At 36.8% G+C, this 72089-nt stretch overlaps 4 protein-coding genes across 5 annotated transcripts; 2 read left to right on the forward strand and 2 right to left on the reverse strand.

Moving 5' to 3' along the window:
* The first annotated feature begins 2858 nt into the window (after window positions 1-2858).
* LOC141659189 (squamosa promoter-binding-like protein 7) lies at window positions 2859-10671 on the forward strand. 2 transcript variants are annotated; one of them, XM_074465960.1, is made up of 10 exons: window positions 2859-3682; window positions 4381-4553; window positions 4933-5144; window positions 5240-5314; window positions 5419-5526; window positions 6270-6384; window positions 7254-7389; window positions 7863-8028; window positions 8961-9521; window positions 9846-10671. In XM_074465960.1, the coding sequence occupies exons 1-10, from the start codon at window positions 3102-3104 to the stop codon at window positions 10140-10142; spliced, it is 2424 nt and encodes an 807-aa protein (XP_074322061.1). In that variant the 5' UTR covers window positions 2859-3101; the 3' UTR covers window positions 10143-10671. The 2 variants fall into 2 exon arrangements, with proteins under 2 accessions (XP_074322061.1, XP_074322062.1); XM_074465961.1 differs by having other exon boundaries at window positions 2860-3682; window positions 8961-9419.
* A 7600-nt stretch (window positions 10672-18271) lies between these two features.
* On the reverse strand, window positions 18272-20101 carry LOC141661066 (uncharacterized). Its single transcript, XM_074468049.1, has 3 exons — window positions 19625-20101; window positions 19202-19534; window positions 18272-18289 (listed from the first exon to the last, which is right to left on the reverse strand). Exons 1-3 carry the CDS (start codon window positions 20099-20101, stop codon window positions 18272-18274), a joined length of 828 nt encoding a protein of 275 aa, XP_074324150.1.
* A 552-nt stretch (window positions 20102-20653) lies between these two features.
* LOC141661067 (uncharacterized) lies at window positions 20654-22294 on the reverse strand. The gene is made up of 3 exons (XM_074468050.1): window positions 21807-22294; window positions 21110-21623; window positions 20654-20977 (listed from the first exon to the last, which is right to left on the reverse strand). The coding sequence occupies exons 1-3, from the start codon at window positions 22292-22294 to the stop codon at window positions 20654-20656; spliced, it is 1326 nt and encodes a 441-aa protein (XP_074324151.1).
* Window positions 22295-26722: 4428 nt separating this feature from the next.
* Window positions 26723-30752, forward strand: LOC141659190 (sugar transporter ERD6-like 16). Its single transcript, XM_074465963.1, has 18 exons — window positions 26723-27137; window positions 27318-27380; window positions 27490-27579; window positions 27702-27761; window positions 28037-28102; window positions 28192-28257; window positions 28357-28432; window positions 28507-28571; window positions 28677-28769; window positions 28863-28943; window positions 29051-29135; window positions 29205-29251; window positions 29560-29622; window positions 29749-29808; window positions 29900-29953; window positions 30034-30093; window positions 30210-30324; window positions 30400-30752. Exons 1-18 carry the CDS (start codon window positions 26796-26798, stop codon window positions 30513-30515), a joined length of 1602 nt encoding a protein of 533 aa, XP_074322064.1. The 5' UTR covers window positions 26723-26795; the 3' UTR covers window positions 30516-30752.
* The last annotated feature ends 41337 nt before the right edge of the window (window positions 30753-72089 follow it).

Raw genomic sequence — 72089 nt, forward strand, 5'->3', positions numbered from 1 at the left:
TTGTAAAATAGAATGCTCCTGCAAGTCCTCAACTTACATCTCCATATATTCAGAAGCAAATTGTTGGAGCTTGTGAATCTGAGACAACCAAAGCTATTATTTATGATATTGGAGACAAGTATTTTTCCTTATTACTTGACCAAGCTCGTGATAATTCTGTTAAAGAACAAATGGCGGTCATTATAAGATACGTAAATAACCTTGGTGAAATCTTGGAGCGGTTTGTTGGAGTTGTTCATGTTAAAGATACTACTGCACTCTTTTTAAAAAGTGCTATTGAAAATTTCTTGTTTAAGCATGGATTGTCAATATTAAAGATTAGAGGTCAAGGGTACGACGAAGCTTCAAATATGTGGGGGAGCTTAATGCTTTAAGGACTTTGATCTTAAATAAAAATTCATATGCAAGGTACGTTCATTTCTTTTTCCATCAACTCCAATTAGTTGTCGTGGCTGTAGCTGAGGGAAATCAATTTGTGAACAATATTTTTGATTATATGTCTATGGTCACTAATACGGTATGTGCCTTTTATAAATGAAAAGATGAACTTAGACACAAACAACATGAAACTATGGTTGCACAACTAGAGGATGATCACATTACTAGTGGAAGAGGGTTAAATCAGGGGACTAATTTGACTCGACCAGGTGATACAAGGTGGGGTTCGCACTATAAAACTATAATCCACCTTCTCTCTATGTTGTCATCAGTTATACAAGTACTTGAAAATATATACGAGGAAGGGAATGAAAGAAAGAGTCAGGAAAAAGTAGTTGGTCTTCTTGATAAATTAGAAAATTATGAGTTTGTTTTTATCGCCCATTTGATGAAATTGGTTTTGGTATAACAACTGGATTGTACAGTTTTTGCAACAGAAAGATGAGAACATAATTGAAGATATAAATTTAGTTACAAATGTAAAAAGGAAACTACAAAATTTAAGAGACAATGGATGGGATGAACTACTTGAAGAAATTTCTGATTTTTGCTATAAATATAATATCGTTGTTCATGTTAGGGAAGATAATGTGGCATGCCGTATATGTGGTAAAAATGCTACGACGTATTACCATCATTTTAGAGTTATAATATATTGTCAGGTAATTTGATTATATAAGTCAAAAGATGGACAACCGCTTTTCAGGATCGAGTACATAACTTCTTATGTGTATTGCATGTCTCGATCCAAAAAATGGCTTTTCAAATTTCTGTTTGTCAAGAGTAGTTCGATTAGTTGAGTTATACCCACAAGAATTTTCTCCTTCCGATCAAATGGAGTTTAAAGAAGAAGTGAAGACGTGGGTATCTGGAATGAGAAATAATGAAAAATTTTGAAAGTTGAATAATATTAGGGAAATTGCGAAGAACATGGTTGAGGTCGGTTATAACAGGATTTTCCGCTTGGTATACCCTTCGGCTGAGTTGATTTTAATTTTGCCGGTTGCAACAGCTAGTGTGGAACGCATATTTTCTACTATGAATCTACGAAACAAAACGGGGAATGATTTCCTTACTGATTGTCTGGTCTGCTACATTGAAAAGGATCTTTTTACAACTACTGATAATGAAGCAATTATGTAGAATTTTCAAAATATGACGACTCGAAAAGCTGATTTAACACACTTACGCACTTGATCGAGGTACTTGACTATTATTATATGCAGTGTTTATAGTACTATTTGATTTATTATTTTTTGCTGTAACTAGTATCAAATTTGATATAAATTATAGTTCTGATTTTAGTAACTGTGTATACTGTGGGCCCCATAAATATTGATCCCGCGTCCGTCTCCAGGGGTGGATGAATACAAATTCTTTATTTATGAGCTAAAAAATCGTCATCTAACATTGAATTTTGTTAAGCATCCGTAAATAAAGTGACTCAAGAATTCCTGGTGAAACAAAATAATTTTATAATGATTATTTTTGGGGTGAGGGAATGTCCCCCCGTAACTCTATCGCCTATTGAATAATGATTTAAAGTTTTATTAAATTTCATTTTTCATAGACAAAAAAAATATAAAATCACCATCTACATATTTTTCAACACTATCTTTTATTGCATTCGACAATATAAAATCCTAAATAGCAAATTTTGGAATACATTTTTTCATATAAATATATTACCTTTTCATTTTAATTCGATTAAATATTATATATAATGAATCATAAATTCATGATCAAACAGTAGAACGGTCAATTCGTTCGTTACATGTACTTTTGTGTCATATATTTTCGGATTTCGTTAATTTGAATGCTAAATACAAAATCAACATGATTAAAATTCGCGTGCTTTCATTTTCGTGTATTTTCGTTCCGTGTCTTGTATTTGTGCAAAATTTAATGATAAAAGAAATTAAATAAATAAAAATATAAGATTTTTTGGTAGTAGTTTTACAAAATATATGAAATTTATATATTTAGACCACAAATATATACAATGATTATAAAACCAAGTATTATTTTTACAAAATATATGAAATTTATATATTTAGACTACAAATATATACAATGATTATAAAACCAAGTATTATTTAAAAAATATAAATGCTTATATTAATTATAAGTATACATATTTTTTTATAGATAGTAATTAGTATTTAATATAATATTTCACTTCATATCGTGTCATGTATTTGAATAATAAATATAAAATTGACACTAAATCTCGATCATATAATTTCTTGTTCGTGTACTAAAAAAAATAATCAGAAACCCTTCATCCCAATAAATTATAAATGAATTAATAGAATTGTTTATGAAGCAGATACCAAGACTTTTGGAGATCGCTAAGTGAATACAATATTCCTTTACACAAATAATAATTGTTTATTACAATATCAATATACACATTCATAACAAAAATAAAATAAAAAATACAGTAGAAGTAATCAAGGGAGGAAAGAAAAAAGAAATTCGTGTCGCCACCTAACATTACCACCACTACCACCAAATCTCTACCCACCCGACCAACCGTCTCTCTCATCTCTCTCCCACCACCAACCGCCCTCTCTCTCTCTCCCCCTCTCTCTCTCATCTCTCTCTCTCCTCGTTTAATCTCTCACTCTGTCTCCATAGTCACTGCCTTTGAACGTAAAAAAATGCACAATTCACCACAGTCACAGCCGCAAACAACAGAAATAGACTCAATCGCAATCCAAATGTTCAACGACGACGACGACCACCACCACCCCGCCACTTCATCATATCTCTGGGACTGGACCGACTTTCTCGACTTTGATCAATTCACTTCCCCTCCTTTTCCACCTCCCCCGCCGGAATTACCTCCTCCACCGCCGGAATTACCTCCTACACTGCCGGAATTACCTCCCCCACCGCCGGAGCAATCGCCGGAACCTACTAATTCTGATAAGATCCGAAAACGTGATCCACGGCTAGTATGTTCCAATTTTTTAGCGGGTCGGGTCCCCTGTGCGTGTCCGGAGCTGGATGCGAAACTAGCGGAGATGGAAGAAGAAGAAGAGATTGGACCGGGGAAGAAAAAGGCCAGGACGGTTCGGGTTGGACCGAGTGGCTTTCGATGTCAAGTTCCGAATTGTGGTGTCGACATTAGTGAATTGAAAGGGTATCATAAGAGGCATAAGGTTTGTTTAGGATGCGCGAATGCGATTAGTGTGTTTATTGACGAGGAGAATAAGAGATACTGTCAGCAGTGTGGCAAGTGAGTACTAGTAAAGATCGCTTTTTTATTTAATTTGTTCACGTTTATTACGATATTCGAGTTTTAATTTAAGTTTTGATGATGAAGATATGTGATTAGTATTCTATTAATTGTGTTCGGTATAAGGAAAGTGTAATGTGGTTGCACATATGTTTTTTGATATATGGCCAACATTATATTTGATTAATAAGTCTTGTGTATGCTAAAATGTATAGATGATGCCAATTGCAAATCGATTTGCTTAGGAAGGAATTTGTGAAGTCTTCATTTGATTACTAACTGAGACACAAAAACCCAACATTATCATGATTCACATTGCTTACTACACTGTAAAAGCTATCTGTGTTAGATGGCTACATGAATCATGTAACATATTGCTGAACTTGTCACGGCTTTACCACAGTGTTACATTTACATATTGAATTTGGTTGAATGCTTTTTCTAACTTCATGATGACCCTCTTTTTGCATTAGTTTTATAGCTGCCCCTGTCAGACCACTATCGTGAATGCTAAATTTGTATGCTGAGAGATGCTTTTTTACTATTTGTTAAATTTTGGTAACATCGATTGAAACCGATATTGTATAGATTTTTTTCTGTATAAGGCACGACAGCAGTTTTGAGCTATATGGTGCAAGTAATTGAGATTTTAATTTTTTGTTGCTATTCTGAAGTAGTATACTACTGTGCTCTGGCAGGTTCCACATTCTGTCAGACTTTGATGAAGGTAAGCGCAGTTGTAGACGGAAACTGGAGCGCCACAATAATAGGCGCCGAAGAAAATCTACTGATCCCAAGGGCCTCCCTGAAGGAGATGCTCAACCGCTTCTATCGGCTGAAGATGCTGGTTGTGATGATGTGACTGTTGGAGGTAGTAATTTAGTAAATGGTTCTACTCTTTGAATTTTCTTTACAGATCTAGACCAATAATAAAACGTCTTGCATAAAGCCAAAAATGATATCCGTCATTATTATGATAACATTTTTTGGTAAAGAAAGGAAATATATATTTTTTGGTTCTATGATATTTGGTTACTCTTAATGAAATTCCTTGACTATTTAAGTTGCTTGCTTGTATGTGGGCATGATTAAGGCTACACAATGTGCATTAAATTGTGAAAATCTCAGTCTTTGTCCATTTAAATAGTGAAGTTGTTTTGTTAAGGTTTAGAGTTGAAATGTGAGTCATGGCTTTGGTAATGTGAAAGTTGAAAAGTGGCTTAAAAGGTTTGTGCATTTCGAATATGTAGTCTCCTTGAACAATCAGGAGGTAGAAAAGGAAGCATTGCTGGATGTCGAAAGACCTGCATCTTTACTCTGCTCAGCTCCTAGTTCTCAAAATATCCAGAGTGATAGCGGTATATCACTTGCAGGCTCTGGTGAAACTCTGTGTGATGAGGAAAAAGAAAAGTGTAATCAGTCTCCATCCTATAATGACAATAAAAATGTTTTCTCCTCTGTGGTAAGTGGCGGGGAAATGCAACTTCTTGTCGTGTCACCTGTTATATTATTCTAGTGGACCATTACTTACATGGATGATTCGATGTTCTACTGCAGTGTCCAACTGGCCGGATCTCCTTCAAGCTTTATGATTGGAATCCTGCTGAGTTCCCTCGGCGACTTCGACACCAAGTATTAAAGGATTATAATTACAGTTTAGTATTGAAGGGGGGAATGGGTCTCTATTTCAATTAAAAATGCTTGGCTTTGAGTGAAATAAGGTTTTTTTTTTGCAGATTTTTCAGTGGTTGGCCAGCATGCCAGTTGAGTTGGAGGGATATGTCCGTCCTGGTTGTACAATCTTGACTGTCTTCATAGCAATGCCAGACTCAATGTGGGTTAAGGTAACATGTTCTCTTGATGCATGACATATGAAAGAGAATAAATTGAAGTTCTTTTTTTCCAGTCTTCTTCATATTGGCCAAGGAATATTGAAATAACAGTATGAACTGAAACATATTCTTTCTGACTGATTCTTAGTGGCGTTTGAATTACAATTTTGAGCGAGGGTAATGATGTTATTTTAATTTTCTATAAAAAACCATTTAATGAGCAAACAACGAAACCATATATGGAAGATAATTTTAGTAGGAAGTAAAATGATGAATGATGAGAAAGTAATACATTACATCCTTTGTTCCTTTTTGTATGTCCTTTTTGATCAGAAAATCTGTTCATTTTAAGTTGTACCTTCAAATTATTCAAAGTATTCATTATCATTATCAGTAATTAATGTAAATGTAAATTTGTTTTAAAATTCTAACCATTTCTGATGAAAGTGTTTGGTCTTTTGCAACGTATCTCTGCTCATATATTGACTAGAAGGGTATAATAGACTTTATTGTAATTAAGTTGTAGGGGGAGATAATCTATTTTTAATTTTAGTAATATGATCTGATACTATTGTATTCTGGGTAAAGAGACTGAGGATGCATTATTATCTTTATAGAATCCTTACATATTTCCTTTCTTTAGTGCATTTTATGTAATTTATTGTATAGCTTGTATGTGGTTCAACTGTTCAAGTTATCTCCAGTTTTCACTTGATTCTTGATACCTGACTTTAGTGTAAATTGCGTCTGAGCAGTTGTGCGGAGATCCCGTGGCTTCTATACAGAGCCTTGTTGCACCTGCAAGTATGCTTTTCGGAAAGGGCAGCTTTTATGTTTACCTAAACAACGTTATATTTCGTGTTCTGAAAGGTAATTGCTACCTGAAGTGACTATGCTTGGACATTTATATTTTTATGTTTCTTAATGCACTGTCTGAACACCTCCTCTGAAACTTGTTCAACTGTTAGCTTTTTTTTCTGTTGGCTTCAATGACGTAGTCAGTGTGCTTTCTACCTAGTTATTCTCCAGAAATTATGTTCATTGTACACTGCACTACCGTACCCACCCGGATATTCTTCCCATCCACAAAAAAAACATAAGGAATAGTAGAAATAGATGTTTGTTATTCTGTCCCATCTATTAGGAATTTTTATCATTCTAGGAATGTCTTGTCCTGAAGGCGAAAGACATAACATATTTTCAGACCACATAATACCAATTTTAGCCCCCTTAATATTATATTTGGTCCCTCATGTATTTTTCTTAGTTATAGGACTAATATATACATACATGATGCAAAGACTCCTCTTACAGTTTTATATTTCACTTTAAATGAATATTCGAACATTCAAGAAGCCTGAAGTTTAACAGTAATTTTTTTGTGGAAAATTGTTTTGGTTTCTTGGAGTTGATTGCCATGTTTTTTATTAATAATTAATTCTTGTGCTCTGTAAACTGCATTTGTTTATTTATATGTCTAATTGATGCATCAATATACCGGTGATTAATTTTAGATGAATTGTTTGTTGTCTGCTTTTATATACTTGCATTAGTAAAAAAAAGTATTATTATGTGAAAATTTCTAGGCCCTGAACAATTTTTTGGAAGACTTTCATCATGGATGTCTGTTTTAATTTATTTTTAGAATTTTCTTTAAATTTGTTTATCTCCTTACTAGATTCCCGGGGAGCTCAATTGTACATGCTTCATAACATTTTCTGATTTTATCATGGACACAGATAGTACATCTGTAGTGAAAGTCCAGGTGAAAACAGAGGCTCCCAAGCTACACTATGTTCATCCTACATGCTTTGAGGCCGGCAAGCCCATGGAATTTCTCGTTTGTGGAAGTAATCTGCTTCAACCCAAATTTCGGTATACTCTTGCTGCCTCATCGTAAAGGAAATCATATATTACTCAACTACACATAGGTGCTCACAGCATTTGTTCACTAGGGTTTGAAATCGGGGATTAGTTCACAATAATTTGATCAACGTTAAACAATTGACCTGGGTTTCTTGGGCATTTAACAGTTAACAATTTTGTTAGATAAACAAATAGTGATACATGTGCACAATATTGATTTAAGAAGTTAGTCAAACTATCCTTGGTTTACTAAAGATGTACATGTAGAAGATTTTAGCGATTATTTAGGAGTGAGAATATATAAGGCTTTGAAAATCTGTATGTGCTTTGTGAAGAGATATCTTGAGAAGAATCTTATGTCAGTACCGAGATTTTGGTTAAAGTAGACAAATTTTGGACCAAAGGTTATTAGAGTCTTCACAAGATGTTTTTCAATTGTTACTGTTATTTAATTGATTGTATATCGCAAACTCCACTCGCAGGCTTCTTGTATCTTTTTCTGGGGATTATCTTTCATATGATGATATTTCCTATTCATCATTGAAAAATATAGAAGACGATGACACATGCAGAGCTCTTGACCACCAGTTGCTCAAAATTTGTGTTCCTCGAACTGAATCAAATCTTTTTGGGCCTGCTTTCATCGAGGTAGGGTATTTGACATTTTTCTTGTAGCTACTTTCTGTATCACAAACAATTTAATCTATGCCATGAAACCCTAATGGTGCTTCTCGGCAGTAGGTAAACAGCCTTCTCTATTCCTCCTTACCAACTACCTAATCTTGAGGATTGTCGTTCAACGGCTAAACACGAAACAAAAAGGGCCTAGTACCCCGACTTACTATTTATTGTACTAAATGTAATATTAATATGTGCCTTGGTCATGGATGAAATTAAGTACATCGTTAAAGATATAATTAAGACTGAGATCTGATCAGAGGATGCTTCTCGTTCATGCCACGGAACGGATAGCTAGCAGCACTCTTTAAGAAAAAAAATATTACGGGAAAATTGTTTCATAAAAAACACGGCAACCCCCTTGGCCAATGGATTATATTTTAACCGATTTGTGTACTTGTATTTTACTCTGCTTGAATTTCTTGGAGTTGATATTCTTTTTTAACATTCATGTATTGGAAATTGGCCGGACAGTATGTCCAACATCAGTTCATTTGTGGACTTGAACATGTGGGTCCTTCAGCGGAGTTGTAAATAATATTAAGTTGATAGTTCCGACTGCATCTCAAACCCTGTGGAACTTGTAAAGAACAATCTTTTTTTTTGTTCTCCTATCCGGTAAATTAAACCCCTTTCTTTTAATAGGCTGACTCTCTCTCTGGGTTAGGTTCAAATTAGAAACTTTTTTAAAACTTAAATTATATTTAATAACGATCCACATAAATATTTTAAAGAATTTTTTTTTGTACTTAATATAATTTATTTTTAACTGTTCTAAAACGTATAAAAAATTATTATACAAAAAGAATGTTTAATTTAATTTATTTAGTAGAAAAAGATATATTACATACATATGTTAATTAAGATTGACCAACCTTGCTATACAAACAACTTCATTGCAGGTCGAGAATGAATCTGGTGTGTCGAACTTCATTCCCATACTTATTGGCGATCAACTTATATGCTCTGAAATGAATATATTGCAGCGTAAACTTGATACATCTCTTCGGTTAAGAGGATTTCAATTTGCAGCTGCAATTTCTAGTTCTTCATGTGATATTTCCATTTTAAGGCAGAAGTACTTCTCCGACTTTATTCTAGATGTCGCGTGGTTGCTCAAGGGGTCACCTTTAGAAAATAAGCAAAAAATCTTGACGACTTCTCATATACAACGGTTTAATGGTTTATTAAAATTCCTCATAGAAAATCAGTCTTTTGTCATATTGGAAAGAGTAGCTTACCATGTGAAGATCAGAGTGTACGATAGCTTGATCTCTGGTGTTAGTGATGCTGACATGAAGCTGTGTAAGAAGAATATTAATGACGCTAATGCCAGGCTTTCTCAGAAGTTTCAGCGCAAGGTAAACTATGCAGTGCCAGTTATAAATTATGTTTCCCAAGGAGATTATTTGGAGGCAAGCTCTAAAATAGACATGTTTCCTTACGTTCCTGTTACTAATCAGGTTAGAAAATTTTGTGCAGTTCTATACGAGTCCTTGCAGCCCTAGTATTAAATGTCATTTTAACTAGATATCGTCGCACAACATATTTCTTAGTCATATAATTGATTATCTATGAATATTCTGTTGTCCGAGAACTTTCTTCAACATTTTTATGTATTAATATCTGGAAAGGCCAAGGACAAGTTAGGCTTTAGTACCAAAGTTAATATCCCGCCTTTTCCTCGTACAAAAAAAACACCAATTTAAAGAGAAATCTCTAAAAAGTTGGATCTTTAATTAAATCTGTTTTTTGCTAAGTAAATCTGTTTCCTTTGAATGTTGCAGGATGTAATAATGGAGGAAAACAAGTTTAATAGTCTAACTGCTTCTACATCCCTTGATAAAAGCGAAACTGCTCCTCTGTTAAATGCGGAGGTCATCATGAGTGTCAACAATTTGAAAGAACAGCAGAAGATGTCTTACAATCTCTTAAATACAAATACGATTTTGCCTGCTCGTCCGCTATTTTTTCTAGTATCTGCTGTTGCTGTTTGTTTTGGAGTTTGTGCTATAGTTTTTCATCCCCAGACGGTTGGTGAAATAGCAGTAACTATCCGAAGGTGCTTGTTTAACCACTCGTAATTTAAACTGATCTTATACAAAAGAAGGTTTTCCTTGTAGACACATCCTTGTGAAAATGAACTATTAGAGTGTATTAGATGACCATTAGCAAATGTTGATGCGCTTATGTTGCTAGGCAGCTGTGACTATGCTGTAACAAGGTGCTTGTGGGTATGAAAGGCATAAATTTTTGCTACAATAATTTGGAAAAAGGAAGCTCTTTGGTTAAATACCGGACTTGGTTGGTAATAAGAGATTTGCAGTTTCTTTCGAGTTGTCCCCGTGCCATATCGGTCGGAATACCTGTCTTGATTTATATCTTTTGTACTGTTGTAAAATCTGGTAATGTTGGTGTATGAATGGGAAATCTGTATGTATTTTAGCTGCAGCATTTTTGTGCCCAGGGCATATGTTTAAACTAGAATTGAGGTTTTCTTATAAATTACTGTATATGAGTGTGACAAGAGTTGGTTATTTGTGTTTGTGTAGCTGTTTCAGGATGAAATTATCATCAGTAGTTTTTTGGAATAGAACTGATATATTTGGGCAATGGTTATCCTGTTTCAGTCTTCTCGATTTTGACACTGACAAGACACATAAATTAAGGGCATGAATGTAGAATTCAAAATACAATAGTTACTAGCATTTGATATTTGCTTTCTGGAAGCTTGAAGTTATCGTTCTAGAACTAGTGCATGTCTGGCTCATCACTCCTAAGGCTTATTTGTAGGGGAGAGCAGAAAAAATTGAAACCGAAAAAATAATCGAAAAAACCCGATAAACTAAACCGAAAAAACCAAACCGCTACAAAATTGAAGAAAACCGAACCGACAAAAACTGAATTAACGGTGCGGTTTCGGTTCCGGTTTTCAATCAAAACCGAATCGAAATTAACCGCACCGTTATATTATATATATAATATTATGTATGTATATATACATGTATATATTATCAAAACCCGGTTCTAATATTTTATAAATTAAATATTTACTTAATATTAATATGATAAATTGTATAATATGATAAATTGTATAATATAATACCATAAATTAATTAAGATTAATATGTAAATACTCTGAAATCATAATTTTTTAATATGTATATTATCAATTTTATCATATATTTGATATATACTCTTTTTTATTGTTAGTGAACATATATTTTTATCATATTTCGTATCTATTATTTAAGATAATATAAATTATACATTCAAAAATAACTTTATGAAATATATCAATTTTATTTAACGAATTGTAAAGTGACAAATTTTTGTTAATTAATGTAATATTATCATTTAACTTGATGTTATTTTTTTATCCAACACATTACCAAAAAAAATCGTACAAATAAAAAAATGTATAAAAAAACCGAATAAAAACCGAAACCGATAATTAGTTAACCGAAACCGAAAAATCGTTTTAAATGATTTGATGGCGGTTAATAGTAATTAACCGAACCGAACCGCATGTATTGATTTGACTACGGTTAATACTAAAAACCGCCCCATACACACCCCATACTCATTTGTGTCCTAAGCCCATTCTATTATTTACTGACCTGTTTGGCAAATTATAAGGTCGGTCACGTAGGGTCCATTTTGAGCCATAAATGGAATGTTAAAAATCCTAACATTTCACTTTCATTCGTCATTTTGTTACGGCTCATGATTTGTTTTGTCTCCTCAGCTTCCCCTTTCTAAATTTATATTAGCTTAAAATTCATGCCTTGTATAAAATATTTTTAATAATATCTAATTTTTTTAAATTTAATTTGATGACTTTTTTGAGATATTAAATTTGTACATTTAAAATTTTAAATAATGATTAGTTATCTTTGATTTTAATTTTATTTCAAAACTCCTTCCAATTGTATAATTTTTTAAATAGTGTGAATTGTATAATTTTTTAGCCGGGTGAATAATATATATTATTTTTTTAACCCGAAACTACTATAATTAATGTAGCCTTGGCCCTTGAGAGAAACAAATTTAGTAGTTTTGATTACAGCACTTCTTTATAGCAAATAGATTGTGTTGACTACAACAATGCAAAGCTGGGCAATTAATAGATAGATATAGGTCTGTTTGGTGAATGCATAACATCGAAGTTTTGTGCCAACTTTGAAGGTTTGGGAATATGAAGACAAAACCTGCAACTTGCGAGCAGTTTTAACGTGGGAGTGGCATCAAAATTACAACCAAAGATTTGATGAATCCAAAGTGATTCATAAGCAGCTTGTTGTTTTTTTGTGGATTGATTCTTGTTTGTCGGCTTCTTAAACAAAACGATTCGTTTTGTTCAAGCAAAGCCTACATGCAGATCCGTTAACATGCTTGCAGCAAATCTAAAATAGTAAGATGTAGTGGTGTAACTGTGGCTTGTATATTTGATTATTATTTGTTTTGTATATTTGATTATGCATGTTTACGGAGGAATCTGGTAACAACAAAGATTGAGGTTTCTCGCCGGAACTAAGATCTGTGACGGTGGTTCTTTGCCGGAAACTTAAGCGGTGTGTGGTTGATTGTGGTTGTTTTAGGCTGAGATTGATCAGAGTAAGTGGTGACTCTCTTATCAGCTCTCAACTTCTTACCCTCTCAATGTGCCTACGTACCCTTTATATAGGGATCAAGCCTGACGGAGTTCTCGTAGAACAGGAAGTCTAATGAGTTTAGACTTCTTACTCCTAAGCCCAGTAGAAGCCTATCCGATATCCATCTTCCGCTAGCTTTAGGAATGTCCAACTATGAGGCCCAATCGCAAAGGCCCAAGGCTCGTCCGTAATCGTAGGACTTCACGGATAGTGCATCTCCCTGCGCAAGGATAACACTCAGCTACAGCTATCTCCCTTAATTTACGAACGCAGGTATAGCCACGGTTCACCCCAAATGCCAGACGCGTCCCTGTCCCCCGAATGAGGATAACCCACCAGATAGCAGGACAGGTGATCCCAAGCTCTTGGGTGCAAAGTGCAGGATGACTCCAAAGTTCTCCAACGAGGACACCCGTTGAATACAAGAACAGAGCTCCCAAAGCACACACCAAAGTAAACCCCACATCCCCAACGAGGACACCCGTTGAATACAGGAGGAGGCCTTCAATCATCAGGCATACCCCTGGAGGTCTTCAAGCTTTTCACGGACATCCCCCTCCTTGACCGTCTCAAGGAGGGAATTCTTCAGAGAGTATCTGCAACAAATACATTAGTAAAAATAATCCTCCATTGCTCCTCTCCATGCAAGCTTTGTCCTGAATTCAACATCAAAAGTATATAGATCAAACACAGGACGCGTCCTAACCAATTGGGCGCGTCCTAACCTCCACAAATCCAACCCTGCTTTAATCGTTTCTTATAACATGTAAAGTCACATGACACGTCCTAGAATATAGGGCGCGTCCTTAACCTTATTAGACTTGCACCGTCTCCTCAAAACCATCATGCACAACATTTCACTTTCTACGACACATCCTTGCTAAGGTAGGCGCGTCCTAAAGCATCCATCACCATAAGATTTCACCTTCCAAGCACTTTCATAATTATTGACGCGTCCATAACGCTTGGACGCGTCCTTCCTTGACCATGCACTCTTCTCGCCTCGTAACATATCCCTTCCCAAGTAGGCGCGTCCTGAATACTTGGACGCGTCCTCACTTTCACAACGCAATACTGAGTTTGACTGTAATTAGCCCGCGTTTGACCCGAGTCAATCCAATGCCAAATTTTGGGTATAACAACTACCCCCCAAATTTCATTTGCAGTTAAAAACAAAATTGGAATTTCTTTCCAAGCGAAATTTGGCTCAAAATATGTGGACGCATCATGACAGGAAGACGCGTCTTACTTTCACCTTCTGCATGTGGTGTACAACTGTCGTCCTTAGGGTCGTCCTTCTTCTATAAATACCCTAGCTGCACCATACCACCACCATCATCTCTTTTTCTCTCTCATACAACCGCCATTGCCGCCTTTCCAAGCAGGAGTTTCGAGGTCCAAATTCCGGTGATCTATCCAGCCATTTCCCTGTTTCTTTAGCTTAATCCAACCGCCAACTCACAAGGTATACAAATCTTCCTTTACTTTCTTATTTAACTAAGTAAATCGAGTTTAATGAGCAAAAATCCGTTCATATACTTCGAGTTTCCATGCACCATTCTTAGCTCTCCTTGTATGTATATGTGTATATATCTGTAACTATAACATGTTTTGCTTCCCTGATCTCCCAAGTACATGTTTCTAGGATTTCATCATATTTCCCTCAAATTGTTAACAGTCGATTAACATTCCACCATTGTAATCATGTTGGACGCGTCTTCCCCATAGGGCGCGTCCTGTATCCCCTAATTTAAGACATATTTAAGCTGTCCCAAACAAAGGTGATATAGGGCCAAAGTTTTATTAGGACGCGTCGTTGTAGCACACCCCCTGCGGTAGATTTTTAGGACGCGCCCTTCCAGTATCCTTTTTTCCATCTTTCTTTTTTTTTTTTTACATAAATGGACGCGTCCTCAAATTTTTATTCATTCTTTTGCAGCTGGAGGACGCGTCCTCCTTCTCACCATTTCATCCATTCAAAGCCCTCAACAAACGCCTCGGAATCTACTCCCCACATCTGATAGCTTTTAAACCCGACTTTCCCAACATCCACAGGACAAATTCCTTCCTTAGAGCAGAAAGGCGCGTCTTCCGTTCCCTTAAATCAAAAACTCAATAATGTCTGATTCCAGCTCTGACTCCATGGACCATATTCCCATAATTTCAAGAATGGAAAAGAAGGGAGTCAAAAGGCAAAGAACTCCAATTCTCCATACAAGGGCCGCCATCGAAGATTGGACGGACGACGAAGTTATCCCTACTACAAGCCAAAAACCTCAAGGAATGGCTATTTCTGATATGGACGCGTCAAACACACAGGACGCGTCATCTTCTCAGGGCGCGGCTCCTTCTGGGGACGCATCCCCACACAGTGTAAGTGAATTCGAAAGAAGGATTCCTGACCCTGAGACGTATCCCGTATCTCCTCAAAATTCTGATCCTCCCCTAGAGCATTGGGAACCTTCAGATGTAGAAATAGATTGTGACTGGGCGAGGCTCGGTACCCTTACTGAAGCAGAGAAGAATGCCAGAAGGAAAAGAGAGGGTAAGCTGGCATGCATAGCCCTTGATTCTACTGCGTCTGACCTGGAAATCCAGTGGCACATGAAATACTACGACATGGAAGGCATCTGGGCGCGCCCTCTTCGAACCATGAGGCCACATATTTTTAACATTGGGAATCAAAGGATTCCCCAAATGGTGCTTACCCCAAAATTGATTTCTCTAGGCGTGGGCGCGCCCTTGCACCCATACATTAAGAAGATCCTGAAGTGGTATGATGTCGCTCCGATCCAGTTGTCTCCAAACTCATACAAACTGGCTTGGGCTTTGTACATGATGTATCACAACCTCAAGCTGGGCGCGCCCTCTATGAAGGAATTCAGCTTCTTTTTCAGCATAAGAAAATTAATTCCTGGTTATCACTTCTTCGTTGTCAACAAGTGGGTGAACAACAAGGGATTTAATGAAGGCAAGATCAGCCATGAAAGGGATTGGAAAGAACCCTTCTTTTATATCTATGACGTCAAGAGATCCCGTGTTCGTTTCAACCTAGAACCAAGTAAGTGACTCAAAAACATGTTTTCATATACCGGACGCGCCCTCTTGGTATGGCGCGTCCTCCCTTTTTTCTTTAAGAAATTCTTACCATCCTTTATCTCTAGACAAAAGAGTTCAGAAAGAACTATCAGGGAAAAGGAAAAAGAGGGCAGACAAGGTTCTCCAGTATGCAAAGAAGCATTTTAACCTCAAAGACATGATTACAGAAGACAACCTCAAGCTAGTGGGCGCGTTATCACCCCGGGTTGGCTCTATCTGCAAGTTCCGTGAATTTCATAACGGCAAACCTGTTCTCACAACTTCAGAAAAAACCAGGGCCTCAGTGCCGCAGAGGTGGTCAAGATTGACATTAGTAAGCAATTCAACTTAGAACAAGGTAAGTTTAAGTGAGGGAGGACGCGTCATAAATTTTGGACTCGTCCACAGCTACAAAAATTAGCTCCCCATTCAAAAAATGTTAACTTACATAAGAATCAAAGGTGTTTCATGCACATACATCTGCTAAGGGCGCGTTTTTTCACAGGACGCGTCCTTCTTGTTCTATATTCCTACAGTTCAAGTTTTTTCATAACCTGTCACAGCCAACATGTCTCTAGGAAGGGCGCGCCATATGTGTAGGGCGCGTCATTGTTTGCTTGATACATATATGCATTACTCATGTCTTTCATTTTCCTGATTATATCTTTATGCATTTACTCATTTTGGTTACCATCTTTTCATGTACCTTCTTACTTTTAATCTGCCTTGCATGTAGAATTCTATATCACAACATGGGCGCGTCTTGCTCCCTGGACGCGTCTTAATGCCTTTATCTTTTCATGTTTCTATTACAGATATGGCCTCACTCCCCAAAGGATTCGCAATTGGGGCTTCCAAAAAACTAAGGGCAAGAAAACAGACTCCTACAAAGGCCGATCCAAAGGCAAAAACCTCAACTCCTATTGCAACTCCTTCTCCTCCTCCCAAGATAATCGACACCACTGTGCTAGACATTCCTGAAAGCATGGAGGACGCGCCCTCAAAGTGTCAAAAGACTGTTCCTGATGACCAGTCTTTCGTCCTCAGATACCTAGGCGCGTCATCTGTTGGAAATTTCACAGAGGATGAAGTCAGAGGTTGGACTTTTAGAACGGAACAGCAAATGGAGGAGGCCATGGTCAAGGCTGCAGCCGAGCTTCACCTGCATGCCAGGCAGAGCGCTAACATGGCTGTCAGGCTTAGGGCGGCACATCTTGCTGTTACAGACACTACAAAGAGCCAGGCCAAAGACAAGATCAAATCTCTGGAAAAACACATTGCCCTGCTTACCCAAGAAAAAGATGCTGAAATCAGACACCTGGAGGGGGAGAGGACGCGTCTAGAAACGGAAAAAGCTGTGTTGGAAGGCAATGTCTCCGCAATAGAGAAGCAAATGGACAGCGTCATCGCCCTGAATTCCACCATACAGCTGGAGCTTGACACCCTGAATGATGATAGGCTGCATGGATGGACAGAGGAGAAAAAACTGGTTTATCAGCACGGCTTCCAGGTTGGATTTGAAGAATGGTGCTCTGGGTTCATTGCCAACGACCCAGAGTATACATTCTCAAAGTTTGATACAGATACCCAGATATGGGTAAATGATTTCAGGGTCAAGGCCGCAGAATCCATCAAGAACAAGAGGATTTTTCTGGGCTTAGAGGCAGAGGACGCGTCCCCTGATCCTGCTCCACTTCAGACTCAGCCTCCCCCTATAGAAGGCCAAGACAAGCCACATGACGCACCTCCTACTTAGGACGCGTCCTTTATCTTTTATGTACTTGAACTATTAAAGGGTGCGGGCCCCTTGAAGCCTTGCAAGTTGTAAAGACTATTTTTGAACATTCACTTGCACTTGTTTTTTTACTCAATTGGTCATTTATATGGGCGCGCCTTGTGTTAAGGGCGCGTCCCCTTTGACTCATTGTTATTATTTTTCACTCCATTAAGCAAATCCCACTGAGGGCGCGTCCTCTCCAGCTAGACGCATCTTATGTGTTTAACCAAGGCACAAGTGGGCGCGTCCTATGGTTTTGACGCGCCTTACATCATTCTTCAAGCAGGACGTGTCCTTAACAAGGACTTTTTCTTTTTTCAATTATGTTGTCAATATTACAGTAACATTCAGTCTAAAGGAGCATCAATAAAGATAACTTGGGCGCATCCTTGAAAATAGTACATTTTACTTGAGTTTCATTGTTCCTTTTTGACAACCACTACAGTTATCGTTCATATAAAACCCTAGCTTAGGGCGCGCCCTACGTTTAGGACGCGTTATGAAACCAAACAAACTGAGCAAATATCCTTTTGGAAATTTTTAAAATTTTATTCGTAATGCGCTCTGGTGTCAAAAGTGCACCAGTCCCACGGCTACTATGCTCTGTGGGGAAATTATTTCTAAAAATGATCCTTCAACTAGTTCCAAGGTAAGTAGTACATACACTACCCCCTAGGCTAGGAGGAATTTATTTAATTCTAGCCTATAATCCGGGCATAACCTAAAATAATAAAAGAAATACGTAAGGGGCCAAAACCGCGCCTTACTGGTAATACTTTCGGAGATGTTCCGCATTCCAAGCTCGCGGAACCAGTTTTCCTTCCATATCTTCAAGGTGATAAGTCCCCTTCCACAGAATGGACTTTATTCTGTACGGTCCTTCCCAATTAGCTCCAAACACTCCATGTTGGGGGTTCTTTGTGTTGGGCATCACTTTCCTAAGTACCAAATCTCCCACCTTCAGCAATTGTCCCTTTACCTTCTTGATATAATATCTTGCGGCGCGTTGCTGATACGCCGCTAGCCTTAGCTGAGAATTTTCCCTCGTCTCCTCTAAGAGATCTAAATGAAGCCTTTGATTAACCTCAGCATCTTCTTTCCTGTAACAATCTCTGCGAAGTGATCCCGATCCAACTTCCACGGGGACCATAGCTTCATAGCCGTAAGTCAGCATAAACGGCGTTTCTCCCGTAGTAGATCGTGGTGTAGTGTTGTATGACCACATCACCTTCGGGAGTTCTTCTGGCCAATTCCCTTTACGTTCCTCCAGCTTGGTTTTGAGGGTATGCTTTATTATCTTGTTAACAGCTTCTGTTTGTCCATTACTTTGAGGATGATAAACCGCTGCAAACTCCTTCTTGATTTTCAATTCCTCACATAATTGTCGCAACTCCTTGCTATCAAACTGCTTTCCATTGTCGGAAACAAGCTTGTAAGGGATTCCAAACCTGCATACGATTGAGTTGAAAACGAAAATCCTGATTTTCTTTGCGGTGATAGTAGCCAGTGGCATAGCTTCCGCCCATTTAGTAAAGTAATCGACCGCAACCACTGCATACTTGACGTCTCCTTTAGCTTTCGGCAATTCTCCGATAAGATCAATTCCCCACATGGCGAACGGCCATGGGCTTGCCATAGGCGTCAAGAGTGTAGCCGACATAGACGAGTAGTTTGCAAAATGCTGGTAGCGATCACATGCCTTGACGAAATTTGTAGCATCTTCTCTCATTGTGGGCCAATAATACCCTTGGCGCAACACTTTCATTGCCAACGAGCTACCCCCCGTGTGATTGCCACATATTCCTTCATGCACCTCTCTTAGGATGTAATTTCCTTCTTCTTCTCCAACACACCTGAGCAGAGGTTGGTTGAACCCTCTCTTGTATAGGACTTCATCGTATATCGCATATCTTGTGGCTTGATAACGGAGTCGACGAGCCATAAACTTATCCTCGGGGAGTGTTCCCTTGCGAATGTAAGCTAGAATGGGCGTCATCCATGTTTCCTTGGGAGCCTCATCCACTTGCATAGTTTCTATCTCTGGGATACTAGGAACCTCCTGGATTTCAAGAGGGATGGATCCTAACAATACAGCCTCTTGTTGCGACCCCATTTTTTCCAGAGCATCCGCATTACTGTTTTTCTCCCGCGGAACGCATTCCAATCTAACTTCTTTGAACATTCCAATCAGGCGTTGTGTATATCTCAAGTATAATTCTGTTCGCGGGCCTCGCGCTTGAAATCCCCCATTCACCTGATTCACTACCAACTCTGAGTCACTTCTTACAATTAAGTTTCGCACCCCCATTTCCAAAGCGATTTTCAGGCCATTAATCAGCGCCTCATACTCCGCATCATTATTAGTTGCATAAAACTTGAAATGAATTGCGCTCATCAGGTGGTGGCCTTCCGGAGACACAAGTACTATACCCGCACCTTCTCCTCCATTATTAACCGCCCCATCCACATGCAAGATCCACCAAGGATGCGGAAACTCCTCCAAAGACTCCTCGGCATGAGGTGGATGTAGCATTACCAAAGCTTTATCATCAATTTCAGAATCAAATTCCAACAAGAAATCGGCTAAGGCTTGCCCTTTTATCGCTGTTCGAGGCACATATTCCAAATCAAACTGTCCCAACTCCACAGCCCATTTCAGCATTCTGCCTGATGACTCTGGTTTGTGCAGGACCTGTCACAGCGGGTACGCTGTACGAACTTCAACTCTATGGGCTTGAAAATACGGCCGTAATTTTCTTGACGCAAGAATCAGGGCGTAAACCAGTTTCTCCATATTTGTGTAGCGAGTTTCAGCGTCGTGTAACCGCTTGCTCACATAGTACACTGGTGATTGCTGCCCATCTTCCTCTCTTACCAGAACTGCACTGATCGAATATTCAGACACTGCGAGGTACAGTATTAGATTTTCCCCATCCAACAGCTTTGACAACATGGGAGGATGTCCCAGTTGCTCCTTGATTCTTTTGAAAGCCTCTTCACATTCTGACATCCATACAAAGTCTTTCCCAGCTAATTTAATCGCCTTGAAAAACTCCTTGCATCTATCAGACGACTTGGAAATAAATCAATTTAACGCGGCGATTCTCCCAGTCAAACTCTGCACCTGTTTCACATTGGTGGGTGACTTCATATCCAATAATGCTTTGATCTTTGCGGGGTTGGCCTCAATTCCCCTGTGGTTGACAATGAACCCGAGAAACTTGCCCGACTCCACGCCGAACACACATTTTTGCGGATTTAATTTCATACGAAACCTCCTCAGAATATTAAACATCTCCGTCAGGTGCTTGATGTGGTCACTCGTCACCTCAGATTTCACTAGCATATCGTCCACATACACTTCCATAGTTCTCCCGATTTGATTTTTGAACATCATGTTTACCAACCGCTGGTAGGTTGCGCCAGCATTAATCAAACCAAACGGCATTCCTATGTAACAGTATAACCCCCTGTCCGTAATAAAGGATGTATGTTCTTGATCGGGGCCATACATCGGAATTTGATTGTAACCGGAGTATGCATCCATAAAACTCAACAACGCATGCCCCGCCGTCACGTCAACCAACTGATCGATTCTTGGCAGCGGGAAACTATCCTTTGGACAGGCCTTATTGAGATCCGTGAAATCCACACATGTCCTCCACTTCCCATTCGGCTGCTTCACCAGTACTGGATTTGCAAGCCATTCGGGGTAGAACGATTCATTGATCAACCCCACCTCCAACAACCGGTCTACTTCTTCTTTTAATGCTATCGCCCTTTCTCCACTTATTGGGCGGCGTTTCTGACGTATGCCCTTGCAATTCGGGAGGATATTCAAACGGTGACACATTACTCCCGGGTCGATTCCTATCATATCTGAATGACTCCATGCGAAAACATCAAGATTTGCAATTAGAAAGCGGGTAAGACTTCCTCTCATCTCATCATCCAACTGAGATCCCACTTTCAAAACCTTGCTCGGGTCATTTTTATCAACTGGAATAGATATTATGTCTTCGGCCGGTCCCGTTTTTTCGGTGGGCATAGGAATCCTGGGATCCAAATCGAAATCAAAGTCTCGGGGGTCTTCGATTTCCACTTTTTCATCTGAGGGCGCGTCCTCGTTTGGAGGAGCATCAACCTCAATTTCATTCAAGGGCGCGTCCTTATTTTGAGGAGCATCCACCTTGAAGTTATTCCCGAGACCTTGCAAAATCTCACTTCTTCCTTCCAACTTTTCCCCGTTAACCTCTTTCTGTATGATTGCCTCGATATGGTTCACCACCACTTCCTCTACGCTACGGATCCTCGAAATACGCCCCCGCGTCAAAAAAGAATTACCAGAGACATTGGTTTCTTCCTTCCCGGGGCTTTCAATGAAATAGTGGGCATGAACCTCTCCACTTGGTTTAACATGAATATCTTCTGCATCCTCAAATGGGAGACCTTTCCCTTCATACCTTCTTCTACGAAATTCCTTGACAGCCTTATGATAGCAGTCACGTGACTCATACTGTGACCCTCTCAGACTGTCAACTCCGTTTGACGTTGGGAACTTTATCATCAGGTGGTGTATCGAGGTTATCACCCTGAATGCTCGCAACCAAGGTCTGCCGACTAGCACATTGTGCGCGGAATCCTGATCTAGCACCTTGAAATCTATCATTTGGGTAACCGACAAGGCCCCTTCCCCGAGTGTGACGGGAAGCCTGACAGAACCCATGACTCTCACTGCTTCCCCAGTAAAGCCATAGCGTGCGCATCTTCGAAATATATGTCACTATCTGGAAAACCCAGCTTTTTGTAGGTGCTGTAGTACAAGATGTTTGTAGAACTCCCATTATCCAAGAAGACTCGATGTACGTTCATCGCCCCAATGAGCATGGTAATTACCAACGCATCGTTGTGGGGATGATGCACCCACCTAGATTCTTTTTCCTTGAACGTAATATCAGCGGACTCCTCCTTATAGACCTTCGGGGGTCTATCTTCCAAGCTGTGGATGTTGGTGAGCGGTGGATGTCGCGCTTCTCTCGCGTTTTTCTCCAGTGCTCGATTACTATCACCAACAAAAGGGTGTCCTCCATAAATTGCCCTGATACTGCCAGCCCTCTGAAACTTGACCTCTGCCGTTTTTTCGAAATCCTCCGCCCGCGGGGTCAGTTTTTCATCCTTACCTTTGTCGTCAAGTCCCCTGCGTCATTTCACCTTGTCAATCCATTCTCCTAGGTATCCTGCCTTGATCAACTCCTCAATCTCATCCCGTAAGTGGCGACACTCATGGGTGTCATGGCCAGTAGACTCATGGTAGTCACAATACTTCTTCTTGTCTCTGCTCTGCCATGAAGTTAAACGGTCGGGCTTCTTGAAGATTCCTCTATCCTTATTTACCTCAAAGATATGATCAATGGACGCCGCCAGCGGTGTATAATTGCTAACTCTTCTCTCGTAGTTTGATGGTGGGCTCCATTCTCTCCGCGAGCTCACAGTATTTACCCTGTTAGGGCTTCTGGCATTTCGCCGATAATCTGGGCTCAAGGATCTGTCCCTTCACTTGGGTCGCCCCTTGGAGTTATGGGTATTGTCATTCTTTTTTGTTTCTGCAAGCGACTGCTCGATCGCTTTGAACGACTCCGCCTGCGCAAGCACATCATCTAGCGACACTGGGTCCTTCCCTTACAGGTGCTTCCAGAAATCCGTCCCCACACGCAACCCATAAGCAATATTTTCAATGTTTCATCAGTGGCACCCCTCACCAAAGTAGATTCTGCATTAAACCTCTTGAAATACGAAGTCAAACTTTCTCCTTCCTTTTGTTTCACATTAGCCAGCGTGGTAACAGGTGGTGTATACTTCACCGCGGCTTGGAATTGTGTCAAAAATAAAGTTTTCATCTGTTCCCAGGATGAAATTACACCCGGACCAAGTTTTTGGAACCACTGCTGAGCGCCCTCTCTAAAAGTAGCTGCCAGGAGACGGCATCGAGCCAAATCAGGTACTTGATATACATCTATTTCAATGTTAAAACGCCCCATTTTCCACAGGATCAGAGTTCCCGTGGAAACGCAAGTCATTGGTTGTGTTCCTGTATCCCGCGGGAAATTGCGCCTCCCTCACAACAGCAGCAAAAGGAGAAGGAGCTTGCGCAGTCGCCGTTACTCTTCCTCCCTCAAGATGGTTGAGCAAACTCTTGAGGTCGTTCACATTAAACGTCCCTACCCCAGGAATGGTTTGAACATTAGGCTGTTGGGGTTGCTCTGTGACTTGCTGAAATTCCCCTTGATTACCCCCCGGGTGTGGCGGAGGATCTCGCCGCCCCTCGCCCTGAGGCTGCAGCGGTGGCATGTTACCATTTTGGTCCTGTATATTTTCCCGTACGCGAGGTTCATCTTGACCGCGTTGCGGAATTTCATCATTGTTCTGCATTCTTACTTGAATTCGCCCGCCGTTCTGGTCATGAGGACGCGGCCCAGACCCATTACCAGTAACGCTGTGGGAAGCTACGGGAATAACGGCGGGGGCTTCTCCAGCGGAATGTGCTCCACCTCTCCTACCATTGTAAGGGGCTCTTCCGTATTGATATCCCTTCTTCCTCGTCCATTCCTTTGATATCCCCGGTAGTAATTCCCGGGCCTTCCTCGCGGAGGGGCACGCTCGTGCTCGCGGTGCCGCACCCCGTCATCCCTTTGGAATGTGGGGGGCACACGCGTCGTATCACGGAGCCTCGCTTCTCCGGCATTTCCTTCCTTTTGCCATTCTACCAGCAACATCCTCAAATCGTCGTCCTCCAACCTTATGCCAAGCCTCTTTTTCAAGGCTGAAAGATCCCTTCCTCCCTCGTCTTGGTTTTGAGCGTTCTCCGCACAACGACGCTCGTCCATCGTACGCCCAGACCTATGCGGGTGTGGCACTACCTGGTTGCCCAGGCGAGGCCTTTCTCTGCCTTCAGTGTCCTCATCCGCAAGCTCCACAATAGGTTCTACATCATCAGAATACTGCAAACGCCGTGGAGTGATTCGCGGGTTATCCCCGCTCCCCTGGGTATCTCCCTCAACTACATGGGCTTTCCCCAAGGCATGACCATGACGGGGGAAACGACGACCTCTCCTCGTCTTTCGGCGCTCCACCGTGTTCAGTCTTGAGTTAAAACTGTTAAGAGTATCCCCCATGCGATACAATTGCTCCAATATATCAGCGTTGCTGATGAGAACTGGAGGTGTCCCCCCACATCCGGAGCCCTCGGTGGATCCGCCATGTTTCTGGGAACGTAAGGTTCGTGGCGAGTATAGCGCCCCCCGCCTTCTCCTTCAGACCTGCTGTCACTCCCATCATAAGAACTTCCATCACGATTGTAAGACATCTTTTCCTCCTAAGATTGCGACCTTAATTAGCACCCCTCCTTCTAGCGCCAATTTGTTGACGGAGGAATCTGGTAACAACAAAGATTGAGGTTTCTCGCCGGAACTAAGATCTGTGACGGTGGTTCTTTGCCGGAAACTTAAGCGGTGTGTGGTTGATTGTGGTTGTTTTAGGCTGAGATTGATCAGAGTAAGTGGTGGCTCTCTTATCAGCTCTCAACTTCTTACCCTCTCAATGTGCCTACGTACCCTTTATATAGGGATCAAGCCTGACGTAGTTCTCGTAGAACCGGAAGTCTAATGAGTTTAGACTTCTTACTCCTAAGCCCAGTAGAAGCCTATCCGATATCCATCTTCCGCTAGCTTTAGGAATGTCCAACTATGAGGCCCAACCGCAAAGGCCCAAGGCTCGTCCGTAATCGTAGGACTTCACGGATAGTGCATCTCCCTGCGCAAGGATAACACTCCGCTACAACTATTTCCCTTAATTTACGAACGCAGGTATAGCCACGGTTCACCCCAAATGCCAGACGCGTCCCTGTCCCCCGAATGAGGATAACCCACCAGATAGCAGGACAGGTGATCCCAAGCTCTTGGGTGCAAAGTGCAGGATGACTCCAAAGTTCTCCAACGAGGACACCCGTTGAATACAAGAACAGAGCTCCCAAAGCACACACCAAAGTAAACCCCACATCCTCAACGAGGACACCCGTTGAATACAGGAGGAGGCCTTCAATCATCAGGCATACCCCTGGAGGCCTTCAAGCTTTTCACGGACATCCCCCTCCTTGACCGTCTCAAGGAGGGAATTCTTCAGAGAGTACCTGCAACAAATACATTAGTAAAAATAATCCTCCATTGCTCCTCTCCATGCAAGCTTTGTCCTGAATTCAACATCAAAAGTATATAGATCAAACACATGACGCGTCCTAACCAATTGGGTGCGTCCTAACCTCCACAAATCTAACCCTGCTTTAATCGTTTCTTATAACATGTAAAGTCACATGACACGTCCTAGAATATAGGGCGCGTCCTTAACCTTATTAGACTTGCACCGTCTCCTCAAAACCATCATGCACAACATTTCACTTTCTACGACACATCCTTGCTAAGGTAGGCGCGTCCTAAAGCATCCATCACCATAAGATTTCACCTTCCAAGCACTTTCATAATTATTGACGCGTCCATAACGCTTGGACGCGTCCTTCCTTGACCATGCACTCTTCTCGCCTCGTAACATATCCCTTCCCAAGTAGACACGTCCTGAATACTTGGACGCGTCCTCACTTACACAACGCAATACTGAGTTTGACTGTAATTAGCCCGCGTTTGACCCGAGTCAATCCAATGCCAAATTTTGGGTATAACAATGCATTTTGGGAGCTAAATTGTTGTCCCAAAATATTGGTGGAATATTTTGAGTTGTTAAAGTTTATCTATTTATCTAGTATTCTCGAGAACATATATTCATCTATAAGACATATTTGTCAAAAATAATTCCAAAATTATGTTTTTGAGCAAATTAAAATATTATATCATTGACTAAATAATAAAAATAAATACTTTCAAAAGAGAATATGAAAATTGTATTAGGAGATTAGATAACGAAAAGCGAGAATAAAATAAAAAATAAGCAGCAAAAGGAACATATTGAATAAATTGAGTATCGATCGATTAAATGCTACGTCAGTGACAGCTTTCGACCCACATGAGTTCCCATGTTGTACTGTGCAAGCCTCCTCTAATCATTAAGATGGGACAATAATAGAATTAGTACAAGTAGTTGCATTTCTTTTTTAAAATTTATGTAAAATGGCTTACAACAATTTCCTAGATTGTTTGCATGGCCATCACATATGAGACTATATGACATGTGTATATTATAGCTTCAAACCCCTCAATTTCATTCAATCAGTGTTTCTCCTTCTCTGTTTCTCATCTCCCCATATCTGTCACATTGGAGAGAGAGAGATAGAGAAAAGAGAGAGAGAGAGGGAGGGAGAGAGAGAGATGACAATTACTAATAGTAGAGAGATTGAGAATGGCGGCAGTAAGGGAATTCAAGATTTGGAGGAGCCATTTTTAGAGCATACCAACAAGGTGGCGGAATCTGAAAATGAGGAGACTAACAAAGCTAGTTTGTCAGTTGGGATGGTCCTGTTTAGTACTTGTGTTGCTGTCTGTGGATCTTTTGAGTTTGGCTCTTGTGTAAGTACTCACTCACACTCACACACACCCAAGTCACAAGATTGGAGATTTAGGATGGTTTTAAACAAATTCTTTTTGTGAAAGTCTTAATTTTGTCCAGTATAAAAAAATTAAAATTATTTATTTAGTAGAGAAAATTGGAAAGGGATTCTTGAGCTGAATTTATTAGTCCTTTTGCAGGTGGGCTACTCAGCACCTGCTCAATCTGCTATAAGGGAAGATTTGAATTTGACATTAGCTCAGGTTTGTTTGCCCTTCTTTAGTATTTTGATTCATTTCTATTCTTTCAACTCTATACTAATACAGAATTAATAATTTAAGATGTTTGTGTTGTGTTGCTACCATTTTTCAGTATTCCATGTTTGGCTCCATTGTAACCATTGGTGCTATGATTGGTGCAATCACAAGTGGCAGAATTGCTGACTCTATTGGCCGGAAAGGGGTATGTGCAACTTATAATTACTTCCTAGCCCATATTCCATTTGTTGATTCGTCAATTTTCAAACATTATCTGATTTTACGAAAATTTAAGTCGAATTTCGGTATACTGGTTGTTTTAAACAGGCTATGAGAATGTCAGCTGCTTTCTGTATTGCTGGATGGCTTGCAGTTTACTTGTCCCTGGTATATATACCTTCTCGTTTTATTTTCCTTTGAAAAGAAATGCCAATTAGAAATAAGTGACTAATTTGTTTTTATGAACAACCCTTCATTGCATTTTGTAAATCACATTTACTACATAAATTTTTGGTACGTGTACTGTGAGATGCATAACTTGAGATGCAGAATTGCTGGAAAAGAAACCTAGTCACCGATATCTTCCCTGACTAATAATTTAGTTACTCATTGTCCTGTAAATGACTTTAATAATTATTATTTTTTTGTATGATTTTATACAGGGAGCTTTGTTACTTGACATGGGTAGATTCTTAACCGGATATGGGATTGGAATTTTTTCTTTCGTGGTAAACATCTAAAATGTGAAGTACTAGCGGAATCTGATACTGTTGTTTATGTAATTTTTCCTATGAGATTATGAACTGGAATTTTGCAGGTGCCAGTGTTCATAGCAGAGATAGCACCAAAAAATCTCCGTGGAGGTCTCACTACTCTTAATCAGGTTATTAGAATGTTAATGGAAATTTCTGGTGCTACTATTATGTGTGACCTTGTTGCTATTTAGGCTATTCTCATATTTTGTGTGTTAATTATTCTGCAGTTGATGATTGTAACTGGTTCATCTCTTGCTTTCTTAATGGGAACAGTCCTATCATGGCGAACTCTAGCTATAACGGGTAACTTTCTTCCCCTCCTCTCTGTATGTTGCATTTTAGACTGCAAAATGATAAATACTTGATTAAATATGAAGGAGTTGTTCCCTGCATCGTCCTGCTAATTGGTTTATTCTTTATTCCGGAGTCCCCCAGATGGCTGGTAAGCTTTGAAATGAATCAAGATTTCATATATCATTTCACGTGTAAAAGAATTAGGCTGACTAGAAATGATATTTATGTTATTTTTTATTTTTGTACTTCACAGGCAAAGGTAGGACGGGAGAAAGAATTTGAAGTTGCTCTACGAAGGCTTCGTGGCAAAGATGCAAATGTTACAGAAGAAGCTGCAGAAATTATGGTATGTTTCTTTAGACTATCTAGATCGATTTCTTATTGACTCAATTTTAATATATAGATTTGGATTAAATTTGACTTGTTTGTGCTTAAATAGGCTTATATCCAAAGCTTGAAGGATAACTCTGATGCAAAACTACTGGATCTGTTCGATAGCAAATACATACGTTCTGTGATTGTAAGCAAGCAACAAACTTTGTGATATAAGTGCTTATTTGGATACTACAAAAACTAGTGGAAAAAGTGCATTGCAAATCTGACATATCTATTGATTGTGGATTTCAGATTGCTGTTGGATTGATGATATTCCAACAAATAGGAGGAATAAATGGAGTGGGTTTTTATGCTAGTCAGACTTTTGTAGCTGCTGGTAAGTTCTACAAGAGCTAGTAGATTCATATGTAAAGGGTATTAGTAACAGTGAAAATGTAAAATGCAGGAATGTCTTCTGGCAATGTTGGAACAATAGCTTATGCACTAATTCAGGTTTGTAAAGTACCTCTGTCTTTTGCAGGTCTTTTTCATTCGTAATTAGGTTAGACAAACGAATTGGAAATGAACTTTTTTTTAATTTAATCCTATCTATTATAAAGTATATCGTAAATTGCAAGTGAAATGATCATGAGATTTCGATTTTCCATTTTTTAACCTGCAAAGCTTTTTGAAACTTTTTATTAAATTAGAAGGGAGAATATATACTGAAAACACATTTTTTTGTCATAAAGGCAGCCTATCACTCGATGAAATCTTTTTGTATAAAAGCACAAACTCATTTTGCTTGAAATGACCAATAGGTTCCAATAACTGTGGTAGGAGCATTGTTAATGGATAGATCAGGAAGAAGGCCACTTCTTATGGTGAGTAGTTAGCTGTTTTTGTTTATGATTGATCATTGAATGTGGTAGTGTTACCAAGTTCACCCGGAGTACTTAACCCTTTTGTGCAATGAAGTAAAACTTATAAACATAAAATATTTTGCTCAGGTGTCTGCCACCGGGACATTTCTTGGTTGCTTTTTAACTGGAACTGCTTTTCTCCTTGAGGTATTTTCCTAAAACTACAAGATTGCTACCTTGTGCATGTTCCTTTCCTCTGAGCAACAGTCATAATCTTGTTCCATATTTTGGTGAATAGGGTCAAACGCTGTTGCTTGAATGGGTTCCCACTTTAGCTGTTTCTGGTGTCTTGGTAAATTCAGTTCTCTTTTTAACTTCAGTACTTGTCTTAATGCTGAAAACTGATGTTAACCGTTTGCCTAATACTATCAGATATATATCGCATCATTTTCAATTGGAATGGGAGCTGTTCCGTGGGTGATAATGTCTGAGGTAAAACTTCACAGTCAATGCTGTTATCAAGCCTTGAAAGTTGTAACTTGTGAAATCAAATAAGCTTTAAGAAATTTGCATATTAGTTTTCTAAAAACTTTCGACTCTGGCTGCAGATCTTTCCGATACATATAAAGGGACTTGCTGGTAGCCTTGTTGTGCTAGTGAACTGGTTAGGTGCTTGGGCAGTTTCATATACATTTAACTTTCTCATGAGCTGGAGTAGCACAGGTAGCAGAGAATCTAAACTACATGCACACTTTCATGTATGTCATACATTTTCATAACATCTTTGTTTCAATTCAGGCACATTTTTTGTGTTCTCCGGATCATGTGCTCTCACAGCACTGTTTGTGGCAAAGGTAGTACCGGAAACGAAGGGGAAAACACTGGAGGAAATTCAATCCTCCATCAACTCATAATTTTCTAAACAACAAACTACTTAGAACAGATTTTATACCATCCATCTGCCATTGACTCATGAAACAAATATTCAGACTTCAAAAGATCCCTCGGAGAGTTCGATATTTGAAAACTATGTTGAGAGTATGACAAAATCCATAAAAAAACCCCCATAAAGAACAGGTAGAGCTGGATGTTCTTTCTATACATTTATGTACCGACTCCGAAGGTATAGGAAGCTGAATCTATTCACTTGAGTACACTCATTTTGATTTTAACTTTTTCGTTCAGCTCATTTCAGTCATGCTAGTGTTAACACAAACTTACGATGCATCTCTAACTCTACGCTAATGATTTGGTCATTGAATTTCATGAAATGACAACTACATAGATGTTCTATTTGCTAATTTTAGCCCTCAGCATTTTCTCTTTTGAGTGGGGTAACTGTAATCATATTCTCTCTTACATAGGTGCTAACATTTATTTTCTCTTTGAGCAGGTAAATCAAATCATTTTATTCGCGAATCACTTACGCCCCACTCCCCGGTTTTTAAGGGAAGGAAGTAAATGATTAACAGTTAAATAGGATTTGAGACAACAGATGATAAACTCTTAACCACTTGATATATCCAACCGTGTTCGTGAAAATACTTTACTTATCGTACACTTAATTTCCTTCTTTTATTAAAACTCAGGAAGCACGGGATTATATTAGACGAACTCAGATAATTAACTATGTTAATTGGTACCGGTCGACCACTTACATTCTGCCATATATACAGAAATGTAACTATCTAAAAAAAGAGGTGAAATAAGAAGTGAAATATATAATTTAACCATACCTCACAAACTTGTATACTCTGCATATCTGGCACTGGCACAAACTTTAGTTCCTATTGCTAAAATTTCACAGTGCAATGCATCTAATCACTTTCAATGAGTTAGAATGTTAACCTACTAAAGGTAAAAACCTATATTAAATTCGAATAAAAGATCATGAAAGGTATCTTAATTTCATAAGCTGGCTATGTTTCCCGGGTTCAGATACAAAAACTGTTTGAAAAACCACTTTCAAAATTAAATAGGCATAGTTACAGGTCTATCCTTCGACAGTCTCCCTTCTGACAGCACCCCCAACCAGGGGCGGATCCAAAAATTATATTCCAGGGGATACCGATTATATTTTATGAATACACCCTTATATTTTTTAATTTTATGGGACACTTTCATATATTTTCAAAAAAATTAATCATAAAAAGGTAATTTTTTTTGTTTTAGAGGGATATGTGTTTAGCTGTGACCCTTACTAAATCCTCCTCTGCCCCCACACAACCAGACATAAGAAGATACAACTTCTTTAGATAGAACTATCAAAATAGTTGATAATCGACACTGTTGCTTCAAATGTGTAATGTTGATATAGAATTCTTTGCTGGATCAGCTTCATGTTCTTGACATCGACTTTCTCTCTGAAACAAATATCATATGTTATGAGCTAACAGAAATTTAACCAGCACTTGCAAGCACAAAATTATAGCAATTTAATTGTGCACTTGTGTACATTAAATCAGGCGATAGTGTCTTAGAGCTACATGCACAACTAGCAGCAACAATTGCAGCTTGCAAGCTTTTATCTTGTTAGTAATCCTTTTCTTTATATAATGTATTTCCAGATACCAAGTCATCTAGTTTTCTCATAAATCTGCCTTTTCTTGAGTCAAAAATTTGAAGTGAGCTCAAATGTCAATACAAAATACTGTTCCAATGTTACACTGATCATAACATGCCACATTTAAAAGAACTACTACGATTAGTATGGGTGAAGAGGGTTAATGATCATATTCATAGAATAACAATATATAACTCTGTTCGATGGGAAGAAAAAGTGCCTAAAGAATACCGTTAGTTGTGGGTCCCCCGCTAAACTTTCCAAACACTATACCTCATGTTATTTCACTTTTCTACCACCTTCCCTCTTATTTATATACCCCTACTTTATCTATCAATTACCCAATTATGCCATTGGCTCTTCCTATAAATACTCTCGTCCCCCACTTCATAATCGTCCCCCCACTTCATAAAATGCACCAAACTTACCTTGCGGTAGTTTCAGTCAAGTCAGAATAGGGGACCCTCATGCTTCTCTCTTCTTTCATTTTGGGTAAGTTAGTATGAGTATTGGGTGAGATGTAGCCTTCAGGATCTACAGTAGTAGGAGTTCTTCCAGGTGTTACAGCTGCAACAAGGGGAGTTCTTCAGGTTATCTGGTCCACTACCGAAGGGACTATTTTGTCCAGGTTATCTAGTTCAATATCGAAGTAATAAGGAATCATTGTATTACTATTCGGCTGTACCTCAAGTGTTACTTTGTAAATTTGAGAGAGAATATTGTAACCATTATTATTATTATAGTGAAAATATTTGGAGTTGGTCCCGTGATTTTTACCTCTTTATCTTATGGAGGTTTTCACGAATAAATCTTGGTGTTCATCTGTCTTGATTATTATTGATCTGTTCATATTATTGTCTGTGATAATTCTCAGGTTTTATTACGCAAAGACGGGAAACGGGAATTACTAACAATTTGTATCAGAGCCGGGGCCCACATTATTGGTAAGTGCTTTGTGCGCAGCGGTTCTCAGATTCTGCGTCGTATTTATACGGAAAGCTCCCCAAACAAATCCACTTTCCTAGCCAACTTGTGTGGTTCTAAGTGACGATTCATGTAGTCTTTCGTAAATGGAAATGGAGAGTTCATCCAGTATAATGATATGTTTAACAGCTTCAAATTATCCGTTGTGGAAAAGCAGAATCAAAGATCTTCTTTACAGTAAAGATTTATTTGATCCAGTGGAACTGAAAAGGGACCAAGCTTGTAGAGAAATCTGATACGGCTTGGAAAAAGATGATCATGAAAACTATCAGTCTTATTTATCGATGGATTGATGACTCAGAGTACCATCATGTTGCAGAAAAAGAAGACGCTTATAAGCTTTGGACTATATTGGAGTCTACTTTCCAACTGAAAAGTTCACAAAATATAACTTTTCTATTTCAGAAGCTGATGAACATGAGGTTCAAGGATGGAAATAATATGTCAGAACATATGGGCGAATTTTAGGGGTTGTTAAATCAACTTGCAACTATACAGATGGATCTTAATGAGAAACTCAGGGCAATTTTTCTTCTCAAAACTTTGCCTTCAAGTTGGGATGCGTTAGTGGTGGCAATAACTAATGTCGTGCCAAGTGATAAACCAACGTTGCAGTCTATTAAGGAAAGTCTCCTCAATGAGGCTATGAGAAGAAAAGTAAAGGGAGTCAGTAGCGATTTCCAGGCTCTTGTTACTGAGAATAGGGGCAGAAGCAACTACAAGGATTCAAACATGGGGCGTAGTAAGAGCAGGAATTTTGGAAATTCCGGTGGAAAATCAAAATCCAATATTGAATGCTACTATTGTAAGAAGAAGGGTCATTACAAGAAAGATTGTAGGGCCTGTCTCAGTAAGCGGAACAATGGTTAACAAAGAGACAAGTCGAGAAAAGCTCAACGACTGCTATGATAGAAGATGTTGTGATCCTTTATTTCGGGGAAGAAGAATGCTTACATATTGATGATCAGAAGGTCGAATGGGTGGTTGATATTGGAGAAACGTATTGTACAACACCCACTCAGGAATTCTTTACGAGGTACAAAGCATACGACTTTGGTACGATAAGAATGAGTAACTCTGATCAGTCAAAGATCACATGCATTGGTGACATCTGCATTGAGACAAACACGGGTTGTTCAATGACTTTGAAAGATGTCAGGCATGTTCCGGACTTACGGCTCAACTTGATTTCTGGCATGACGCTAGATAAGCAAGGGTACTTAAATATATTCGGCGGAGGAATGTGGAAGCTTACTACAGGTTCGTTAGTGGCTGCAAGATATTCCACTTGTGGCTCGTTATACACGACACAAGTGAGGATGTATTCAAATGGTTTGAACACAGTTGAAGATGAAACTTCAGCAATTTTATGACACAAGAGGCTTGGCCACATGAGCGAGCAAGGGCTGCAGATTTTAGCAAAGAAATCCCTCATTCCGCTTGCTAAAGATACTACATTGAAGCCCTACAAATATTTTTTATCGGGGAAACAACATCAAGTATCTTTTAGTAGTCCACTGAAGAAAAAGTCGGTGGTGTTGGAAAGAGTCGACTCAGATGCGTGTGGTCAGTTTTAGGTGGAGAAGATACACACGGATAAGAATCCATCAAATATGATGACCAAGGTGGTTCTGCGAGAAAAGTTGGAGCTTTGCAAACCGAGCACAGGCATGGAATGCGAGTGAAGCGTTGTGACTTTGGAAATGGGGAGATTGTTAGTTGTGGGTCCCCCATTAAACTTTCCAAACACACCATTTCATCTTATCCCACTTTCCTCCCATCTTCCCATTTATTTATCTACCTATACTTTACCCAATAATTACCCAAGCATGCCATTGGATCTTCCTATTAATACCCTCTCTCTCCAATTCATAAATTGCACCTTACTCTCTTCTCTCCTTCACTTCTTAAGTGTATAACTGCTAGATAGTCCGTCTAGTAGAAAACTTACCTTACGTAGTTTCAAGCAGGTCAGAATAAGCGGCGCTCATGCTTTTCTCTTCTTTCATTTTGGGTGAGTTAGTGTGAGTATTAGTCGGGCTGTAGGCTTTAGGATATATAACAATCTGAGTTTGTCTAGGTGTTGCGGCTGTAACAAGGGGAGTTCTCCAGGTTATCCGGTCCAGTACCGAAGGGACTGTTCAGTCCAGGTTATCCGGTTCAGTACCGAAGAAATATGGAATTATTGTATTACTATTCGGATGTACTTCAAGTGTTACTTTGTAAAATTTAGAGAGAATACTGTAACCATCATTATAGTGGAAACATTTGGAGTTGGTCCCATATTTTTTACCTCTTTATATTAAAGGGGTTTTTTACGTATAAATCTTGGTGTTCATATGTCTTGATTATTATTAATCTGTTCATATTATTATCTGTGATAATTTTCAGGTTCTATTTACGCAAAGATGGGAAACAAAAATTCCTAAAAAACACGCTGTGGAAAAATAATGATAATGATTCAGGAAATATTTGTGTAAAGAAAATCATACCCTTCTTTCCCAGTATGGATGGAAATAAAAACTTATAGACCGGAGAAATTGTTGAAACAAGAAAAACATTAAAACTTGTAAACAACAGGAGTGCATCCATAGACGTGTATGATATGGCATGTCTCTCTACATGTTAGTGCAAGATTATTCATCACAAAATAAAAAATATACACGAATAACTACATCACATATTTAGTAAGAACTAAAAGATGAACTATCATGTATATAATCACAAAATTGGTTGGAAAATATAGTTGAGATATGAATATTTCACTTAGAAAAAAAATGAAACTCTACCCTGTAAGTTTGATTAACTAACAAAATGCCTACCCTGTTTAGTTACTAACCACTGTAAATTATTCCCAAACTCATTAAAACTCGGCTCGAACTCGAACTTCTAGGTTCGAAATTAGTTAAATTAAATTGGAATACTCGAAGTTCTACTCCGAGTCTGAGCTCGAGCTCGAGTTGCTTATTGTAAATTATTTGTATAGATTAAGAGTATTCCATTAGTTGTTGTAAAAAATTTAATGTTAATATAGAAGAGTTGTAGCTCGAATCTAAAAGAGTTATAGCTCGAGTCGAGCGGAGCTTAGTTGAATTCGCCACATACTCGACTCGTTTAACTAAATGAGCTCGAGCTTGTGTTCGAACTCCGCTCGTACGAGCTTTAGCCAGATAAACAAGTTTCGGCTCGAGCTGGATGCTCGGCTCGAATAATAGGTCTAGTCCTGAGAATTTGGAATAGTAACACATATTATTGAATATCACCAAGCAAGGTTAAATTAATAGTTGCCATATTACCCCTATCATCTAGAGGAATAACACAACAACCAAAATTATTAGATCTTTTACAAGCGCAAAAGATTAATGATTTTGAGTAATTTGTATATAAATAACCATAAGAACTGCATCATTCCTACCTATATGCACAAAATTAGGGCTGTTCACGAACCAAGTTGTTCGCGAAAAAGTTCGAGCTCGGCTCGTTAAGGACTCCGTTTGTTAAGGGCTCGACTCATTAAGGGCTCGGTTTGTTAAGGGCTCGAGCCGAGATGTTGGTATGTTTGACTCGAGATCGGTTCGAGATCGTTCGGCTCGAGCTCAGCTCGTTAGAGCTCGAAAAAAATGTAACATTTCCTGATTATTTTTAATAATACTGAACCTGCTTGCTAATATTTTTAAATTAAAGTTACAAAAATCATGTTCATCAATTCTTCCATCCACGTTCCCACACCAAATTAAAAGAAATGTTTGCATCATTTGTCCAATACAAAACCATAACAAACTTTAAAATAAGCATAAAGTTCTAATAAAGCATACCACCAAATATTCTTTCAAGTTTGAAGTAACAACTAAGTTGAATGATTTTAGATTACATCTCAAATATTCAAAATAAAAATAGCCAGTTGCAACAGCTCCAGCATGACATTCTCCACTCCAACTTGATGGCCCTGTTCATCATTGTAAGATAAAATAAAGAAAACTCGAATAAACTCTAACTTGATATTTAACCAGCCGCTACCCTAATTTTTAACCAAACTATTCTATTTTTGCTGAAGGGTTTAACTACTACGTAACTAGGAATGAATATGCCTATATGAGTTATTTATATGCCTGGATGCAGGATAGCTCAGAATTTTCTTTACATTCTGCATTTTACAAGTCTGCTTGTCTAGAGCTTGTATTAGATGCTCTATAAGAATAATTAGGACCATATCCTTTCTTTCCTTTCTGCATTTCAAAAATATACAACACTGAAATTCCTACCTATCTGTTTCCAATAAGTTCAACTCATTTTGGCTAAAAAAGATTCTGAGTTCAAACTCGTTGAATAGAAGTTACATAGAAGTATAAATGCATAAGGCATTGTAGGGGTCAATATTTTTATCCATAAGGTTTAGAGTAACGAGTCCAAAATATTTATCCTCTACATCGAACGAAATAAAATAGCTAAAACATTGATAAGAAATTTAATTTACGGTTGCATTAAAATCGAAATAGCACAATCATTTGATCATGGTATTCCTGTATGTGCAAAGTTCTGACTTCTGAGACTACAAAAACTTTTATATAAAGTTTACCCTAGTATTGATAGATTATAGTAAACTTTGTTTGATACTAGTAGTCGCAATCCATGTACCTATGAACCATACCACAACAGCATGAAAAAAATTGTCATATGATTACTTGGAAATTGTAATATCAAAGGTCGCACTGATGCACAATATGTGATCAAAATATATCCTAAAAATGATAAAACCCAGAGAAATTTGTTTGAAATTATTTTAATTTAAGATGTAACTTATATTTTATAACCTACATTAAATGATGCGGTAGCTTTATGTAAATGCAGAACAATAAAAGAAATTTTAATTTACACATTACTGCAATTGCTCCAAGCAAAAATAAAGAAATAAGGTGCCTCAGTGTTATATAACCAATAAAGGATGACAGGTCACATAAATGAAGAGAAACAAGTAGAAATTGACATTCAACAATTTTTATTTTTTAGCAAAATAAGTCTCCTTGTAAAAGAAACAAAATACATTATATGAAAATTTACCTGTAAAATATAATGCGTAATGGTTTCTTCCCAGTTTCCTTCCTGAAGGAAACCAAAAAGTAAGAAGGAGTTGGAACTTAAAATCACATATATACAAGCCACAAATTCCAATTCATAAGTACAAGATACTTAAATTGAAAAAGGGTTGATGTACGTCTATTAAAAAACATAATAATATATACCGGATCATGCCACGACCACCACTCACTGTACCCGTACAAGATTCCTCACATCATTCCAAATTAAAATATAGGACATTATCTAATAATCACTAACTTCTTTACATGTCATTCAGAAAATGGAGTAAATGAAAGGGGCACACTGATCATAAAAAGCGTGTACAGAAATATAAAAAATACGTACATCCTTGTACTGCACCTTTCAATTCTGTTATCATTTCATTTAATCTAAATGTATCACAATTTCCTTGTCCTCCTCCTGAAAATATTTTAAAGGTCAAATTGAAAGCATGTCGGAATTAAAAAATACAAATATTAAGTATATACTATTAAACAAGACCTAAGATCATGACTCGTAAGCACATTCATTCTTTATTTAGACTCAGCTGAACTATCTATTGTATCAATTCAGTTTTAAAATATACCTATTTAGATTTTTTTAGGCCATACAATTCTTGCACCCAATCTGCTCCGCAGAGCAACACTTCAACAGTTTTGGGCTTCAAGCAGGAGCGGTGCGGTTCAATCACTCTACTACCAGTACTGAAGGTAGACTATGAAGCTACAATGCTAATATGAATGCTCAAAATATCAGATGCCATTTTGGACAAAATAGGAACTTTTGCAGAGTTTCCTTTCCACCAAGCTAGAACGTCGAACTTTGCACTTAAAACAATAATTTTCTCACTCAAGTACTCCTCCAATTCTGACTTTGTGGGCTCAACAATACCGCCACTTTCCCGAATGAAACTCTCGTAATCATTTATGTCTTTAGGTGTTTCCCTTTTGTCATTCATGAAATTTACATCAGAAGAAGACACTTCACTTGATCCATTTCTTTCCTTATTAGTATCTCTGTCTTCCCTGTAATATTCTACATACAAGTCATTAAAGGAATTTGCTAAATAAGACAATTATTTTTCAGATTCACTTGCAACTTGGATAAAGCGTTGGAAAACAAAAAGGATGGAAGTTTCATTTTAAAACATGGATCCATGACGACACCAATTGACATAACCAAATTCATTTCCCCCCAATATTTCTTAAACTTTAATTCCATTTTCTACGCCATCTCGCGAATATGCAGATTTGGATTAATTGCCTTTTTGTCTATATTTTCTTAACTCTCCTTATTTCAGATAAAAACAAATTTGAAGTTAAAAACAAAGAGCACACACTTGTAACTCTTTCCCAGTCATCAACACTTGGTACATACTCCTTACACCCCTGATCATATGTGTTATACATAAGAAAAGCATCTTTGAACTCAATCACACATGATACCATATTATATTTCGAGTTCAAATAAGTTAAAACGTCCAGAATCAGTTTCTTACATTTCAAACCTAAGGACATTGAAATTTTGGCAAACTTAATTCCACGTCTTTTAGAGGCTATATTTAACTCCATCCCTGACTTTATCAACTATTTCCTTGATTGGATCTAATCCATCCTGCACGCATAAGTTCAATATATGTGCACAACAACGTGCATGAAACATCCCCCCTGCACGCATAAGTTCAATATATGTGCACAACAACGTGCGTGAAATATTTCCCCCTTAATTGGCAATAACCTTATAACACTAAAAGTTTGCTTCAAATATCGTAAAGCAACGTCATTCGCATCAGCATTATCTATAGTTAATGTCCAAATTCTATCAATTATTCCCCATTCATTCAAAAATTTGAATAAAGCTTCAAAAATTATAAATCCACTATGTGGGGAAGGCACATTACAAAAATTCAGAACCTCATGTTAAGATTCCAATCTGAATCGATCCAATGACTGGTGACAACCATGTAACTAAGTTTTGATGTGAGGAAGTCCACATATCAGTTGTAATATTAATCTTTCTAACAGACTTAAAAAATTCTCTTAACTTATTTTTCTCAATTTCGTAAGTACTAATACAATCCTTTTTAACAATATGCCTAGTAATTTTTTTCTAATATGGTGCCGCTGTTCTCATTATCTTGTCAAACATAAATCTTTCTGCATGCTTAAATGGTAATTTATTTACCAGAATATAATGAGAAACTATTTTTCTCATTTCAGCATGATCATATTTGAAAGTCCCGAGTGTTACCTCAGATGATATCGCATCGCTCGGTTGAAACTGTAGTATTACTTGATGTGTTTGTCCATGTTATTTCAGAAATTTATCCACATGCCTGTTTAACGTGGTTGTGCAACCCGTCCTGCCTAATTTTATTCTTACTATTTTTCAAATTTTATAAATTGCAACCTTATGATATTTTCCTTAACGGTGTCCAAATATGGCCAACATCGAAATTTCTTCTTCCTCTTCTTCTTTTGGTAAGGCTGATTAGACTCTTGAGTTCCAAGGCTGCCACTTTTTCTTTTTCTCAAAATTTCCTCTTGTTCGATTTGTTCTGGCTGTTCAGATGCGCCGTTATTATCACTAACATCGTTATTATCACCATCATATTCAGATTCTGATTCATCGCCAAGGCTTCTCAACTCTCCAAATTTAATATTTTCTGAAATAATTTTAATTTGGTTCTTTTAATTTCGGAAAGGCGCCATTACAAATCTCAACGTCTACAACACCATTAAACAATATTTAGTTACCAAATGGAACATAAACAACAGATTAAATAATTAATTCAAATTTAAGATTATATGGTCAGTTGCAAGTAAGACTCTGAATAACAATATAAGCTCAAGTATTTATAACTTTGTATCAAAATATACAAAACTTGTATGTGTGTGTATATATATACTCAAACTTGTATCATATGTTCAAGTTGTCAAGTTCATATTCAGTATTTATGTATGCGAAAAAATTAATTAAAACATTAAGCTAGCAAAAGAAGTGAATATATAAAGATGGGTACTTATAATTAGTAGATACGATTCCGTGCGAATGAGTAGATTTTTTCTAAAGACTAAATAGGAAATTTTGAGGATTTGTTGTTCAAGTGAATATAGGGATTTGATTTTGGTTTTGGGGATTTAGGGATTGAGGCGGGGAATTGGATAGAGAAATAAATATTTGGGAATAAACGACTGTAGTGTAGTGTGAGTATAATTTAGGGTTTTTGCTGGGCTGGGCTTGGATTATTTGGATGCAGCCTAATCAAGCTTGAAATTAAATTAATATCTATTGGTGTTTCAATTTTTTTAAAATATTTATAAATAATCCAACCGTACGGATGTTAAGATGTATATATTTTAGTGATATGACAATTTTTTTTTAAGAAAATAAATTTATTTGTTTGTTATTTTGACAATAAACCAACAGTTTGAACAATACTTGTAACTAGTGTTTAGTCTCATATTAATATTTCAATTTTTTTAAAAATATTTATGAATGATCCAGCTCGTTAAAGGACTTGACCAAACATCTCACGACACGAGCTGACGTTAGCCATGCAACCGTACAGATGTTAAGATCTAAAATTTTTAATGATATGACAAAATTTTTAGAAAAAAAATAAATGTATTTGGTTTGTTATTTTAACAATCAATCAACGGTTTAAACAATACTTGTAACTAGTGTTTAGTCTCATATTAATGTTTCAAATTTTTAAAAATATTTATGAATGATCCAACCATACGGATGTTAACATCTATTAATTTTAGTGATATGACAAAATTTTTAGAAAAAATAAATCTATTTGGTTTGTTATTTTAACAGTCAACCAGTGTTATGACCAGTACTTCTAACTAGTTTTTAGTCCCGTAATAATGTTTAATTTTTTAAAAAATATTTATAAATAATCCAACCGTACGGATGTTAAGATCTATATATTTTACTGATATGACAAATTTTTTAGAAAAAATAAATGTATTTGGATTGTTATTTTAACAGACAACCGATATTTTGACCAATACTTGTAACTAGTGTTTAGTCTCGTATTAATGTTTCAATTTTTTTAATTAAATTTATAAATAATCCAACTGTACAGATGTTAATATTTATATATTTTAGTGATGTGACAAAATTTTTTGAAAAAAATAAATTTATTTTGTTTGTTATTTTGACAATCAACCAACGGTTTGAATAGTACTTGTAACTAGTATTTAGTCTCATATTAATGTTTTAATTTTTTAAAAATATTTAAGAATTATCCAACCGTACGGATATTAAGATCTATGTGTTTTAGTGATATGACAAAATTTTTTGAAAAAAATAAATATATTTGATTTGTTATTTTAACAGTCAACCGGTATTTTGACCAGAATTTTTCACGTCAGCTTGGCTCGGCCCAGCTTGGCCTAACTCATTTTGATGGAGAAAGCTCATGTTTAGATCGTGTTCGGCTTGTTCGACTTGGCTCAATTTTTTTCGATAAAAGCTTGTGTTCGACTTGTTTGTTAACGAGCTCGAGCTCGAATATGGTTTTCTGTTCATTAAGAAAGTTCGACTCGGTTCGTCAGAAAAAAATTAAAGCTCGGCTCAGTTCGATCAAAACTCAGCTCGGCTCGGTTTTTGAACAACTTTACACAAAATGACAAAAGAAATTATACCCCACAAAAAATGTTTGTACTTAGATGATTGCATCCCCTAATACCTCCACAGGCAACCACTGGTGGATCCTAGACTTTTACGGGCACCATGTACTTAAGTGATTATGTTACGAATTAGTAGTTCAAATTCAAATTATTTTTTTGTCATTTTCACTATATTTTTCAATTTTTTTGATATATAAGTGTTAAAAATTATTAATATAACCATTTAATCTAAAATTATGAAAGATTTACTAATACTATAGGGGAACTTAACCGTTTTTAATGAGGACACTTTCTAAAATATACATATTTATAATTTAAAATTTTAATTAAAAACTGCTAATTTTTGGTTTTGGGGCACATGTTCCTGTTGGACCTTACATGAACCCAACATATTTATCAAGACTTAAAAAGAAACTAGAGTAGTAAAATGGCCTCGCGAATCCTTGATCCTATTCTACTTGATTATTATCTGTCAAACCTAGCATTGTATAATATGTACTGCACTATTGAACTATCCCATTTTGTGAGGAGTGTATGGCCGAAGCCACGATAACAGAGACATCCAAAATTATGAAGATTATCATATTTGGGTTTGATTCCAAATAGAGTATGATAGGGAGATTGATTTTGAAGAGTTGGAGTTGGAATTCTATTAATTAAGTACACGGCTGTTTGGATAGCAACAGACCAAAATTTGAGAGGCATAGATGCGTGAGTAAGAAGTGCAAGACTAGTGTCTACTATATGTAAGTGTCTGCATTCGACATATCCGTTGTGTTAAGGAGTATGAGGAGGACTTGTGAGATGAGAAATACAATGATGAGAAAGAAAGGGAGTTAATTTCTGAAATTCGCCACCATTGTCGGAATAAAAAGTTTTAATTGACGTACTGAACTGTTTTTCCACAAGGGCTTTGAAGTTTGGAAATAGAGTTATAGTGTCTGATTTATTTTTCATAGGATAAATCTATATATATTTGGTATAATGATCCACAAACACTACATAATATTTAAAATTATCAAAAGAATATATTGGAGATGACCAAACATCACTAAAGATACCTTCAAGAGGAGACGATGTAGTAAATGTAGATATGCCAAAAGGGAATTTATGACTTTTATTGATCAAACATGAATTATAATGAGAATCACGACTATGAGAAATTTTTAAACTAGAGAGCAATTGCTTAAATATTAAAATTGATGGATGTCCTAGACGATGATGCCAGTCGACTTTTTTGGTGGTGTGGAAGACTCGAGATGGTTGAGGAAGAGATTTTGGCCACTCAAACTCTGTCCTTAGATGGCTCTTTAAAAATTATTTCCCCGTACTATGCTCTTTGATAAAAAAGAGAGTTGATGAGAACTCAATAGTCACATTATTGTCAAGGCAAAATTGATAGATAGAAATTATATTTTTATGTGTAGAGGGAACACATAAAACATTATTTAAAGAAAATGACTTAGAGGAGGAAGGGAGAAGAGTAGAACCAATATGAGAGACGGGGAAGACCAGAGCCATCTCCAATAACAATTTCATCTGTACCATCATAAGGAGAGTGAAGAGATAAATTCGCCTAGTCTGTTATGACATGGTGGCTTGCGCCGCTATCTAGTAACCAGCCCGGAGTTCGCTGTGAAGATGATACATCTTGGACACTAGTAGAAATATTTATCGTGACAACATTAGCATGTGGGGTGTTAATGCGGAAATTGTGGGGATGCAAGGTAATAGATGGATGCATTTCTCTGAAATTTGGGCATTAGGCAAGAACATGGCCCTTTACATTGCACCACTGACATTTACTGACAAAAGGCTTGAAGTGCTTAGGAGGTTGAGGACTGTTCGAGATGGCAGGAAGAGGCGATGAACGTTGCGCAAAATGGTTCTGGCCATAGTTGGGATTCCAGCGTATGTTAGTAGGATATGCAACAGCCAAAAAATAGGAGAGTTTTCACTTGTAATAGCCGCATTAATGAGAAGATCCTTGTTGATGAGCTTCTCGTGTAACTCTTCAAATGAAGTGGGGTATCACGCGCATGGGCAACATCTATAACAAATTGGAAGCTGGGATCAAGTCTGTTATGCAAGACTTGCATGTACTATAACAAGACTAAGTCAAATTGACAGCCCTAAGTAAGTTGTTGATAATCTAAGTTTGCATTTTATATTGTATTACTTGAGTCTGTAAAATTGTCAATAGATTAGACTGAAGTATTTTTATTTAAAAAGTCTCAAGCCTAAGAATAAATTCTGAAAGAAGATCATGAAGATCATGCCTCAGAGACAGTGTGAAGAAGCTTGGAGTTGAATAAATCTGTTATAAGAAAAACATTCTAAGTCAAGAAATCTACAAGTCACAGATCAAGTAATATAGAGAAGTCATTCGAGAACTCCAGAATGACTTATCGACAAGTCAAAAATAGCTTATTGAGAAGTCTCAGAGATATCGACAAGCCAAATGAAGATATGAAGATTGGAGATATCGACAAGTCATTTCTGCAATAGAGAATTCAGAGATATCGACAAGTAAAATTGAAGATGTGAAGATTGGAGACATCGACAAGTTAAATTCTCATTAGAGATCTCAGAGATATCGATAAGTCAATATGCCTGTAGAGATTTTAGAGTTATTGACAAGTCTTTTCTATATGCAGAAATTCAGAGATCTTGACAAGCCAAATTCTCTTATAGAGAACTCAGAGACTTCGATAAGTCAAAACAACTATAGAGAAATAAGAGATCTCGATAAGTCATTATAATTATCGAGATGTTGAGTTCTCTATATAACAAAACTGGAGATCTCGATATAAACCTCAAGTATAGAATGCAGACCAGTTAAAGATCCAAGATTGTTAATCAACAAACAAATCAATCACTGATTTGAAAAGTCTACAAAAGCAGCTTGAAGAGTACAAGATCAAAGGCCAAGATTAACTGAAAAAGGAAAGTCACAGGCATGCACGATTTGCAAAGATATCCTAAGCCAGAAATGGAAAGCTTTAGATAACTTAAAGTAGGGTTTAGTACATGCTATTGCATGCTGTGTAAAATATGTGTTTACTATTCTATAAAGTAAACACCGGTCCTTTGTTTATAGTTGTAACAAACAGATCTAGAACTTCTAGTAAATCTATCAAGATAGAAGCTGAGTTCTTTATCAACAAAGAACCCATAAATTTGTAGCAATACAGACTTGATTTTAATATAAAATTAAGTGAGTTTTGAAGATACTGTGTTTATGTGCATGTTTATTAATTCTGTTTAAACACTATATCTCTATAAGTTAAACTGCTTTGTTCACCATATCCAAAATAGTTTAAAAAACCTTAAAAATAACCAAAACACATGCACCCCCGTGTTGTATTCATTACCTAACAAGTGGTATCAGAGCAAAATCTGAAAGCAAACAGATTAAAGATCTTGGAAGAATGAATACACATAAGCTTAGCAGTATCAAAATCCCTACCTTTGACAGATCTAACTACACATTATGGAAAAATAAAATGATGCTATTATAAGGATGGCCAACCCATTATATGTTCAGATTCTCAAGAATGGACCTTTCTTACCCATGGAGAGAGTTGATGAAACTACAGATGGAGACATGGTCATTCCAGCTCATTATACTCCTAAGGATATCTCACAATACACTGAACCTGAAAAGGAGAAAGTCTCTTTGGATAGTGGCTTGCAATTGATTTTAATAGAGTCACTTGATAATGTAATTGTAACACCCCCAGATCCGGGGTCGGGGATCCGGGTCGTTACGGTCTTTCTTTCCACAATATCACTTAACTTAATTAATAATAAATAATCTCATGCTGTGACCCCACACTAACACACACCACAACCCGTTATAGTCTCAGAGATGAAATTGAAATAAGTACAAGTCCTTGAATCCACAATTTAAAAGTTATTACAACCCAAAATGATTACTTGATAAGTTTACAGTTATTTGCCATTATCTGCCACAAGTTATAATTATACAATATTTGGTTCCCAAAAGTAGAATGCCTGATCTACCAATAGATCTACCTCTGCAGCTATAGCAGCTATAACATCAACGGGAAGACGCGGGACGCTTCCCACGCGCTTGCGCCGGGTCTGCTTGAGTCTGGCCATCTTTCCTAACTGTTGTTGTGTGATGAAGAAATGAAGCAAGAGTGAGCATTACAGCTCGCAAGATAATATATAGTGTAAACAATAATGCAAGTATCTAAATGGATAACTTACTGGAAACCTTTATCAAGTGTAAGGTAGATACTTACTGGATATAAGCTTAAAGGAAGATGAAGTTACCAATTACTTCTCTATACTTATACCATTTTATAAAGCTACTTGAACTACCACTGTTCAAAGTACTATAGGTTTCAAAAGGTCATCCCATAGATGAGACCACAAGTTAAGACTTGAATAGATTCAATCTTTGATATATTATTGAATAAAATGAAGTTACAAGATACTTTATTTAGTCCCGATATATATATCCACATATATATTTCTTATACATTTCCTGAAAACCTCTGTCATATAAAGTATGAACAGAGTTACAACATCCAATGAATTTTGGAAAGGAAAAGAATTTTGGCATAAACTCGATATCTTGCTGATCAGGCAAAGATACCAATAAGTAACCTTTTCTACTAGTAGATGGACGAATTCCCCACTGGTCATCACCCTGGCCGCAATAGGACCTTATGCTGGACTGACACTCAGCCACTTATGCATTTGATGGCCTCCCACTGAGCCACTTACACTTTCATGGACGCCCACTGAGCCCATGTTGCTTATGCCGACTCAATAGATGGACTTACTTCCCGAACGTTGGGTAAGTAATCAATTCATTTATCAAAACAGCAACCTCGTTGCGAATATAAAATACACCACAGAGCCGGATCCCTCAAATTTTGAGCGAGTATTTAAATCCCCTTTAAAAGGAAGATCTTAAATATAAAAATGAGTTTTGGGATCCGCTCTAACTTTTAAAATCATTTTGAAGACTCAAAAACATTTTTAAGAATATTTGGAGTAATGCTGATTTAATGAAATAAATCAGTCCCAATATATTAGAAAATATCTGAATATTATTATTTAAATAATATTCCCATAAAGAATAATCTTTATAAAAATAATTGAAGTAGAAGTTTTAAAACTTATACTTGAAATGAATATTAAATAACCAAAAATATACTTATACGAAAGTACTATCTTTATTTGAATAATCAAAAATAAGTTTGATTATCGACACATTATTCTTTAATAAAATAAAGAATATTAATTAATAAATAAGCGGAGTCATAAGTCCTCGAATGAATATTCAAAATAATATTCATTAAATAAAATAAACGGAGTCATAAGTCCTCGAATGAATATTTAAAATAATATTCATTAAATAAAATAAACGGAGTCATATGTCCTCGAATGAATATTTAAAATAATATTCATTAATAAAAATAAAGTTATCTAATAAACCTTATTCGATTCATAGTTTTGAAAACTATATCTATATCTATATATATAAATATATATAATATACTCGGGAACATCGACTCCCGGTTTTAGAAAATGTTCACCTTTGGGTCCCCTATACTAAGGGTATATGCAATTACTGCTTATCTCTAGCATAGGTATTATGCAACTAATAAGCATTTGAATCAACAGATATATATCAAGATTACGAAACAGACATGCATATATACCATATCACATGCTCCGATATATCGCAAGATTTGCTAATTAACTATCATGCATCTATCACAAGATAATGCATATACATAGGTATACATCACAACAACAATATAACGGGTAGAAAACTTGCCTGAGCGACTGGGGGTGATAAATGGCTTGGGACGAGTCTGGTAACCTATAAACAACATATAATTTGGAATTAAACCAAAGTCGCTTATGAATCTATACTTTAACCAATTAGACCCTAACGTTCGCTTTTGCGCTTAACGATTCACTTAAGTCGCTCGAGTACCCTCGGCTCCACCATTTTTAATAAATTAACCATTAAGGGTTTTAAGGCGATTCTTTCGTGAGTGCCTTACCAAATGCCTAATACACTTTACATAAATGATTCATACTCCAATTAGTCCTTTAAGGTCTTTAACCTATGTTTTAAAGTAAGGCGAGGGGTAATGGTTCGTTCGCGAAACGCCGTTACTTAAAACGGTCGTTTCTCCTAAACCGTACGTCAGATTCAAACGAACCATATATCAAAACGAAGCTCGTAACATGAACTATCTAATCATGGCAATGGTCAAAACGTAACAGTGAGTTCTCAGGTCCTGATGTTAAGAATAAAAACAGTCTAAAGTAAATCGGACATTACGACAGATATGTTTACGCGATTACCAATTTTTATTCTACTCCAAATCAACCACAAACCAACCACAATTCAACCATACAACCAAACTCCATCCATAACTCACTACAACAGCCCCAACACCTCAAGTTTTTCCAATTTATATTAATCTCAAACATGAACTAAAACTATTCTTAAGTTCTTTAACTAATAACCAAGATTTACAACTCCAAAAACTTCACAAAACCAACTAATCTCTACATACACAACAATCAAGCCTCTTATGAACTATAATACTCATATTAAGCTCTTAACATTCAATAACAAAGCTAGGTTAAGAGATTATACCTTCCTTGTGAGTGGGAGTAACTAATTAGCTTGGAATCACCCTTGAAAGTCCTTACTCAAGCTTAATCTAAACAAAAACTCAAGAACAAAATTTTAAGTTCTTGAAAAACACTATTCACCCTCTTCTTCCATGAATTTTAGGAAGAGATTGTGAAGGAATTTGAAGCTCAAACTTATAGGATAGCTATATCTATGCATAAGGAGTATTAGATAATTACCTCACTAATTAACAAGGCTTGGATCTTAGATTTTGGATTTTTCTTCTTGAAAAAAAAGAAAGGCCGAGAGCTTTCTTGAAGAAAATGAAGTCAACTTTATGTTTTTGTGATTTGTTTTGATTGGTTGCTTGCTTTTGTTTTGATTTATTACTTTTAACCATGGTGAATTTTGTGTGGTTCACAATCAACCAACAACACCCTTCCCTTTGGTCATGCTTAGGTCATCATGTTATGTCATCCTCCCACACTTGTCCTCTTCTTGTTGGTTTGATGACATCATCCTCACTAACCTCTTTGATTAGCTTCTAATTACTTGGCTAATGACCGCTGATCTGTTATACTGTTCGCTTAACTTTCGTTTTCGTTTATCGTTTGAGGGATCATACCCGGGATCTTATTACTTGGGTTTTATTAACCTTGCTCAATACATTATATTCCTTTTATGATCCTCTCTTATAATCCTTGAATTTAAATCCTTTTTATCCTGTTACCTTATACTCAATTCTTTCGGTATCTGGTGGATTTTCGGGAAAAATGAAAGTGTTTGAATTTGGATTCTGACGATCTTTACATACACTTATATATCATATAGAGTGCTAATAAGATCTCAGAATAATAATAAAAGAACCCCTACATAGTGTGGCATGAAAAGTTTTCTTATTCAGCAATATCATCAAAATCACTATTCATAAGGGTTACAAAAAAGTTTAAAATTTTGGGGTTATTACAGTAATGTACAATAACATTATCAACTTTGACATAACCAAATAGATTTGGGAGAAGATAGAAATTCTATGTGAAGGAACCGAGGAATTTAGGTCAAACCAAAGAATATGAGGGTTTTATGGCTAAACCAAAGGAAGGAATTACTGAAGTTTTTGAGAGGTTCAATAAATTGATAAATGACTTACAACTACATGATAGATATTATGAAGCTAATGAGGTTAACCTAAAGCTTCTGCTAGCTCTTCCAAACCATCTTGAATAAAAAATATCAGCCATAAGAGAAGGAAGAGATCTAAGCAGAATGACTTTGAAAGTTCTATATGGAATCTTGAAAATTTATGAACTTGAGATGCTACAGAGAAAGTTATTGAAGGCACACCATGGACATGTGGTTGATGGTTCCAGTGCTTTTATTGTAAATGAAAAAGAAGAAAGTGAAGATAAGAAAGACAATCAAGTTCCAGTCATTCAAGCTGTAGAACAAAAGAATAAAGGATCTCAGGAGCAAGTTGTGTTAGAGCTGGAGGAAGATGAATACTGCACCTTGGATGAGCTAGATGAAATGGAAAAATCCATGGCTTACTTGGCTAGGAAATTTTCCAACATAAGAGTCAAGAATCCAAGGATTTTCAAAGGCAAGGGACAATCTTCCAACAACAACTGGAAACCAAAAGCTCAGTATAGTTCAGCTAGCAAAGGTGGCTACAAAATATGATCTGTGGACAAATCAAAGATAAGTTGCTTCAACTGTGATAAGTTGGGTCACTTTGCTACTGAATGCAGGAAGCCCAAAAAGGTGAAAAAGGATAATCTTACTTGGAACTGGAAGCAACGTATGAAGTTCTCTTGAAAAAATAGTCTGGAAAAGCCTATATTACAGAAGGAAAGAGTTGGGATGACACTGATAATGATGATGAGGATGAAGAAGTTGGATACTATGCACTAATGGCTTTTGAGCATGGAGAAATATCCACTTCAAAATCAGAGTTACCGGCTCTAACCACTATTGATTTAAATGCTAGTCAATATAAGGAGACTGTGGAAAAGATGAATGTAGAGATGTCTCATATACACACTAGCATAGTAGCAGCTACTGAGGAAGTAGTAGGCTAACAAAAGCTAATGAGAAGCTTGAGAGTGAGAAGAAAAATCTGGATCTGCTGCTTATGGAGCTTGAGTCAGTCAAGTAAGAAAATGAATATCTGAAAAACAAGCTGAAGTGTACTGCTGAAATTGAAGTTGTGTTGAGGGAGAAGCTGGAAAAAATGAAGTAAAGTTGAAGTCTTTCAGGAATGCATCTGAGTTGGTTGGTCAGTACCATGAGAAGAACAAGCCATGTACTAACATAGCTATTGTTCTTGATTATGATGCTTTGAACAACAATAAGAAAGCTATAGGTGGTAAAGGAAAAACAACTAAAAATGAAGATGTCCCGGCTATGCCGAGAAAGGTTGGTTCACCTATGTTCAAAGCTTGTGAAATAGACTTCAGTGAAGAAGAGTTGATCATAAAGCAAGAAATTGCTGATGAAGACAATGAAAAGAAAAATGCAGAAACAACTCCAACTTCCAAAGTTGAAAAGAAGCCCATGGTCAACCAGGATTCCAAGACACCTATCAAGGAAGTAAAAACTGAAGATGCAAGAAAGAAGAAGAAGAATCTAAATGAGAAGATTGTGATAAAAAAGCAACAACTTTGCATTTGTTGCGGATGCTCCAAGGAAAAAATGTCAAAAATATGGCTCAGTGAATCATCTAACTCACTTTGTAAAAAGGTTGTTAGCAAGCCAGTAGAAGGAGCATGCAAGTACAATGAAGCAAATGCAAATAATTCCTACTCATTCTGTGATAAGTTTGATTGCATCCCTTGCAATTTAAAAGTGATGAAAAGTTTTTATAAGCTGAGAGTAGACCTCAAAGAAGTAAATGTTGGGTCTGCATTAAAAAGAGAGAATGCACAGCAGTCCATGTATACTATTCTTTCTGAAACAACTCACTCTAATTCTGCACATTCTGTAAATAAGAAGAAAGTACCCAACACTGCTTGGATTTCTAAACACACTTAATCCTCATTATGTGCAGGGAAAAAGGAAGAAAATCAAATGGATCATAGACAGTGGATGCTCAAGATATATGACAGGTGATATGGCCCTGCTAGGAGGAGGCTGGCCCATTAGTGACTTTTGGAGAAAATAGTAACGGTTTTACAATGGGATATGGTAAATTGATTTCTGGAAATGTTGTCATTGAAGATGTAGCACTGGTAGCTGGTCTTGAAGTGAATCTTCTTAGTGTCAGTCAATTTGCAGACAAAGGATTCAAGGTTTCATTTGACAAAGGAGAATGCACTTTTATCAACAAAAAGACTGGTAAAGTTGCTCTGAAAGGAGCAAGGAAGGGAAGCTTATTTGTTGCAGACTTGGACTCAGCAAATGAGGATGAAATTTGTTGCGTCTACACCAAGGCATTTGTAGAGCAAAGCAAGCTGTGGCATAAGAAGCTGTCTCACTTGAATTTCAAGGCAATCAACACTCTAATCAAAAAGGAGTTAGTGAGAGACATGCCTAATCTGGAATTTTCTTAGAATGAAGTTTGTGAAGCTTGTCAAAAAGGAAAAATGAAGAAATAAACTCACAAGAGTAAAACTGTGAATTCTATAAGTGCACCTTTGCAACTTATTCACATGGACTTATTTGGACCAGTTAATGTCCTATCAATTTCAAGAAAGATATATGCACTTGTGATGGTGGATGACTACTCAAGATATACATGGGTAAAATTTATGCATTCTAAAGATGAAACTCCACACATCATAATTGAACATATCAAGAAGATTGAGAAGCAGGCTGAAGATCAAAATTGTGTGAAAAGATTGAGGAGTGATAATGGAACAGAATTCAGGAATGCAACCTTAACTGAATTCTGCAAAGACAAGGGTATTGTTCAAGAGTTCTCAGCTGCTAGATCACCTCAGAAAATGGGGTAGTTGAGAGAAAGAAGAAAACACTAGTAGAGGCTGCTAAAATAATGCTGCAAGATGCAAAATTGCCAATAAGTTTTTGGGAAGAAGCTGTGAACACTGCATGTTATACTCAAAACAAATATCTCATTAACAAAAATCTTGGAAAATCACCCTTCTCAATCTTGTCTAAAAGAAATCCTATTGTGAAGCATCTTCATGTGTTTGGAAGAAAGTGCTATGTTTTGAAGGACAACTCTGAATATGTGAAAAAATTTGACTTTAAAGTTTTTGAGGCAATTTTTCTGGGATATTCATTGGTGAGAACTGCCTACAAGGTCTATGTGCTTGAATAAAAAAAAATTATGGAAAGCACATATGTTACTTTTGATGAAGACAAGTGCCCATGATTGGAATGCCTTGATGAAAATAAAGCTGAAGCCCTAAAGTTTGAAAATCCTAACATTGATAGTGATTTTGATGATGAAGCTGAAGTCAACACAAATCACAGAATAGATGAAGAATCAACTGAACAAGTGAACCATGAGAATGTAAGCTTATCTCATACACTTGAATTTGATAGCACAAACTCAGGGGGAGAAAAATGAGAAAATTCTGGAAGTCATGCTAATGAAGAAGAAGAAGAAGAAAACACAAGTCAACAAACTCACACAAGGAAATGGGATAGGAGTCACAATGCAGATGCAATTATTGGTGATTCCAATGCTAGAGTGAGGACTAGAAGTGCAACTGCAAATGAATGTCTTCATGCATGTTTTCTATCTCAAGTTGAGCCTAAGAAAACTAAGGAAGCCCTACTTGATCCTGACTAGATATATGCTATGCAAAAAGTGCTAAATTAGTTTGAAAGAAATAAAGTTTGGAAATTGGTTCCTGCACCAAAGAACATGAGTATAATTGGAACAAAGTGGGTGTTCAGGAACAAAGTGGATGAAAATGGAATTATCACCAGAAACAAAGCAAGGTTGGTTACAAAAGGCTACTCACAGGAGGAAGGAATTGATTATGATGAGACCTTTTCTCCAGTTACAAGACTGAAGCAATAAGGATCTTTCTTTCATTTGTTGCACACTCCAATTTTAAGGTGTATTAAATGGATGTGAAGAGTGAATTTCTTAATGGTGAGTTGGAAGAAGAAGTTTATGTGCAACAGCCACCTGACTTTGAAGATCCAGAATTTCCAAATTTTATATACAAGTTACTAAAAGCTCTCTATGGACTAAAACAAGCACCTAGAGCTTGGTATGACACACTGTCAGAATTTTTGATTAAGCATGGATTCACTAGAGGTACTCTTGACAAGACTCTCTTCTACAAGAAGCATGGTGATGATATGATCCTAGTTCAAATCTATTTGGATGATATTATCTTTGGTTCTACAAATGAAAAGCTTTGTCAAATTTTTTCTAAGCTTATGTAGAGTGAATATGAAATGAGTATGACGGGGGAATTGAGTTACTTTCTTGGACTTCAAGTCAGTCAAAGAAGTGATGGAATCTTCATCAGCCAAACTAAGTATGTCAAGGATTTATTGAAATTTTTTGGTATGGTTGATTGTTCACCTGAATCTACACCTATGTCTACATCTACAAAGTTGGATGAAGATAAAAAGGGCAAACTTTAGATATCATAAGTTATAGAGGAATGATTGGATCTTTGCTGTACTTAACTGTAAGTAGACTAGACATCATGTTTGCTACATGTCTGTGTGCAAGATTTCAAGCCAATCCAAGAGAATCACATTTGATGGTTGTGAAGAGAATTTTCAAATATTTGATGGGGACTCCAAACTTGGGACTATAGTATCCTAAGGGAACATGTTTTGAAGCTGTTGGATACACATATGCAGATTTTGCTGGATGCAGGGTTGACAGAAAGAGCACTAGTGGAAGCTGTCAGTTTTTTGGACAAAGACTTGTATCCTGGTATAGCAAGAAACAATAATCTGTGTTAACTTCCACAGCTGAGGCTGAATACATAGCTGCTGGAAGTTGTTGTGCTCAAGTAATTTTGATTAGAAATTAGCTAATGGATTATGGCCTAGTGTTACACAAAATTCCAATTATGTGTGACAATACTAGTGCTATATCTATTGTGGCTAATTTAGTTAATCATTCTCGAATAAAGCACATTGATGTAAGGTACCACTTTATTAGAGAACATGCTACAAATGGTACTATTGAGCTCATTTTTGTTCTGACAGAAAAATAATTAGCTGACATTTTTACTAAACCTTTGGATGAAACAACTTTCACCAGGCTTGTTGGTGAAATTAGAATTTTAAATTCTTCATCCTAAGGCAAGAACTCAACTAATGTTTTGCAACAGATTAATTTCTAATAAATCAAAATTAATTTGATTTAATTGGAAATTAACTGGAATATGAATTATAAATATTTCAGAAATCTCTGCATATTTATTTTTCAAAATTCAAAATTTTGCTTGGAATTTTTCAATTCTAAGAAAACTTTCTAAATGTTGATTTGCATTTTCAATACATAAAATTAGCACAAGGCAAAATCAAAGTAATCAAAAGTATATAGAGAACCGAGTTCTTGATAAGTCTAACCGACTTATCGATAAGTCATTTTGAGACTTCTCGAGTGAGTTCTCGATAAGTCAATTTTCTGACTTCTCAAAGGGCTTCTTGATAAGATTTATTATGACTTATCGATAAGTTATTGTAGAGTTCTCTATAAGTGTTAACTCACAGAGTTCTCTTTAAGTATAATTTTAGACTTATAGATAACTTAGAACTGAGATAATTTAATTTAATAAATTATCTTGGTAAAATACTTTTGACAAAATCATTCTGATTTTATTTTAAATTTTCAAATAAAAATTGGAAACAATTTAGTCCATTTAGGAGAAACTGGGTATTTATTTTACATCTCGATAAGTCTTTTTATAGTTCTCGATAAAACTCAGAAATATGACATATCGATATGTATCTATTCTCTCAATATGACTTCTCGATAAGCAAATTTTAAACGTTTATTTTGAGTTCTCAATAATTCATTTACCTTTTACTATAAATACCCAGACATCTCGATATACAACTCTTTACGCTTTCGCGATCTCCAAGTGACCTAAGTTTTCGAATTCTTAACCGTTCTCTCTCCTTTCATACTCTTTCTCTCTACTTTTTCTTACCCACTCACATTCAGACTATTTCAATGGCCTCAAATACAGTTACACCTTTCATTCCTAAGGAGGGCACCAATTACCTGGCTTTTACTGATACAAACCAGGCTCCTGACACTTTCAAGAGTTTTGTGAAGTTTCTCTCTGAAACATATTTTGAAAGTGCTTTAACAGCTAATCCAATCCTGTACTTGGATGTTCTAGGGGATTTATGGAATACAGCTATGATAAGGACAGTAGTGCATGAATACCAAACTGCTTCCATGGTAGTAAATTGCTCTATCAAGGGTCAGCAAGTGGAATTTTCCGAATGGATGTGAACATGGCCTTGGGGATTCCTACTGCAAATCTGATGGAGGTTCCAACTAAAGATGAATTAGCTGAATTCATGTACTTCATCAACTATAGTGAAAGGATCAACTTGTCCTGTCTCAACAAGAAGAATCCGAGGAAGGAATGGTCATTCCTGTTTGACTACATTGTGAGAGCATTCACATGTAGGAATACAGGGTATGATAACATTTCTAGTGTAGTTCAGAAGCTTGTATTCTCCATGGCTCACAACAGACACATCAATGTAGGGATGCTAATTTTGCAAGAGCTCATCACAAGGCTAACTATGCCTTTGTCTTCTAAAGATAAGGAAATTTTCTTTCCTAAGTTTATAATGTCTACTTTAATCCATAAAGTTGTAGACATTCATTTACTTAATGGTATAGATATGAAAAAAATAGGCAATTATAAGCAAGTGTCCAAAATTATATTTGTCTCACTTACTACAAAGAACAAGGTAACTATAAGTCTCAAACTCACTCCATTTATGTTGGAGAGGTTTAAGACTTACCCTTACCCCATGCCTAACATGAGGTCAAATGTTGAATCTAGTGTAGTAATGGTTCCTGCACCTGTGGAAGTACAAACACAGGAACACCAACAGGGACCTTCCAGTACCGAGACCCCTTCTTTTTTACCTTTAGAATATAGGAAACCAACCACTTCATCCTCTCAAAAGGGTGAAGTGTATAAAAAGAAGAGAAAGCAGGCACCTATTGCTATAAATCCTGAGAGTGGTGAGGATACAACAAAAAAAGAGTCACCCTTGGTCAGAAAACTAAAGAAGGTAAAACAAACTGAGTTGACCACTCAAGCCACCTCTGCGTCCTCCCAAAAGGATGTAGTTGTAAAACAGGGACAAGAACAGACTCTAGGGGCATCTTTTCAACAGGGAGTCTCTATTGAAAAGAGCACTCTCCCACGTGCACCCTGTAAAGAGTCTGCATAAACACTTGAAGCAATTCAAGTGTATGGAAGGAGAAATAAGGATGACACACACAAGGAGAGCACATCTCTTGAAGCTCCCTCATTTACTCAGGGGGAGCTGCCAAAACTCAATACTGACATTCAAAATCTTATATCTCAAATTTCTTGATCCTATAATGAAACTCTTGATTCTGGTTCTCAAGAGTTGCCAACTTCAAGTGACATGGTTCTAGAAACTGTGATCACCACTTAGAAACCATATTTAGCTGGAGAGAGGCTACATGCTGGGGTAGACCTTGATGACACCAACACAAACATAGGGGTTTCATCAGTTTTCAATGAAGACCCTGTGATAGATACAAATGCACTTTCATGTGCAAATCAACCTTCACAAGTTGTAAGGTTTGAGGGTAGTACTCCTGAGGGGGGGGGATCTATCTAAATTGTAACACCCCCAAATCCGGGGTCGGGGATCCGGGTTGTCACGAGTTCCATTTCCCTTAATAACACCCAATCTTAATAATTAATCAACTACTCTGTACTGTGACCCCACAATAAATACACACACCACAAGTTATAGTCTCAGAGATGAACATCCAAAAATAATCACAAGTCATTTTATTCCACAATTATCTGCCAATACACCTTAAAAGGTTTTCTGAATAAATTTACATTTTCTTTGCCATTATTACAATTCATAAATATACATAAATCTGGTACATCGAAAGTTGAAAGCCTAGCCTATTGGTAGTTCTTACCTCAGCTACAGCGACATCAACGCCTATAGGAAACTGCGGAACGTTTCCTATCCACTCGCGAATCGGGAGCTTGGTCCTGTTCATCTTTTCAATCTGTTGTTGTGTGATGAAAGAAGAAAGCAAGGGTGAGCAGCAAGCCCACCAAAATAATATGTATAATGATTAACAATATATGAGCCTTCTCATAGTACTCATGAAAGTCTTGGTCAAAAGAAATGAACCAAGTTGATATCTTAATGCGATGAAGTCACAAAATATTCAGTATATATATATATACATATATACTTTTCAAAATATTGGAAGTCCTCTTCCATGCATAATACACACAGAGTTCCAGTGTATAACTGTATAAAAATATCGTTGCAAGGTGATCTCATATATCTAACCTTGTCTCAATGTTTTTCTGAAAATCTTTGTCATGCATAAGATAATCATTTACTAGATATAAGTTTAAAAGATGAAGTTACAAGATACTCCAATATACTTATATCTTTTCCAAATACTACTTAAACTACCACCGTTCAAGTTATAATTAGTTTCAAAAGTTCATCACATAGATGAGACTACAAGACCAGATTTGAATAGATTAAATCTTTAAAATATCATCAAAATAAAATGAAGTTATGAGATACTTCATTTGATGCAAACATCATTTTGAAAACTTGACCCTGCCAACACTCAACAATCGCCCAACCGTAGCCTTTCTATCGAAGTGCTCTGGGTAGTGTTGCAGAAATATCCAATTGGATGATGAACTCATTACGGGAGTTTGCCGCGCCAGGAAGACCACTTACGATGATCAGTCATAGTAGTGCAACCCCACCATTTTCTACATGTAGAGGAGAACCTGTCGGATTTACTTGTCAACCGAACACTGAACTCCTAAGGAATGGACCGCCTTAGCGGAACTTCCAGGCCATTTAGGCCAATATAATAAGGCTGGGCCGGCGCTACTCGACCACTTACGCCACTCCTAGTTCAGATGAAATCCATGACTCTGAAACGTAAGCTCGTCCCCACTTTCCCCAAGTAGAAACTTGTTGATACGGCTCCACTAAGAAGTCGTATCTAGTTGGAAAGGAAAACTCACCGATATTTCCCAGGCGATGCCTGTTAATGGATTAACTTGTTCCAAGAATTTTACTTCCCGAGTGTTGGGTAAGTAATCAAAATTCTTTTATCAAGACAGCAACCTTGTTGCGAATATAAAACACACCACAGAGCCGGATCCCTCAGGTTTTGAACGAGTATTTAAATCCCCTTCGAAAGGAGGATCTTAAATATAAAAATGAGTTTTGGGATCCGCTCTAACTTTTAAAAATCATTTTGAAGGCTCGCAAAACATTTTTAAGAATGTTTGGAGTGATGCTGATTTAACAAAATAAATCAGTTCCAATATATTAGAAAATATCTGAATATTATTATTTAAATAATATTCCTATAAAGAATAATCTTTATAAAAATAATTGAAGTAGATGTTGTAAAACTTATACTTGAAATGAGTATTAAATAACCAAAGATATACTTATACGAAAGTACTATCTTTATTGAATAATCAAAGATAAGTTTGATTATCGACACCTTATTCTTTAATAAAATAAAGAATATTATTAAATAATAAGCAGAGTCATAATACCTCAAATGAATATTATAAATAATATTCATTAAATAAAATAAAGGAGTCATACATCCTCAAATGAATATTCGAAATAATATTCAATTAATACAATAAAAGGAGTCATAAGTCCTCGGATGAATATTCGAAATAATATTCAAATAATAAAATAAAGATAAAGTTATCGAATAAACCTTATTCGATTAATAGTTTTGAAAACTATTACCATATATATATATAAATATATATATTATTCTCGGGAACATCGACTCCCGGTTTAAAAATATGTTCACCTTTTATCCCCTATACTAAGGGTAAACTCAAATACCGCTTATCTCTAGCATAGGTATTATGGAACTATAAGCATTTGAACCAACAGATATATAAATCAATAATATAAAACAGACATGCATATATACCATATCACATGCTACAATATATCGCAAGAATTTGCTAATAACAAATATGCATTTATCGCAATATCATGCATATACACATATACATCACAACAACAGTTATACGGGTAGAAAACTTGCCTGAGCGGCTAGGGGTTACAATGGCTCGGGACGAGTCTGGTAACCTATAAACAACAAGTAAGTTGGAATTAAACCAAAGTCACTTGTAAATCTATACTTTAACCAAATTAGACTCTAACGCTCGTTTTGCGCTTACTGATTCTCTTAAGTCACTCGAGTACCCTCGGCTCCACCATTTTTAATAAATTACCCATTACGAGTTTTAAAGCGATTCTTTCGCGAGTGCCTTAACAACTGCCTAATCCACTTAACATAATTGTTTCATACTCCAATTAGTCCTTTAAGGTCTTTAACCAAGGTTCCAAAGTAAGGCAAGGGGAAATGTTCCGTTCGCAAAACGCCGTTACTTAAAACGGTCGTTTCTCCTAAACCGTACATCAGAATCAAACGAACCACATATCAAAACGAAGCTCGTAACATGAACTATCTAATCATGGCAATGGTCAAAACCTATCAGGGAGTTCTCGGGTTCTAATGTTATGAACAAAAGCAGTCTAAAGTAAATCGGACATTACGACGACTATGTTTACGCGATTTCCCAAATTTATACCATTCCAATTCAACCACCAATCAATCCCAATTCACAACCCAATCAAAACTCCATCCATACCATACTACAACAGCCCCAATAAATCAATATTACCAATTCATACTTATTTCTCAATTATGAATTAAGAGTTTACTTAAGTTCATTGACTAATAACCAAGATTTCCAACTCCAAAAATATCACAAAATCAACCAATCTCTAAACACACAATAATCATGCCTCTCACCAACCAAACTACTCATAACAAGCTTTAAACATGATTACACACCCATTACACTAACCCATCATCTAAACATTAGGAAATCTAAACAACAAAACCTAAAACTAAGATCATGAAGAGTTATACCTTCCTTGAAGCTTTTAATCCATGAAAGATCCTTGGAATGCCCATGGAAGCCTTAATCTAACCTCCTACAAGCTTGATCTTTCAAAGAAATCAAGAACACAAAAATTAATTTCAAGAAGTACTATTCACCATCTTCTTCCTTGATTTATAAAAAAAGATTGGCTTGGAATTAGAAGCTTAAACTTATAGGAAGTATGTAACTATCCATGGGGAAGCTTAGATAAATACCTTGCCAAATAGTAAGTGGTAGAGCTTGGATCTTCATTTTTTAAGAAAAGGGGTCGAGAGCAAGATGAAGAAAAGAAGTGTTTTGTGATTTGTTTGGTGAAAAATGAAATGTTTGGCTTGGTTGGTTGAATTTTGATTTGTTTTAGGTTAATTACCTAATTAACCTTGACTTTGTGTAATTATCATTCAACCATACTTCCTCCCCCCCATGTCATGCTTACATCATCAAGTGATGTCACCCTCCCTCCTTTGTCCTCTTCCTATTGGTTTGATGACATCATCCCCACTAATCCCTTTGATTAGCTTCTAATTGTTTGCCTAATGACCGCTGATCTGTTATACGGTTCGCTTAACTTTCGTTCTCGTTTCTCGTTTGAGGGATCATACCCGGGATCTTATTACTTGGTTTTCCTTAACCTTTCTCAATACATTATATTCCTTTTTTGATCCTCTCTTATAATCCTTTAATTTAAATCCTTTTTATCCTGTTACCTTATACTCAATTCTTTCCGTATCTAGTGGATTTCCGGGAAAAATCAAAGTGTTCGGAATTGGATTCTGACGATCTTTACATACACTTATATACCACATAGAGTACTAATAATATCCCAGAAGATCAATAACAGAACCCCTACATAGTGTGGCATGAAAAGTTTTCTCATTCAGCATAATCTGCAAAATCACTATTCATAAGGGTTTCAAAATTTTCCAAAAATTGGGGTTATTACATAAATCCTCTCCAATTTAATTGGAGGTTCCTCTTGCGGGAACAACTCTCCTCACAACCATAGCTGAGAATGCTTTAACAATTAAAGCTAGGAGTCCAATTTCCAATGATCCTGCTATGGGGGAGGCAAGTACAACACTTTCAAGTGACAGTGTTTTGAAAGAAACACAAGGGTTTGAGGCTAGAGTACATGATAGTAACCTAGCTAACTCCCCTCCAATTCAAATGGAGGTTCCCACTACAAGTGTGCAAAAACAAACTATCAAAACCACAGCTCATGATGTGAGTCAAACTGTGACATCTGTCACAGGTGGTTTCCATGATGCACTTCCATCAACTTCCACCTCTTCACAACAAACATCTCACCCCATCTAACAGTGGTTGTAGAATACTCAAGCTCAATCAAGGAATATGGATGATCTCGTTATTGATCAGATTTCTGGTCTAGCCAACATATCACAACACCTTCTCACCTCAGATATGAGCAATCAAGATTATCAGGCTATTATGCTCACCTACAATGAAGAAGTTGAGAAACAGAAGCAGAAAATAGTCAATGAAGCTGAGCAAGATGGGAATGTCGATGCTTGGTTGTCTAAGGACTTTTCTTTGGATATGGATTAGGTCTTGGCTAGGTTTAGAGATGAATATGTAACCATACTAGGAAGTAATGCCAAGGTCCTGGCTGCTCAAGAAGTCTATGATGCAGTCAATGAAGTTTACAAAGCTCAACTCAAAACTTTTCACCTAATTGGTAAAGCTCTAGAATTAAAATCATGAAGACAAGGTTAGAAAGCTGGTGAGAGAGAAGATGGATGAGATTATTCATTCACAAGTCAAGATCACTTCAAAATTTCAACATTTTGCTGACCAGATGGCAATATTTGATCTGACTTCTGCGAAAAAAGATGTCAAAAATCTTAGACAATCTATTATAGCTTTGCATGAGGTGGTTCAACAGCATATTGTCAATTCCAAAGCTCAAATTGAACCAACTTCATCAAAGTAGGTATGAGCCTTTTGCACTGCTCATGGAAGGAATAAAGGAAGCTGTGCATGCAATATTTGGCACTTCAGTACCTTCAAGCTCTTAACCACAATCTGCCACTTCATCAAATCTCCAACTGCAAGCTCTATAACAACAAGTTTCAACTCTGCAGTCTTCCAATGATTCACTCAAAGCTCAAGTGCAAGCTCTCACTACTCTGGTGCAGAGTCAACAGGTAGATATACAGACCTTGGTGGACTCCCACAAGCATTTATAAATGCAAAATTCTGTAGCTTTGGGAGCCATCATGGGAAAACTCAACATTCCATTGCCTGCACTTCCTGAGGATGTGAGGCCAGAATTGCCAACTCCCCTACTTATGCCTGTCACCAAGATTAAGGGGGAGATAGAAGCTAGGATTCAACAATTCAAGGAGGCTGGTAAATCAAAGGAGACTAGAAAATTGACATCAACTCACACTGGTCAAATCTATTCTAAAACTCAATTATCAAAAGATGTTGGGAAAGACAGACTTCTAAAAGCTGCAGAAGGACCCTGTCAAGATCAAGAATTTAATGAACTTTTAACAGTTTTAAGAGTGTCTCTCCACAACAACTACATCACCTACAGAAGAGCATTGGTCAATAACATCAATTTTTTCAGAGTAGTGATTGTCAAAGTTGATAATTTTCTGGAGAAGAGGATTATTGCAAATGTGAGTGACTGTGGACTGAATAGATGTCTACATGTGTCTCTCTCCAATCTTCAAAAATTGAGAGCATATGAGCTGGATGTAGTGATTGATAAAGTACATATAGTAATTCCAGAGGACACCCAATTGCTACATGAACTCAAGAAGGCTTAGATAGATACTTTTCCTGAAGCCTATCTCTATCCAAGCAAGGGGGTGGCCTACATCTGTCCTTAGTCTAAAAGATGCAAAGTCTTCACTATTCCTAAGAATTGTGTAAGAGGAAACATGAGGCTGATAATGACTCTTCAATCTGATCTGAAATGCAAAAAGGACAAGAAAACTGAAAATGAAGAGATGATCAGAATTCTTGATAGATACCTTACAAATGCTGATACCATGTTGCCAAATTTACAATTCAACTTAAAGGATGACAATGATGTTAGATATATTTGATAATGTCATGACTAATATGATTTATGTTTAGTTTTTAGATATTACTTAAACAGGACAAATCAGTACTTAACTGAAATCAGCACTTATACTGAAGTCAGAACTTAAGTTATCAGTACTTAAGGTTCAGGAGATATTTATCAGAAGATAATATCAGGACTTAAAGGAAACGTTCAGATAAGGAAGACGGCTGATTGAAAGGAAAAGAAGATCAAGACAAACGTAAGAAGAGATATGCATGAAGAAGGAATTCTATGAAGAATAAAATATTTGGAAGAAAAGATATCTGATTGATATATTTTAGGAAGCAGAATTATATTCCATATCAATTAGCGATTATCTTGTAACTGTGTAGTATATAAACACAGACATAGGGTTTACACTATAAATGTTATTGTTATCGAGAATATTATTCATTGTAACCCTAGCAGCTCTCGTGATATTTGTTAATCACTGAGAGAGGACAGTTCCATACTGTAACAGAGTTTATTGCTTTGAATAAAGTCTATTTTCTGTTACTTGAGTTATTAGAATTCGATTTGATTGTGCTATACAATGTATTCACCCACTCTACAGTGTGTGTGACCTAACAAGTGGTATCAGAGCCTATCTGTTAACACACAAACAGTTTAAGATCCAAAAATAATCATGTCTGAAGCAGAAACTCCAACCAAGCCCACCAAAACTGAAGAACCACCAAAGACACAAATCCATAGTCGATATGAGACTATTAGAGTTCCCATATTGAAATCGTCTGAATATCCCATATGGAATGTGAGGATGACTATGTTTCTGGAAGCTACAGATCCAGAATATCTTGACAGAATCAAGGAAGGACCTCACAATCCAACAAAGCTCGCAGTTGCAGTTGCATGTGAAGCAGCAAAGTCTGTACCAAAGGAGAAGAGTGATTACACTGCTGAAGATATCGCTTCAATTGCCAAGGATTCGAAGGTACGACACTTGCTGTATAGTGCCATTGATAATGTAATGTCAAACAGGGTAATTAAATGCAAGACTGCAAATGAGATATGGGATGCCCTGGAAACAAGATGTCAGGGAACTGATTCGATCAAGAAGAACATGAAGACAATACTCACTCAAGAGTATGAACACTTTGACTCAAAGCCAAATGAGTCATTGACTGATCTATATGACAGATTTGTCAAGCTCTTGAATGATTTGTCACTGGTTGATAAGGAATATGATCTTGAAGATTCAAACCTTAAATTCCTGTTAGCTCTTCCTGAAAGCTGGGATTTGAAGGCAACAACTATAAGAGACAACTATAATCTTGATGAAACGACTCTTGATGAAATTTATGGGATGCTCAAGACTCATGAACTTGAGATGGAACAAAGAAGCAAGAGGAAAGGAGGAAAGTCAAGGACAGTTGCTCTTAAGGCTGAAGAAGAATCTCCCAAGGCAGCTACCTCAAGGAAAGGCAAGGGTAAAGCTCTCTTCACAAAGTCTGATACCGAGTCATCAAGTTCTGATAGTGATGATGACTCAGAAAATGAAAGCTTGCCTGAGACGGATGCTGATGAAGAGATGATGAAGCTATGTGCTCTTATGGTGAAAGGAATCATGAAGATTGCATACAGGAAGTTCAGGAAGGGAAAGAAGTTTTCCAGGAGAGGTGCAAGTTCTGATAAGAAGAATTTCAGAAAATCTGAAGGCAAAGGAGGAAAGTCTGACAGAGGAGATTATACAAATGCCAAATGTTACAATTATGGTGAGAAAGGCCACATATCTCCTGATTGCAAGAAAGTGAAGAGTGACAAATGCAAGGCTCTTGTCACAAAGAAGAAAAGCTAGACAGACATCTCAGATTCTGAAAGTGAGGAGAATTATGCCTTGATGGAAAATGCTGATATGGTAAGTGCTGAAAGCAGTTTTGAAGCTGCTGAGTTAAAGGTACCTCAAACTACTTATGCCTTTCATACTGATGATATTAATGAGTTGAGAAGATATCTTAAAACCATGTTCATTAGCTATAGAGACCAAACTTTAACATGTGAAAGATTAACTTCTGAAAATCTTGCTTGTAAAAAGAGGAATGATTATTTAGAAAAAGAGTTAGTCATGTTCCATCAAACTCAGAAAGATAGAGATGATGCTTTCTATGTTAGGGATGAAGTACTTAAAATGAATGAATCTCTAAAAGCTGAGTTAGAAAAGGAAAAAAAGATTATCAGGACTTGGACTAACTCTGGCAGAACAACTCAGAATTTGTTAAGTAGTGAAAACTGGAAAGAGGGCGTAGGTTATGGAGATGATAAGAATGATAAAGGAACTGTAGATATTAAGCCTATAGTTGTTAAACAAAAGTCAAAGTTAAAACCTGTTAAGTTTGTAGCTGTAAAGTCTGATACTGAGAAATCAGAAGTTAAAAAGGAATTAACTTCTGACAAACTAAAATAGGAAAAGACAACTGAAATAAACGTAGGCTTAATGACAAAGAAGCAGCTTAAGCATAAGCTGAAAGATGTTAAGAATGCAAACAAGGTAAAATCACCTAGGAAAAATAGGAATGGAAAGGAAGGTGTGAATAAAAGCAATGATTATAAGCCAGTTCCTGATGCTCCTAGAAAAACGTGTCATAACTATGGAAGTTCTAACCATCTGGCTTCTTTTTGCAGGAAGAATAAGAACATAAACTCCTTACCTTCAAAGTCAGGAGTTAAAAGTCAGTCTGTTAGATATAAGCCACAAAATCCTTCTTTTCATTGTGGTAGTTTATGGCATTCCATTTATACTTGTAAGGAATATCATAGTCTATACTATGATTATTATCAAATAAAACCTTCTTTAAAGAAAGTTAGCATTGTTCCTTCTAGTGTAAGTTCTGATTCAAAGCCTGATAGTGTAAATTCTGATAAGAAAAATGTTAACATAAACTCTGATGCTAAATCTGCTGCAAGTATTAACAAGCTCAATAAGGCCAAAGGATCCAAGCAAGTCTGGGTCCTTAAAACTAATCATTAGTGGTCTTTGTGATTGCAGGGCAACAGGAAAAACATCCTAGTTCTGGACAGTGGATGTTCAGGACATATGACTGGAAATAAAGCCCTGCTATCAGACTTTGTGGAGAAGGCTGGCCCAAGTGTTTCTTATGGAGATGGCAACATTGGAAAAATATTGGGATATGGTAATATCAATCTTGGGAATGTCATCATTAAAGAAGTAGCTCTAGTCTCAGGACTTAAACACAATCTGTTGAGTGTTAGTCAAATATGTGACAGAGGTTATCATGTGGGTTTCTTTGAAGAACACTGTGAAGTTGTAAGTAAATCTACAGGCAAAGTTGTTCTGAAAGGATACAGGCGTGGTAACATTTATGAAGCCAAGCTTTCAACGAGTACTGATGGTTCTGCAGTCTGTCTGATTAGGAGAGCATCAATTGAAGAAAGCTGGAACTGGCACAAGAAACTATCTCATTTAAATTTCAACAATATAAATGAATTAGTCAAGAAAGATCTTGTGAGAGGACTGCCAAAGTCAGTATTTGCTCCTAATGGCCTTTGTGATTCTTGTCAGAAGGCTAAACAAAGGAAATCTTCATTCAAGAGCAAGACTGAATCATCAATTCTTGAGCCTTATCACCTACTGAATGCTGATCTATTTGGTCCTGTAAATGCAATGTCTATTGCAAAGAAGAAATATGTTATGGTCATAGTGGATGAGTTCACCAGATACACGTGGGTGTATTTCTTGCACACAAAAAGTGAAACTGCATCTATCTTGATTGATCATATCAGGCAACTGGATAAATTGGTCAAAGATTCTGTGAAGATTATAAGAAGTGATAATGACACTGAGTTCAAGAATTTGATAATGGAAGAATTCTGCAAAAACCATGGAATCAAGCAGGAATTTTCTGCTTCTGGAACTCCACAGCAAAATGGAGTTGTTGAAAGAAAGAATAGAACTCTTATTGAAGCTGCACGAACTATGCTTGATGAAGCAAAGCTTCCAACCTATTTCTGGGTTGAAGCTGTGCAGACTGCTTGTTTTACTCAAAATGCAACACTCATTAACAAGCATGGAAAGACACCATATGAGATGGTGAAGAAAAAGAAGCCAAATCTGAAATATTTTCATGTATTTGGATGCAAGTGTTTTGTTCTTAAGACTCATCCTGAACAACTATCGAAATTTGATCTAAAAGCTGATGAAGGAATCTTTGTTGGATATCCACTTTCCACAAAAGCCTTCAAAGTCTTTAACTTGAGAACAAGGGTGGTCATGGAATCTATCAATGTCTCCTTTGATGATAAGAAAATTACTTGACTTGAAGATTTCAATGATCATGATCAACTGAGATTTGAAAATGAAGACTTAAATTCTGATACTGAAATCCCTGACAGTCTAAATCCTGATATTGTAAACTCTGATGGATTAAGCTCTGATGTTATTGAAACTGTGGTGACTACGCCAAAGGAAGATGCACTTGTGCAGGGGAAGCATACTAAAGATGCAACCACATCTCAAGAAGTATCAGAATATACAACTAGCTCTTCAAGTTCTGATTCATTAAGTTCTGATAAGCCAAGTTCTGATAATTCTGAAAATTTAAATACTGAAGGATCCAACTCAGAGAGCATAGTTTCAGGGGGAGCATCAGAAGATGTTGATGAAGATGGCATGGATCATGGGGGAGCATCCAGTTCTAGAGAAAACCTTCCATCTGCAAGGAAGTGGACTAAATCACATACACCTGACTTAATAATTAGAAATCCTGATGCAGGTGTCAGAACTAGAACAACTACTTCAAGTGAATGTCTTTACAATTCTTTTCTTTCTGAGACTGAACCAAAGAAAGTGGAAGAAGCTCTTCAAGATGCTGATTGGGTGCAAGCAATGCAGGAAGAGTTAAATGAATTTGAAAGAAACAAAGTCTGGACCCTAGTGCCAAGACCAAAGAACAGATCTGTTATTGGTACAAAATGGGTATTCAGAAACAAAACTGATAGTGATGGCATAATTACAAAACACTGTTCTACCTCAACCATGGAAAGGACTTACTTCTGGTTCAGATTTATGTTGATGATATCATCTTTGGTTCTACAAATGACAGACTTTGTAAAAAGTTTGCCAAACTGATGCAGTCAAGATATCAAATGAGTATGATGGGAGAACTTAGCTATATTCTGGGCCTTCAAGTCAAGCAGAATGAAGAAGGCACTTTTATTTGTCAAACCAAGTACACCAGAAACTTGCTGAAGAAATTTGGAATGCAAGATTGTTCAAGTGCATCCACTGCCATGGTCACTGCAACAAAACTGGATAAGGATACTGGTAAATCAGTAGATATTACTGATTACAGAGGTATGATTGGCTCTCTACTCTATCTAACTGCTAGTAGACCTGATATCATGTATGCTACCTGTCTTTGTGCAAGATTTCAAGCAGATCCAAGAGAACCTCACTTAACCGCTGTGAAAAGAATATTCAAGTATCTTAAGGGAACAGCTAATCTGGGATTGTGGTATCCCAGAGAATCAGATTTTAAACTAATAGGTTACTCAGATGCAGATTTTGTAGGTTGTAAAATTGACAGGAAAATCACAAGTGGAAGCTGCCAATTTCTTGGAGGCAGATTGGTTTCTTGATTTAGCAAGAAACAAAAGTCAATTTCCACATCAACTGCACAAGCAGAATACATTGCTGTAGGAAGCTGTTGTGCACAGATTCTTTGGATGAAGAATCAGTTACTGGATTATGGGTTAACATATTTTAAAATCCCTATTTACTGTGATAATTAAAGTGTTATTGCTATGACAGGTAATCCAGTTCAACACTCAATGACAAAGCATATCAGCATTAGGTACCACTTCATAAGGGAATATGTGGATGAAGGTACAGTGGAATTGCACTTTGTTCTAGCAGATCAACAACTAGCAGATATCTTCACAAAACCACTGTGTGAAGCTACTTTTACAAGATTGGTAAATGAACTTGGAATGGTTTCAGGTTCTTTCTCTAAATCTGCTTAGTTTTGTTCTGATACATCAGACTTTATGATCAGTATTTACAGATATTACTCTCTTTGTGTATTCTGTGCCTAATTAAAAATTGCTTAAGTACTGATTGTTGTCTGATATGAATTTCTAAACTTTGATAGTGAAATGACTATTTCTGTGACTATTCAATCCTATGAGGATAATTGTGCTAGATGCTGACCTAGTAGTCTTAACATACTAGAGATCCCATTTTAGAAGTAATTATTTATGTGGAAATCTATTGACACAAGCAAATTCTGATATTGAGCTTAGTCACGTTTACTTTGTCTATCTTATTACTAAGTTCAAAACTAGAATAATGCTTCTCATCTGTTAAGTTCTGATGTTAGTAAATCTGCTGAATGTACTAAGTGCTGATAAACCTCACTTATCAAAAGAAAAAGGAAAAGAAAAGGGAATAAAAATCAGGTACTCCTTTGAGATCTATAGTAAAAACGTGGAAGGGACGACCCAAGTGCATTGCTGGTATTAAGTAATATGTATTAGAAAAGCAAATAATTATTTTTCTTGGTGACTTTTCACACTCTATGATTACTGGAGAAATACTCTGATAATAGCATAAATTCTGATAAGCAGTCGTGACTCACTTACACTGAGAAGCCACTGTAAAATGGAATTTCAAAAGATGCATAAAATAAGCATAAAACAGTTGAGGTGGACTCATGCATGAACTCATTCAATAGTAGGCTTCAGAATAATGACAGATTTTAAGTAAAGTTCTTAGTTATACCTTATTTCTAAGATGTCCTGAAGTGAATCAGACTTTACTCTTTGTCTGATATTTCGCTTAATGCACACACTTACACTCCATATGAATGATGAAATTTACTTTGGCGATTAATGTTATTTTCGATGAACAGTTTATGTGTCAGATTGCATAAATTCTGAGGACAGGTTCTGATGGATGTTCTGATGATTAAGTTCTGAAGAACCGAAATCAGAATTTGTGTGAAGAATTACAGAAATAGGCAGTCAACTTTTCGAGTTAAGAAATCATGTTCTGATGACTGTTAAGTTTTGATATTAGTCTAAGTGCTTATATTAAATTCTGATTCTTTCCTTGACTTATTTGTGGTTAAAATCTGAAACAGTCTTATTTTAAATCAGAATATGTTTTGGTGGAATATTAACAGTCAATACAATTAGGGTAGTGGTACACGTCCATGCACAGTAATATTTACTTGTTTCTTGTGCGCATTAAACCCTGTTTTACACTTCCAATGGCTGTTTTTATTCTCCTTAGTCTAGGGAGACGAGGTAGAATTATTTCTATCTGTCAGCATTAAATTTTCCATGCGTCTCCTGGCATTCCATTGCCTAT

The sequence above is a fragment of the Apium graveolens genome, chromosome 5 (genome assembly GCF_009905375.1).
Source record: "Apium graveolens cultivar Ventura chromosome 5, ASM990537v1, whole genome shotgun sequence".
NCBI lineage: Eukaryota > Viridiplantae > Streptophyta > Magnoliopsida > Apiales > Apiaceae > Apium > Apium graveolens.

Bases quoted from the DNA above. Each gene is read 5' to 3' on its own strand.
- LOC141659189 (XM_074465960.1), top strand. From the start codon at position 3,102: ATGCACAATTCACCACAGTCACAGCCGCAAACAACAGAAATAGACTCA. The intron at 5,315-5,418 runs GTATTAAAGGAT...TTTTTTTTGCAG, and splicing joins CTCGGCGACTTCGACACCAA to ATTTTTCAGTGGTTGGCCAG. The intron at 6,385-7,253 runs GTAATTGCTACC...TCATGGACACAG, and splicing joins TATATTTCGTGTTCTGAAAG to ATAGTACATCTGTAGTGAAA.
- LOC141661066 (XM_074468049.1), bottom strand. From the start codon at position 20,101: ATGCTACATCCACCTCATGCCGAGGAGTCTTTGGAGGAGTTTCCGCAT. The intron at 19,535-19,624 runs GTTCCTAGTATC...TACATTCGCAAG, and splicing joins TCCCTCTTGAAATCCAGGAG to GGAACACTCCCCGAGGATAA.
- LOC141661067 (XM_074468050.1), bottom strand. From the start codon at position 22,294: ATGGGTTCTGTCAGGCTTCCCGTCACACTCGGGGAAGGGGCCTTGTCG. The intron at 21,624-21,806 runs GTTGGAAGGAAG...TTTGGATCCCAG, and splicing joins AAAGAGGTTAACGGGGAAAA to GATTCCTATGCCCACCGAAA. The intron at 20,978-21,109 runs GCATACTCCGGT...GCAACCTACCAG, and splicing joins CGTTGTTGAGTTTTATGGAT to CGGTTGGTAAACATGATGTT.
- LOC141659190 (XM_074465963.1), top strand. From the start codon at position 26,796: ATGACATGTGTATATTATAGCTTCAAACCCCTCAATTTCATTCAATCA. The intron at 27,762-28,036 runs GTATATATACCT...GATTTTATACAG, and splicing joins TTGCAGTTTACTTGTCCCTG to GGAGCTTTGTTACTTGACAT. The intron at 28,572-28,676 runs GTAAGCTTTGAA...TGTACTTCACAG, and splicing joins CGGAGTCCCCCAGATGGCTG to GCAAAGGTAGGACGGGAGAA.